Genomic DNA, 72,089 nt, shown 5'->3' with positions numbered 1-72,089 from the left:
AATGTTGTGCGTTAAAATCCCCAGAACTTGCACCAAGTCTGTTATACCAGTGTAGGAGATAGCTACCCACATCATCACACTACCACTACCACATCTGATCACTTCAGGTTCTCACGTAGTTGTGTTTGTGCGATTTTTACATTTTTTCCCATGTCTGCAGTACCTCATTCTTTCCACACAAATCAATCGTAATCCATGCAGAAATATTGCTATTAATTTGGTATAGATATTGGCAACACAATGTCAGATATTTACGATTTTACTACTTTTGCGTTGTTGTTTTTTGCAGAGTATATGTAAATACAATTTAGATTTAATAAAAGATTAGGTAGCTATTTAAATGTTTCGAATGGATAGCTGTTTCGACTTGAAGTGATATAAAATAATGTGTACTCACATATATTCTTGTGCACAGGTGACAAGTTATATGTTCCTTGTGACGTCATTCTTGAAAGGTAAGATTTTATAGAAATTTCAGGGCGGGGGTTGGGGGTGGGGGTTGGTGCTGTGTTTGTGAGAGAGAGAGAGAGAGAGAGAGAGAGACTATTAGTAAATAAACTAATATATGTGTGGTTATTTGCATCAACCCATTTTTATTTTACTTTTGACTCCTGAACGTGTATCATTTCAGAATTTCTAACTTGTGGCAACCTCAAGGGGAGGGAGTTTCTATTCTCCTATCCTGGATTTAAATATAATAATAACAAACGGAAGTCCTATGTCTATGTGTCTGGGCAGACAGGGACTAAGGTGTCACTCTTTACACAAAAGGACAACAATTACGAATCCCAAACAATCGGGAACACAAAACGTGTAGTTTTTACCATACCTTGTAGCACAACAGTGCGGGTACATGCCGATAAAGACGTATTCCCGGTTGTATCCGTTTCAAGGATTACAAGTCCAAATGCTGAGGCAATGCCTATACTTCCTGTCACTTATCTGTCCAACAAATATTACATTGTTACATATGGACGGGGAAAATTCAAAAAAGGAAAGTCAGTAATGGCATTAACAACTCACAAACATGTCACACAATTAAAAATAACGCTGAAACTATCACGAAGCTGTCCCAACAGTGATACACTCGTTACACAATTAAACAGTTTTGAGACATATGAACTGTATTGTGAAGGTGACATAACAGGGACGATGATAGAAAGTAGTGCTCCTGTTGCCGTGGTAAGTGGACGTGGGGGCGCCAATGTCCCTTCAAATGCACACAGCCAAGATGACGTTGTGGCGATGATGATGCCTGTCGGTATGTATGGAACTGAGTATGTAATCCATGACATGGGAAAGGCACCAGCACTGTATCGGGTCCTGGCTGCGTCTGATAATACAACCGTGCAATGGAGTACCAAAAGGGAGCTTCTTAATCAAAGTGACTTTTTGGATATAGATACTACAGGTATGGGGGCAGCATGTCTTCATTCAGACACGCCTGTGCTTGTTGTGCTATTTTATAGGAGTGGTTCATCTAAGCCATGGCGACATCATGACCATGGCGACCCTTTTATGGCAGTTATCCCGTCACAAACCATTACAGCAGTTCTTATTTAATTCCTGATATACCACTGCCAACCGGGAAACGTAAGAAGTACAAACGATACATGTCTATTGTATTCAAAGGAGGCCTCTTTCCAGATTGGAATGACATCACTGAACTCGGCACCATAATAACAACACAGAATACATCGTGTTTCTGGTGCAGTATTTCAGTTGTAACTGTCAGGATATCCGCAACAGATATAAAAGTAATTAATCTCAAACATTCATCAGACTTTGGACTCTTTTACTTTGCTCTTGGAAAACGATACGGGCTGGCCTACTCGGGAAATCTGATAAGCAAATGTAAGTATTTGATATACAGAATGTTACCAACATAATGATTAAACTCCCTGTTAACATAATTGTACTGATACTTGTGACAGAAATACCCAATAACACCATGATGAAATCAGGTCATGAAAAAATACATGCCCCATAAATCTGATACAAGGCGGTGGTGCAGCCTTGTGGTTAAAGCGTTCAGTCGTTACGCTCAAGGTCCGGGTTCGATTCCCCACATGGGTTCAATGTGTGAAGCCCATTTCTGGTGTCCCCCACCGTGGTATTGCTGGAATATTACTGAAAGCTGCGTAAAACCACAACCATTCACTGATACTGGCCCAGTACAGGTTAACCGTAACTCTATAACCATAGTGCTTTGAATTCATTCTCTCTGCAATTGTGTTATTATTGGTCCTATTATGGCTATTATACGTGGCCAGCATTGGGTCAGTAGAAAAAAGGATATAACGTCTTTTTGTATTTTTGGCGATTTTTTCAGACTATCTTTTAGAAAGACACGAAGACCGCTGGAGAAATACTACCTTTCCAAAATATATTAACATGTCATCAGACACTGCCACTTAGCGAAAGTTGTCAGCATTTCTATTCAAATATGTTTTCCATAAATACAATAAACACAAAATATTAACTTGTACACATGTAATCAAATCAAATGTTTTTGGATCTTCGTTTGTACAACATTGTTGCAATAATAACATTATTATTAGTTGAAAATATTGATGATTAGAAACACAATATGAACAGCATAATGGGACACGTTAATGCAAAAGTTCAGCTTCCTCTGTCTGACAATTTCAAAGAAGATATTTACAGATCCACAATTGTCCTTTAAGAGCGTTTTTTCATTACATTTTCAGATGAAATAACTGAGCAGCAGACGCGAAAAAGGTTGTCAATATAGCTTTGTTTTGGAAAGAATATGTAGAGTGTCAGCTTTCTGGGTCCATACATTTCATTTTGGAACAGAAGTGACTGAGTTATTGGCTTTGTTTTATCATGAGTGCTGCTATGAATTCGAACCTCTTTTACAAATTTGGGTGGGAACAAACAAATTAAGTTTCAGCTTCTTTTGGTCATACGAATTCTAGAGAGATGATTTTGGGGGCATATATTGTAAGATATTGCATTATAAGAGAATTTACTTGCATGCTCAAAGTACAATGATCAAATAGAGGTCCAAATGTGAAATATCTCGTTGAGGCCAACAACTGACATCACATGTTCCACGTTCCATTACGTTTTCAACAAAATGACTGAACAAAACTATTATTTTTGAAATATGTCTGCCACAGCGGCCATTCAGCACTTTTTCTATGAACAGGGTTCACATGCTTTTCCAAAAAAATAACCTCCATGGTTGATTAAAAATCCTAAAGGGTCAGTAGAGAAAACAGATAATTCATTTTTGGATCAAAGAATGACGACTAAACTGTAGTAACCCTAAATAGGACCAACATTGGACCTGTTTTGGTCCCATTCCAAGTCTGTGTCAAAAGCTGTATAAGGCCAGTACTTATGAAGACTAGTGGGCCAGTATCACTGGGGTCTTCGAGCCGGAATTGGTATATTTATATCAGAATTTACGTTATTTGTCTTTAATGATTTTAATGTGTGTGTGCTTTCATCTCAATTTGAATACCAGTACGTATTTATTAAGAAACTAATTTCCTATGCTTGTTTTTGAATCAAAATAAATGAGTTATATATGAAATTATAATTGAGGATGTAAATTATAGCAGCAGGTGACACCACTTCCAAGATATCATCATGCTCAGCAGAATATCTCGGACTGCCTGATGGGACTGTGTCAAATTTAGACACGTTGCAGACCTCCACAAATGAACGACGAACTGAGAGAAGAACCAGTGACATCATACTAACAACTTCCGGACAGAAGAGAGCACCGTCAGAAGCTTCTACAGATGCCAAAAGAAGATCATGGACAGGAGAAACCACTTATTGGATTCGTTCAAACAAAACACCGCCATCATCATTTGATATAGGAAATGGAGCTTCGTCATCGGTTCATATTTCTTCAAAGTTGACAACCATATCTCCGACAGCAAATTTGACCAGATCAATTATCCAGTCAAAAAAAACATCATTGTCGATGTCACCAGTGATACAAATGTCTTCTGCACCATCAACATTGATCGAAATGTCCGTGATTATGATACCTATATCAACAATTACGCAGTCAACAGGAACGTCGTCCATCAGCACAACATCTGCAATGTTTCCTACAACACTAGAACCCATATCAACAACCAGAGAATCCAACAAGACGATAATCAACGAGCTACTTCCCCGAACTGAACGGCCACTCCGCACTGTGAGCGAAAAGTGCACATGTTTTTGCAAGAACAAACACAGAGTCGACACCCTAGAAAAAAACATACAAATGAAGATGAAAGAAAGGATTCGGTCGAACCTGATAGTCAACACAAGAACGTTAACTAAGGCAATCATTAAAAGAACATGTGCTACAGATGCGAGACCTTCAGCACAGCAAATTGGCTGGTTTGGAATTGTCTTGATGATCATACCTGTGCTAATTGTTCTTGGAACAGACATAATGAACTTTCTGTCTCCAATGTTCAATGCCAGACAGAAGCCAAGATTGTAAATACCTGACTCTGATAAGATATTGAGATACCTCTGGTAATCGTTGGTTTAACACAATATCACTGTCAGAGAGATGTTACGTTCCATCAACGTATCAATGGCAATTTCATTCATATAATTCTACATTTCCTTACACAAAAGTTTGTTGGTTACATACGTATTTAACCCTCTGGATGCCGGTTTTTTTTCTGACGCACATTTTCCTGAGATCGAAAGAGTGGAAGTTGTGCGAAAATTGCACGCGGCACTGGGTCTACCTCTGGCTAAAAAATTACGCAGAGATGGAGAATATTAAATTTCCTATCTGGTGGTGTAAATTTAACTGCAAATATTAAACCGGTGTTAAAAAAGACTCTTCAAAGTGTTGTCCGAGAATTTATTATGCGTTGAAAAACAGGAAATGTCTCCGCTTTTTATCGTACACCGACAAAAGTACTGTGCGACGATTTTTTTTAATTTAGAAGCTTTCTGGAAACTGAGCGAACAAAATACTGCCTAATATATGAACGACATAACTATATATCAATTGAAATATATGCGTATGTATAACGACATGCATTCAATGCCAAAATAGCATGCCGTAAATGACGAAAGCTGATTTTTCTCTATGACGTCAAAAGGCGACAGAGAGGTTACACACGTACAAAGAAATGGGAGCATAACTCCGCTATGCTTAGCACTAGTTTATTGTAACTCAGGTCACTTGGTGAGAATTAGCTATGGGTGAGGACAATATATTTTCGTGGTGTTTGTTCACGAGGAACCAAACTATTCCAACACAAATATCGATATTAAAACTGTATACGTTTAGGTATAAAAGGAAAACCCATAAGAAATGATGAAATCGTACTTCATGAAATAGAGGTAATAGAGAAATGGATGGCCCTATCTAACCTATAACTTAGTCCTTAGATTCCAACACCCTCCTGAATGTGTAAGTGTAATTTGACTATTATTAATTGAATACCAGCCTTATCATCAAATGTAATGAAATACCAATAAATAATAACACCATTCTCGTTGACGCCATGGCTGGTTTTATATCTTTGATAACGTCGGAGAAAGAAGACACTGGTATTTTGATTAAAATACCCTAATTTTCGTTCATGGTATGGGAAATCTTGATGTGCAAAACTAAATTTGACGCTTGTTCGACACAACATAAAATAACTGCTTTCACTAAGTAAACAATGTATTGAATATATAAACAATTAGATGGTTTATCGTGTATCTTAATTGGACAAGACACGCCCCTGTTTGGCAACAACTTACGTAATGAATTACCCAAAAGAATATTTCAAAACAACCAAAATTATATTCAATATGGGACATATATTTGTTCATTATTATGCTATTATTTCTCTTCATTTCGTCTCAGAATTACACAATAAAAGATGCGAAGAAAGTTCTATTGGTATATTAAAAAAGAATGAACCCATTGATTATATAATGCAAAACGAGAGGAATAATTCGTAAGTTGTCTGTGGCTAACACGCACCTGGCGAATCGTTAGATATCACTGTCAAACGACATAAAAAACAATTCCAAGATCAAGAAAATTCTTCAGAAATGTCTGCATATTTTTTAACGAAAAATATTATCCATTTTGTAAAAGTTATATATTCAGTTTTAGTTATAAAAAAATGAAACGGCTTTTCATTGACATTGGTTATATGAACTTATAATATTGACTATTACACATCCCAAGAAATACGAATATGCTGCAGCTACATTTACAAAGTGTCAATTCTTAACAATGTCCAAACAAAAAGGAGATTATCAAAAGTTCATTCATACATGTTGTGGCCTATATTTACATATAATATCATTTTGAACATTGACAAATATCCAAAATGAAATTAACTGTGTGAAAAAATGTACAAATTATATGCAAAATCTACATCATAACTTGTCCAATTAAGATACACGATAAACTATCTAATTGTTGATATATTCAAGACATTATTAATATGGTGAAAGCAGTCATTTTATGTTGTGTCGAAAAAGCGTCAAATTTAGTTTTACACATCGCGATTTTCCATACCATGAACGAAAATACTGTACTGCACAGCGTTCACGTTTCCCTGTATAATCACCAAATCAGTCTTCTGATCTCCACAAATACCGCCCCACACCATGACACCTCCCCCGCCGAATGGGTGGACCTCTCGAATACACGCCGGAGCCAAACGTTCCCTTCTGCGTCGACAAACTCGTTCTCTGCCGTCATTTCGAAACAAGTTAAACCGACTTTCATCAGTAAACAGCACTCGACGCCAATTTCTCACTTTCCAGCGTCGAACCTGCCTTGCCTATCGCAGTCTCAGGCGTCGATGTTGAGCAGTCAGTACCATTCGTCGGAAAGGACGATACGCTCGGATTCCAACAGCACGAAGTCGTCGTAGTACTGTACGTTGGCTAATGGGATGTCCCAACGCTGTTGCTGCCGTCGCCGTTACGAATCTGTTTCGCAGGTGAATGAGCCGTATCTGACCGTCTTCCAGTGGTGTTGTCACTCGGGGTCGTCCGGTTCAAGGCCTGTCCTGTGTCCTCTCTGTCTGCCTGTACCGTTGAATCAGCCTGGCCACTGTCAATGGTGTACAACCAAACCTTCTGGCAATTTGGACCTGTGTTGCCCCCATTTCGGCCATACCGATGGCTCTCTCTCTCGCTGCTCCTGTAACAGTCGTGGCATTTCTTTGGTGTGCTTTCTTCACGTGTGGTTATACCCTGCAGACGAACGCATTTATACAGCTAACATTCACGTGCAGTTTATGCCAGAGGCGGGACACCTGTTTCACCATTTTTTGTCACCGCACGAGCGCCGTCAAAGGTGGCGCGTTCGGGTGAGGCGTTTTTTGGTACCTGTTCCTGGGCAATCATATTCCCAATACCCACTTTCCACTAGTTATCGCTGTTTTTAGGAAAATTACAAATTGCCAACCTATACTTTCTTTTGCCGCTTAGTCTATTATCTACAATGGTGTTTTGTATCACCCTGACTCGATTCCAAACATGGGAACAATGTGTGTGGCCCATCAATGATTCTCACATCGATGGTTCACAACTCCACCCATCCCTCACGTAGCGTAAAATTATTGCCCCCCTAAGAGGGTATGTAAGTCCAATATCATTCAAAGTATTTTTCTGCATGCCAGGTTTTTAATCGTAGAATATTCGTCATTTTAGTTTGGCTTAATTGGTACACTGTCGCCAGTGACTGAAGGGATGATATAAATCCTGCCGGGGTCCATGCAGGAAGCAAAGGTACTGTAAGTCCCCATGAACCCTAGCATGGTGATCTACCTTCAGTTGCTGGCGATCTCTAGCCCATTTTTATATTGTGTTCTCTCATATTTATGACTTTTATATATTCTCAACTAGTTTTAGATAGATTCTGTGATATTCTAGTTATTGTACTGTCCTTCGTTGACAGATTTTAATATTGTATAAATATTTGTATTATTAATGTACTTCTCGTCACGATATGGCTGAAATATTGCCGATGTGACGTTAAATATTAACTCACTCACTCACTCACTCACTCACCCATCCCTCACAACTTGTATAACTGCTACCGTATTCGACGTTATAAGCACCCAGGGTACTTTCAAAATTAGAAATAGGAGGCTCTTATTAGAATAAAAGTTCGTTAAAAAAAAAGAGTTGAAAGATCGTAAATTTCGTGGTTTATGCTGATAGCTTGTAATGATACAAAAGAAAAGTCTGTGTGTATCATACACGACAGATATATATTTTATATTTTCCAAAATTTAATTGCCCATAATTAAGGGTGCATAAAACACACGAGTGGGAATTATACACGAATAAATAAGTCTTGTGTACATTGATCAATTGGAAGGGGTGCTAATTGGGATTGTTCACTAGCCAATCTGTCAGCAAATATCGCCCTGGGCGCTTATTAGAGCGGGGCTCTTATTACGTCGAGTACGGTAATTGTATTATATATACATGGGTTGGTCCGGTCATTCACTATTGTACATATACAGTAAAACAGACATATGTTCCATGCGTGAAACACTTTATTATGACATATGTACAAGTACTATAAAGTTGGAGTTCCACAATTGCTATGGATTTACATGTAGGTGCACAAAGCAGGGACATTATGAAGCCGTGACACTATGTAACAAGTGAGTAACCAGGGGAGATAACTGCGTCTAACAAGTGATACATATAGGGAGGCATTGTGTAGCTGTTGTGTATCTGCTGTCAATTCACTGCTATATTCTATCACATGTTGGAGAGATTCGTGGAATGACAGCAAAAATGTTAATTCTTGACATACAGTAAACTACGGTTATAACGAACTCAAAGGGACTACTAATTTTAGTTCGTTATTACCGTAATTCGTTATAAGCATATATACACTATAACTGCACCAAATAGTCGGGACTTAAAAGTTAGTTCGTTATATCCGTTAGTTCGTTTTAAGCGTGTTCGTTATAACCGTAGTTTACTGTATCTTCAAAATGAGAATTTTGTTATTTCCCCAAAAGGGAATCTCAGTGCAGTATTTAATATGATTTCTGTTTATCAACCATCAATATTATCAAGTGAATGTGGTTAGGCGTCCTTTTTCATGAATTTTGAAGGGTCACTAACCGTTTAAGCTATACTCCTGATGGATGGACGTGCAGTTTGTTATACTAAGTGCAGGTTTATATAAGTGACTATTATGCAAATGCTCTGAGTATTTATTAAAAAAACATATAAAGGTCAACCACTGAATGTCTTATAACGTTATTTGAACATCCCTATACAAAGACGCTTTAACCATGTACAGTTAAGGGGAGACAATCTGCCATGTGCCTACCTGGTAGAGTCAGTAATCTAAACAGATGGGTTTGTTCCTGATAAACTGTTTTTCAATGTCGTATGCGAGTTTACAAAAAAGATTATATAAAAAAGCGCCCTTCCTTCTTGTAATGTGGACTGGAATCTAGGAATCTGTGAGACCGATGACGCCTCTCACATCGATGCTTATTACAATAAAGAATCATCACAAGACACAAAGTCATGCAACGTCTTGCCATATGCCCGTGAAAACAATAGTAAGATGGAGCTTTAAAATGTCATCTTCTGACATAGATACGTGCAGTGTCCTCCTCCTACATGACGGTGTTACGTGATTGATGAGGATTCAGTATTGCAGATCTATCCGCTTCCAGCTGAAATAGAAAATGTCACCGTGTTATGACGTGAAACAAGGACATGCAACGGTTGATAATGCATAGCTACGATACATAGGCCATTTGAACATACCTGATCTGTTTAATAACGTCATCTCAAAGATTTCTGCAAATGCTAATTTGACGTTTTCAGCGGTTCAAAAAAAGGGCCCTTATCCTATTTTGTCCTTTCATCGTATCCCAATTACGTGGATCGATGCTCATGATATCAATCACTGGAATGCCTGGTCCAGACTCGGTTATTTACAGACCGCCGTCATATAGCTGGAATATTGCTGAGTGCGGCGTCAAACAACAAACCAACAACAACAATACACGCTTATTCGTTCAGCTGCCTCTCTGAGTTACGGTAGATGAACATGTTAAATTGGTAGATACGTACATATGGCGTATACAAACGACAAATTGAGTCGGGTATAACAAATTCGAGATCTCTCATGTTATGAATAAACTGTTATTACGATACATGTAGCTCGGAAAATACAAACTGGTTAGGACTATTGACTGTGAGGAATTTCTGTTTATAGATGTGATATGAAAATGAGTTCGTGACAGGCGCATTTCGCTGTGCAGGTTTGCTCCCCTAGGGCGTGAGAGAAATCTATGATCGATCCTAGGTTCGCTATGATAATGTTTTAAGTTTGTCCGCATCATGCCCGTACCCAAGGACTTCACCAACGTGCATCAGCCCGTGAAGATCCGGGAAAGAATAGGTCTTCAGCAACCCATACTTGCCGTAAAAGGCAACTATGCTTGTCGTAAGAGGCGACTAACGGTTGGTCAGGCTCGCCGACTTGGTCATGTCATCCAATTGCGTGGATCGATGCACATGATATTAATCACTGGATTGCCTTGTCCAGATTCTATTATTTACAGACCGCCGTCATAAAGCTGGAATATTGCTGAGTGCGGCGTTAAACAACAACCAAAAAAACGCTTCCGGCTTTATTTCCATTTCAAGCTGACACGCCAAACAAAAATATTGTTCCTTGCAGCCCCAAACCAAACGCAAAATCGCCGATGCATGTCCATCAATCTGTTGTTTATCGTACGGGGCGATTTAATTGAATCGGGTGTTCAAGCTTGGTGACTTGGTTGTTGTGGCAACTGAGATGACCGGGTCACCGTGCCCTTCTTCCCCTGAAATATTTGTTTCTTTTTTGTTTAACGCCGCACTCAGTAACATTCCAGCTATATGACGGCGGTCTGTGAATAATAGAGTCTGAACCAGACAATCCAGTGAGTGACATCATGAGCATCGATCCACGCAATATATATGCGATGACATGTATCAACCAAGTCAGCGAGTCTGACCACCCTATCCCGTTAGTCGCCTCTTACGACAAGCAAAGTCGCCTTTTACAGCAAGCATGGGTTTCTGAAGACCTATTCTACCCCGGATCTTCACGGGACCCCCCTGAAATACATGCATCAGCTTACAAGCTACTCCGTGCATCTGGTAGCCCCTGTTCATTGCCCTCTTCTTCTTGATGCTTGAGCCGCGACACATGGAGTCGTACAGCAACACGGCGACAACGAGGATTAGTAAGATGCCAACAGCAGCGATTGCCCCATAGTTAGCCTCATCACTGATTGCACCACCATTGTCTGCCATAGTCACTGGAACAAGACATAATTATATAAACTTCATGAAAAACGCCACGACATGCTGTTTGCATGTCTTGTTGGTTTGTTTGTTATTTAACGTCACACTCCACAATATTCCAGCTCTATGACGGCGGTCTTTAAATAATCGTTTTAGGACCAGACAATCTAGTGATTGACATCATGAGCATCGATCCATGCAATCAACCAAATTTTAACATTTGAAACATCTGACTATGCCCTTACCATGTCCTAAAATTAACGGTTTAATTAATAATATTTAAAAAACTGCAAGTTCGCACAATATTATCACATGCATCGTTGTATTCTTTGCATATTACTACGCATACAGTTTTACGGTACCAGAAACAAAAAGTGTTTACATAATTATCAACTGATACAATTGTCTGTGGGTGAGTTGGTGTGTGTGGATGGGAGTTGGTGTGTGTGGACGTGAGGGGATGTGTGTGGATTAGAGTTGGTGTGTGGGGACGTGAGGGGATGTGTTTGGAAGAGAGTTGGTGTGTGGGGACGTGAAGGGGATATCTGTGGGTGAGTTGGTGCGTGTGGACGTGAGGTGAGGTGAGGTGTGTGGATGGGAGTTGGTGTGTGTGGACGTGAGTGGGTGGGTGTGGATGGGAGTTGGTGTGTGTGGACGTGAGTGGGTGGGTGTGGATGAGATTGGTGTGTGTGGACGTGAAGGGATGTGTGTGGATGGGAGTTGGTTTGAAGGGATGTGTGTGGATGGGAATTGGTGTGTGTGGACGTGAGGGGATGTGTGTGGATGGGAGTTGGTGTGATGGGATGTGTGTGGATGGGAGTTGGTGTGTGTGGAAATGAAGGGTTGTGTGTGGATGGGAGTTGGTGTGTGTGGACGTGAGGTGAGGTGTGTGGATGAGAGTTGGTGTGTGGGGACGTGAGGGGATGTGTGTGGATTGAGGTGGTGTGTGTGGACGTGAAGGGATCTGTGTGGATGAGAGTTGGTGTGTGGGGACGTGAGTGGGTGTGTGTGGATGTGAATTGGTGTGTTTGGACGTGAGGTGATGTGTGTGGATGGGAGTGGGTGTGTGTGGACGTGAGATGAGTTGGTGTGTGGATGGGAGTTGGTGTGTGTGGATTAGAGTTGGTGTGTGGGGACGTGAGGGGATTTGTGTGGATGGGAGTTGGTGTGTGTGGATGTGAGTTGGTGTGTGGGGACGTGAGTGTGTGTGTGTGGATGTGAGTTGGTGTGTGTGGACGTGAGTGGGTGTGTGTGGACGTGAGTTGGTGTGTGTGGGTGTGTGTGGATGTGAGTGGGTGTGTGTGGACGTGAGTGGGTGTGTGTGGATGTGAGTTGGTCTGTGTGGATGTGAGTTGGTGTGTGTGGATGTGAGTGGGTGTGTGGGGATGTGAGGGGATGTGTGTAGATGTGAGTTGGTGTGTGTGGATGTGAGGTGAGGTGTGTGGATGGGAGTTGGTGTGTGTGGACGTGAGTGGGTGTGTGTGGATGAGAGTTGGTGTGTGTGGATGAGAGTTGGTGTGTGTGGACGTGAGGGGATGTGTGTGGACGTGAGTTGGTGTGTGTGGACGTGTGTGGGTGTGTGTGGATGTGAGTTGGTGTGTGTGGGTGTGTGTGGATGTGAGTGGGTGTGTGTGGACGTGAGTGTGTGTGTGTGGGTGTGTGTGGATGTGAGTTGGTGTGTGTGGACGTGTGTGGGTGTGTGTGGATGTGAGTTGGTGTGTGTGGACGTGAGGGGATGTGTGTGGATGGGAGTGGGTGTGTGGGGATGTGTGTGGATGGGAGTTTATATATTTGGACGAGTGTGGATGTGTTTTGCTGTGTGTGTATATTAAGGGTGAAACGATACACCGATGTTCCGATGCATCGCGATACTTGACCCACGATACGATATACGATACGCGTGGCCCCATTTATCGATACGCCACGATACGGAACGCAAATCTCAAGTAAAGCGTTTCCTCGCTATTGTGCCTTTCAATAAACCGCTAACTTGGTTATAGCGCGGGGTAACGCATGGCTCCCCAAAACGTACTTACATTTTTGATAAGCTCAGGTTTTACACCGACATGTTTTTCCCCATCTCAAAAAACATTATCAGCTGATCCCCGCAAGCACATAACACCGGAAATACCTGTCAGCAAATCCGAACTTAAGTACGCAATTAAATACCATTACTATACTATCTTGTTATTAAAACGTGTTCATTATATATCTGGACTTGTGTTTGTAATATATTTTATTAATTTTATTCAAAATTTCATTTAATATTGTTTTCATTAAGTTATGTGAAATCGTGTGTGAAGAGATACTGCAACCACGGTCAGATTACCGCTTTTGACGTGTTGAAACGAACTTTAGTTGCTAGAGAATGGATACATATATTAAAAATGCCATACTTTGACTCCTTAAAAGTCATGTGTGTGGCAATTTGGCGAATATATGTCAACATAACGTTTTCGCAATCGAAATACATGTAGCACGGGAAGTCCCTAGGGTGACTGATCAAATTGTTCCATACATAAAAATATCCTGCAACAGCAATCACCAGTACCAAAATGCTACACTTGTGGTTCTTATAATTTGAAATATATATATACATATAGTAAAAGCTGCAACTAAGGTAACACGATATTGGAATATATTATTCCTGATAAAATTCTTTGAAGTTGTATCACCGGTGGAGTACATTAATTATTTTCAGGTGTTTGAACTTTGAATTGTTATTAAGGAAAGTTAGAGAAAGTTCCAACTTCAGTAGTCTTGTTATTATAAAATAATTTTGACTGTTCCAAAATCATGAAAGGTTCAATCTTGACATGCTTTAAGTCTTGTTTTATTTATCATTGCGTATCGAGATACGTATCGTATCGTGACCAGAATATCGAGATGCGTATCGTATCGTGACCTTCCTGTATCGTTGCAGCCCTAGTGTATATGAGTTGATGTGTGTGGAAGTGGGCTGATGAATTTGGATGTATGAATGTGTCTCTCGCAGAAATTGACACAGCAACTACGTGTCATCACTCTAAACCTTATCCTAATGTTCTCATATAGAGTTGTAGCTGTGTTTTCACATGCAATAAACACTACTAAGACGCGCCCGGGAGCAGTGAGGCGGATCCAGGTTTAGAGCAGTTCAACGGGAACATGCACAACTTGAGCCATACTATGTGACCTTTTGACGCTTTGAAATATACGAGTCGACTGGGTAATTGTTAAGAAGCAACACAAAGACACTGTATGACTGATATCTTTATCCCAGGTCTACCTTTTCAGCCTTAGAAGTACATGTATGGTAGTGGCTGTGTGACATATAGCAATACAATGGGGGAATGAATAAGTGACACAGTGGTCTGTCATCCCAACCAAACAGCCCTTTTCCAAAACCGTAAAAATGCCTCGGACAGTTCTATCAATATCAAGGCGGTATGTTAGTCTCGGATATGGACCAGACAAACCAGTGACTGAAAACTACCTCCGCCATCGGGACAGGATGACACGATATCCACCAAGTCTCAGACCTTGACTGCCTGAACCTATGTATTCTACTCTTTACCTGAGACCTATTCTAACCCTGGCTCCCCACTGGGAATCACAGTCACACATTGCCTTTCATCACAAAGACATCATTCCAAACATTCAACTCCTACTGACAACCAATTTGACACCCAACTGACAACCAAATTGAATAGTGAGTACATGGTTTAGCTGTTTTACAAACAACTTTTATATAATTGGCACAATTTCACAATTTATATAATTAGCACTGGAAACGGTACATTACTAATATCATTAAATGCTTCCCAGTTTTAACGTGCATTAAGGGCCGTGGGTAGCCTATTGGTTTAAGTGTTCGCTCGTCACGCTGAAGACCGGGGTTCGATTTCTCTCGTGGGTACAATGTATGAAGCCAATTCTTGGTGCCCCGTCCTGCTATTGCTGGAATATTGCTAAACAACCTTCAATCAGCAACACTTAACTTATACATGACAACATATGCACATGTTTATATGGAACGTGCGGACAAGTCTTGCCTATCATCACACCGTAAGAAAAGTCAGATGTTTGTGAAAAGAAATTGTCATTTTAACAAAGGGACTTGCAATGGGATTGCGTTATAGTGTGTGAATATTTCACAACTATAGAAAGCTTCCGCGTAGATGTATCCTGGTACAGAATGCTGAGTGACATGAGTGATTGTGGGGCACGAAAATGTCAGCCTTGTGTGACTAATGGCTTGTATTGACGTAGACGTCGGTTGTCGACAGGCGGATGACCTCAATAGCGCATACGTTTGTTAAGTTGAGACCATTTTCATGTATTTCATGTCTTGTCTTGTTAGATGCATCAACGTATTCGTGTACGAGGTGTACACAGTAGACAAGAACTTAGTTGAAGCAGTTCAAGAATGTTTGTAGCTATGCTAAACAAGTATCAAGGATTTTAAAAACTATAGATTTTAGCTGCACGTGTTTCAAGATATTGTTTAAACATTCGTCGGGTACACCACTGTTTACTTACAAGATGTATGCATGTACATAGATCATTGTGTAATGATGCAGTAAATATATTAATTCGTTACTTCCTTTAACACATATATTGTTACATTGTAGTGTATCAGTATAAGCAAATATGCACAGATCAAGAATAATCGTTCACATATCTCCGTTACAATAGATTTGTAAACGCCCATGGTTAAGCTGTTTTCGAATTTGAGGATGTTGCAATGGCGCATTTGACAGACCCTGTAACGGAAGCCTTACCTCGTCTATATCGTACCTGTCGCAGGTAAGACCATATTAACATACAAGTACAAACACCGATTTACACACAACCTCAACATTTGGTTAAACTCACCTGATAGCGAATAATACGAAAGTCCAAGTAACTTCTGCTGGAAGGAGGTGTGAGGCAAGGTGTGTCTCTCGGACCCGTCCGTTTACTGATCAGGTGTACTTTCAAAACCATTCAAGCGGAAACACCCCGATATAGCATGCCCTCGGCCGTCTTTGCAGTTTAGGCAAACACACAAAGCTTTCCATCCGGGCCTCGTCACATACAGTAAACATAACCCGTCTTACTCGACTGGGGACTGGTTGTATTGTTCGTGTACACCACCTGGATGGGTGTGTGGAAACACGTACTTGTAGCATGTAGCCCATCGCGTTTGACATGTCGGATTCATGATAATAGACACAAGTCATAAAAATATCAGAGACATGTAGTGCACAGATTGAGGTGCAGTTACTATTTTTATACTGTGTGGCTCGCGGAGTCGGTGATAAAGATATGTTTATTTTTCTATTCCTGAATAATGAATGCGCTTGTGGAATGCGTGTTTACCTTGTAACAATGGCGGGGCTCGAGCAGTCGTAGTGTGAGGCGGTGTGTATGCTTGAATGTGTGTACTCGAGATCAGGGGCCGCAATACCCTGTGTGTGAGTATAGGTTTACGCCCAATTTATTCATATTTGAATATTCACGTCGGGGACACAAGAAATGTGCTTCACACATTGTACCTATGTGCGGAACCCGGCCTATTGGATGAGTAAACGATACAACAACCACCACCAAAAAAAACAATATGCAAAGCACATACGTTGTGTTGAAGTAATGTAAATACCAATTTCATTTATACAGTCACAATTAATGACGTAATGTGTAATGATGTCACAACCAATTGTTTCTGAAGCCGGCATGTCCCTGTTAATATCTTGACATGGTTTTCAATATCGAAGAGTTTTATACTGCCTCTCTGGTGATATGTATTCTTTCAACATATTATCATATTTGTCCAACCCATGACAAGCTGATGTCATGCTTTTCCTGTAACAATTGTAGAATTATTAACAACAAAACACAATTAGTATACTTTGCTCTAAAAAAACAAAATAATTTTCTAAAGGATGTTCCAGTTATATATAAACATAAAGTATAGTCACATTTTGTCATCTATCCATGTATGAATATAACACCAATTTTGTGTCTGTACGTGAAGTGCTCTTGTCAAGTAATGCATGACATGTATACTTGTAGAATGGACCGGTGGCCCCTTTACTTGAATAAAAACACAATCAACTGGTTCCGTGAAATAATCTGTATTTTGCACAGTTTGAGTTCTGATGTTTTGTGTCAAGGTGTTGGTTGGAGTGAGTGAGTGATTATAGTTTTACGCCGCTCTTAGCTATATTCCAGAACATCACGGCGGGGGACACCGGAAATGAGCTTCACACATTGTAACGATGTAGCGAATCGAACCCTGGTCTTCGGCGTGACGAGCGAACGCTTTAAGCCCAAGCCTACCCTACCGCCCCGGCTGGAAAATCTGCCTCGTGTCCAACAGAAAATATATTCATCTGCATATGGAAATATGTTGACCGGAGCATCGTTCTTAGCCTCACACCGTTTGGATAAATTAGTAATGTAGGCAGGATTTCAGTTATATCACGGCTTGACTCGGGAGGAAAGCCCGAAGTGATGAAAAGGTCATCTCCCATTCGTTAGACACCCCATTTGTCAGACAGCTAAAAACTAACAACGTTTATGGTTGAGGGTACATCAGGTGTGTCACAACTGGTACAAAAGAAAACAAAATGTATACAAATAATTGTTTATTCTTTGTTTATTATTGCTTTATACTTTGGAACGTATTGCTCAGTTAAATGAGTTTTACATTATATACATGAATTCTAATACATAACATGTACATAATATATAGTGTAATATTATGACCATAGGTCTTGGACGCTTACCACTTTGGTGAAAACCATGAGCACGGGTGTGGTGCTAACAAATCAAATTTCATTACGAGGTCGATTCTTGGATTCGAATACACTATCATCGACTTCTGACACGCTCAATGAGGTGAGGGGAGGTGAGGTGAGGTGAAATGGGGTTTAACGTCGTGTCCAAGATTATTGCACTTATATAGCGACGTGCATGTACGTGTGTGTGTTTGTGTGGCTGCTTGTACTAGTCCGGACTGATGCCGATTTATAGTGCTAGCCCACTGAGCTACCATGCCGCAGTTTAACATGAATACCCGACTCAGACACAGTATACTGACTCCGAGCCGACCAGTCCTTGTTTTAGCCCCTTAATGCCGAGCGCCAGACAGGGTAACAACAAGTACCATCTCAATGAAAAGCAGAACGTACTGTGGCGATTTTGACGGCAGGGCTATTTTGGTCCCCTGTGAGAAATGGTGCTTTTGTGAAAGCGTAAATTTATAAACGAAATGACAGTTAATGGTAGTAAAGCTCTAACAGTGTAGTTTAAATTGCCAAACTGACACACGACTGAACTTTAATTTATTTGTGAAGTTGTAAAACTCTCATAAACAATGTGATGACATGGGTTTAGTCTGGACGAATATCTGGCCCCAAGCATAAGACCGCCTCCGTGGTCTAATGGTGGAGCGTCCGCCCGGAGAACGGAAGGTCTTGGGTTGGATCCCCGGCCGCGTCATACCAAAAGACTTTAAAAGATGTTACTTGTTGTTACCCCGTCGGCGCTCGGCATTAAGGGGCTAAAACAAGCACTGGTCGGCCCGGAATCATTATACTGTGTCACACACACACACACACACACACACGGACACGCACACACACATACACGTGCATGCACGTCGCTATAAAAGTGCAATAATCTTGGACGCGACGTTAAACCCAATTTCACCTCACCTCACCTCACCAAGCATAAGCTTAACCCACGTATGATGTTGACTATTTAGATAAGTGTTTGCCCTGTGGTTTATGTGAGGTTGATTTGCATAAACCCCACCGGCGATGTCTGACACTGGTTAGATCAGACGCAGCACCGGATAGGGTTGAATATGGATAGATAGATACGACAATATAGAGCTGCAACAGACACCCATATTGTCTTACGGCTAAAACAGAGAAGTGGGTGAGTGAATATGGTTTGACGCCGCTTTTAGCAATATTCCAGCAATATCACGGACACCAGAAATGATCTTTACACATTGTACCAATGTGGGAAATCGAACCCGGGTCTTCAGCGTGACGAGCAAACGCTTGAACTACTCGGCTACCACAAAGCCCGGGAAACAGGGGAACACACCATCCCCCATATTATAATTGAAACACACCAATCTTTATAACGTACTTGGCGTTTAAAGTTTGTACATCTTAAAAATTCTGTTATTTGCGTTAGTAACGTAGCGTAAAAATATTGTCCCCCTGTGTGCACGTAATCCTATCATAATCGATGTTACTATCATCAACCAGTGTTTTTTAAGCCAACTCAATACTGAATATTTTTTAATATTGGCTAGTATTATGCACAACCACCAGTAGCCCGTGTTTTAAAACTGTATACATGATATTGGTATGCTCAAATATGTTTCATAAGTTGTTTTAAATATAGTATGCTCAAATATGTTTCATGAATTGTTTTTAAATATAACTTTTGCATAAATGACTCAATTGTGAATAAATTAACTTGGTCTCGTCGCTATATGGCTGAAATTATGCCGATGCACCGTTAAATTGTAACTCACTCACTCTTTGTTATTTGAAGAACCTTGAACTACAATTCCTCAGCCATATAAACATACGAATGTATGTGCTTGCGTGTGCGTGCGTGCGTGCGTGCGTGCGTGCGCGTGCGTGTGCGTGTATGCGTTGTGTGCGCGTGTCACCTGCATTGGTAATTTTACGTGTTTAGTGCGTGAAGCAAAGATTTGAATTGGAGCGAGTGAGTAAGGTTTAACGCCTCTTTTAGCAATATTCCAGCAATATCACGGCGGGGGACACCCGAAAAGGGCTTCACACATTGTACCCATGTTGTCGAACCGGGGTTTTCGGATCTCCTATGTGATGAGCGAACGCTTTAACCACTAGGCCACCCGACCGCCCCTATTTGAATTGGAAACCGGAAGATAGTAAGGCAATCAGCGCTAGGTTTGTCTAGTTAAAATGTCAATATTTCAGCTGCGTTGAAGTGTGATCACATCCCGTATACATACTGTCGTACCCGCCGTACACAATGTCATGTGCCTTGAAAATATCTTGGGCAGAAGAAGGGACAATAGATTTTAGAGCAATTTCGTTTAACGGGACCATTGCACCAACCGTAACGATGATTCACATATTAGAGTTGCTCCCCTTTGATAACGACTGCGCGACACATTACCACTCATTCCATTCGTGACCAACTCGTGTTATTCCGGGACAAGCCGAAAAGCGATCTTCTTGCAGGTTACGGAAAGGGGCGAGTGGTGACGAATGCTTACCACTGTCTGAACTACAATGCTACAGAACATTTTGAGACATTACAATACTACAGTACAACAATGCGAGACATTACAAAACTACGGTACAACAATGCGAGACATAACAGCATTGTTTGTTTGTTGTTTAACGCCGCACTCAGCAATATTCCACCTATATGACATCGGTCTGTAAGTAATATTGTCTGGACCAGACATTCCAGTGATTGATATCATGAACATCAATCCAAGCATTTGGGATCGATGACATGTATCAACTTAATCTGCGAGCCTTACCACCCGATCCCGTTAGTCCCTCTTACGACAAGCATAGTCGCCTTTTACGGCAAGCATGGGTTCCTGAAGACAGATTATACCCCGGATCTTCACGGGCCAACTACAGCATTGAGACATATTATATCACTGAGACAAACTTCAACATACAGCATTGTGAGCAACAACACAGTCCTCATTCTCGCCGTTACTTGCATCTGCCCGAGGCAAGAGAGTTAACTGACTTTAAAAGTCCAGTTTCCATCCTTGCCGAACTAGGCTGAAATTCCTAGGCTCGATCCTAGCGCCACCAGTGGCTATTACGAGTTATGTCCTTTCTATGCCTCTCCTATAGACCAATCAGATTCCACCTCTCGTATCACTTGCATTTGCTTCAACCAAAACGGTGGCGCCCAGTCAAGACGATCTGATCGTCAAAACGAGTCTTACAACGCGAAGTGCATCAAATCACGTGAGCACCTTGACTAAAAACGTGAAAAGATTTAGAAAATATCTGTTGACAACTAGTTAGCGGTGCACATGCTTTGCAAATCCTGCAGTCGACCGAAATCTGCATGACACTTCTCGAACCAGATTTCGATTTCGGTGCGCGATTTTGATTGGACTATGCATAGACTCGTTAGTCCAGTGGATTTTGATTGGACTATGCATAGACTCGTTAGTCCAGCCAAAATGTAACTCCATAATACCAGCCTAGTTCGGCAAGGGTGGAAACTGGACTTTTATAGTCAGTTAACTCACTTGCCTCGGGAAGATGCGTTACTTGCTACTTCCCTTTGGTACAGAATAGATATACATGTGTACTTACGAATATTACATTTTGAAATCGTCCAAGTTCCATCTGTTATTTTTGTCTTTATGTATATAACACATAAGCATGTGAGTTACATGATGACATACACACTGCTAACATACATAAGCAACATTGACACATCGACGTGGTAAGTTATATACATCAATTGAGAAAATTATTTACAGCAATCTTAGAGCCTTATTCAAGATTCAAGATTCAAGATATCATTCAGCATTACAGGCCTCGGGCCTAAAGTACATATGAATATAATTTAATAGATAGATAGCCAACAATAGAAAATACAATACAAGAGTTCCTGTTGAGGATGAATTTCGTGTTTTATCAGTATGTGATAAATATGAACATCTTGGAGGAAAGTATATTCCGATGTTTAACAATGGGCATAAAAACAAGATGTTAATGATCAGTCTTATTAAATCCAACAACTCTGATGTCATACGTTCATTAGCAATATTGTTGAAACATATAATCTCTGTCAGGTTGTTATCACGTGACTAAACTAATGAAACTGAAAATGTCAACTGTACAATGGGTCATGTGGTCTTATATATCCAAAAGAAACATAATATGTATCTGAACAATGACCTATTGCAGAAATTTTAAATACCCATAAACAAAACCGTTTGCTTACAAGCATTGCCATCAAATTGTCAAGCTCCTCACAGCGATAGTTTGTTCGCGGATCTCTCCATACTATCGCGGCCACCAGTCAAAACTCCCCACTGTGGTAAGTGGCCCCAAACCATGCTTGGAGTTGGACTCGCAACCGAATGACCGTTTTGTCTACAAACAAGTGATGACTGTCGTGACGCCGAATACACTTACCGCTGCTAAATTACTTGTTTCTTTGTTTGTCAATTTGAATTTCCGTTTCATAAAAACTATCATGTCATTGATTTAGTAAGAATGTAAGGGAGAAGTTAGTTGATTTTCCCGTTTGTCTGCAATCTTGAACCAATCTGATTATTAAAACAACAAAGTAAATTCATCTGGAAAACATGGTCAGTCGTAAACCATTTCAAAATGAAATATGATGGCATTCCCAAAGACATAAACAAAAGTATGAACGTTACTACATTTGGGGCTAGAGGGCAAATTTCAAGATTCTTATAATGGCCCCGCCCACACTGGTGGCAGCGATGTTACCGAGAGTGTAACGAAGGTGTCACGCGCTGGGAAGGAGCTTGACAAATTGTATAGGCTGGGAGATTTATGAGAGCTTCAAATCTTTCAAGCAAAGAGTTATCTCCCTTCAAATCAAGTTTAAAACATACCAATCTGATTAAAATCAGATCTTAGTTCTCGCTACCGCTAAACAAAGATCTGAGGACATCCCATTACGGGTCACGTCACACCGACGTTGCGCGAACTTTGACCGTCGAATGGAATGACCAATCAGAAGGCAGCTGTCTCGTGCTTTACGGCACTAATTTCAATTTGGCAAATACACTTCGAAACATATTTTGAAAAATTCTCGATTACAAATTTGAAACATGAACAATATAACATTCTGGAATGGCTAATAGATGATCTAGATTGTATAGATTCAGTCGTAAAACCCGTAACTATCGTTAACGTTTTCCAGGTTGCATGATTAGAAATCACATTCCGACTGTCACTTTCATTATCTGGTAAGCGATGCCCTGATTGGTCGGATGAAAGGTCGTTCTGACGTGCTCCTCATGGGATGTCCTCAGATCTTTGTTTAGCGGTAGCGAGAACTGAGGTCTGATTTTAATGAGATTAAAAACATACGTTTGTGAGAGGTACATCAAACAGCTACAACACAAAAAACGTATTTACAAAACCATCATTTACAAAAGTATTTATACACCATGTACCTTCACACATTAGGATGCTTCTTAACTGCATCACAATCCACAACTAAGATACTTTCCAGGAAGGCATTTGCAAAATGCAATTAACCTAGCCGTATGGAAAGGATATTATGGGCGAATGGAAGACGAAGCCCCAACTGGTCCCAGAGATGTTCTATGGGTGACACATCTGGTGATCGAGCTAGCCACGACAGGACAGTCACGTTGTTGGCGTTGAGGAAGTATCTAGTAAAACGGGCTTTATGGGGTGTGGCGTTATCTTGCTGGAACACCGTCCGTTGTTGACGCTGGATGAAAGGAAGAACCACTGGCCGTAAGAGATTGTCAATGTAGCGTTGTGCTGTCAGATTGCCTTCGATGCTGACAAGTTCCGTCTTCTCGTCCCCGCAAATGCCGCCCCAGACCATCACACTTCCGCCCCCGTAAGATTCCACCTCCTGGACACAACAAGGAGCCGTACGTTCACGGCGTCGTCGATAAACTCGCGTCCGCCCATCAGGTTTGAAGAGTTGGAACTTGCTCTCGTCACCAAATAGGACTCGCCGCCATTCCCTTTGTTGCCATCTCTGAGTTTGCCTGCACCACGTCAATCTGGCACGTCGATGTTGACTGGTCAAGGTCATGCCCTTGAAAGGGCGATAAGCCCGGAGACCATAATGTCGTAGTCGTCTGGTCACTGTTTGTCTGCTGACCGGATGTCCTAAGCTGTTGGCAGCTGATGACGTCACAGTAAGAAATCTGTTCGTCAGATGAAGTACCCGTAAAAAACGGTCATCCTTCGGGGTCGTGACCTTTGGTCTGCTACTCCGTGGTCTGTCTGCGGTTCTGCCAGTCTGTCGGAGGCGTGCGACCAGTCTGGTAAAGGCCATCTTGGTGCAGTTCATGTTAATGGCAACCTCTCTCTGTGTCGCTCCCATCTGCAGCATACCTAAGGCTCTCTCCCTCTGGACAGCGGTCAGTCTTGGCATGTTCGTTGGTGTTAATCATCGCAACCAATGATAGGGAACAGATCCGTGCGTAATTTATACCCGGAAATTGCACGATAATTTGGGAAAGAATGTTTTAAAAATTGCTGAAAAACACCAATATCTCCCGATATCCACAAAGCACGTGCAAACATCGACAGAGAACATGAAGGCTGTATTCGTGAGATGTGTTCTTTGCTGTTTTTGAACAGGTTGGCATCTTTGTTTCAAAGTGGCAAATCAGTTAATGTTGGTAACGTTTCTTTTGGCCCTCCGTTTATATGAAGTCTCTTTGATTGGTATTGAGAAGCGATACACATAAGAGAGAGAATGTATGGCTGTCAACTTCTTTATAGTGAGGAACACAACGTTTCGTTCCATATCGTTAAGTCACGTTCCATTTGCTTCACAACGATTCGGAGAATATGCTTAGTCCTGCGTTAGGGGCGGTCGGGTAGCCTAGTGGTTAAAGCGTTTGCTCGTCACGCCGAAGACCCCGGTTCTATCCCCGACATGGGTACATAGTGTGAAGCCCTTTTCTGGAGTTCCCCGCCGGAATATTGCTAAAAGCGGCGTAAAACCATACTCACTCACTCAGTTAGTCCATATTGAATGAAGAAGTAATCATAATTATACCCCGAAACGGTGTGTTCATAATTATAAAACAAAGGTGACATCTATAAATTCTCCCATTTCCTTATTCACAAGGAATACCTGCAAAGAGCAGAGTCGATTGAACAATTCCGCCTATATCACGAGCATTTGCTAATGAATCACAAACACATGCAAAGGCAAGTCTTTACAATATTGCGAACATTGAGCAACAACACGGCCAACACGAAAACAAGAGAACATATGGTACAAGTCAAAATAGGAAATTGTATCGGAAAACACATGCGATAATTATCCACGATCATAAATCATCCACGATCATTTCTTGAATTCGTGTGAGGAATGTAGGGAGAAAGCCCGAAATATGCCGATCTCAGACGTTTAGCACTTTGGTGAAACCCACGAACGAGAGTATGGTGCTGACAAACCTAGAAACATAATCGGTGCGAATCGGATTCGAACTCACAACCATAGGTTTCTTGCGTGCCCAATGAACGAAAGTCTTCACAGCAAAATGTGGCGCCTTATGGCTCAGTCAAACATTCAGGATTTTTACTGCCGTTCTCGATTAAATTTCCCAAAGTCTGATCAAGATCCTGTGATTCGTGGCGGGAAATGCACAAACAATCAGACATTGTTCAGGAAGCGTCCCGATCCAGCCGTTTCCAGTCGAATTCTCCAGTTCTTAATTCGATTCTGATCAGATTCGTATCTTCCGCATGGTAAAAAACGACCGAATCTGTCCCGATAGCGTCCCGATTCACCCGAATGCGACCCGACAGAGATCAGACAGTGAACCGACAAAGACGGTTTCGCATTCGGCAAGATCTGGACGCAATCTGGACTCAATCGACAAGAAACATCAATGAACAATTCATGCCCGTTCATTACGACATTCCCGATCCACAGGACACCGTCCAGACAACACAGGACATTGTTACAATTTTGATCGGATACAGCAGAGTCGGTCACGACTTAGTCAAGATTGTAATCCGACTAGACAAAATCAGCTGAGATCCCCGTACGCACCATACTGTCGGGATGGCCGACCTCTCCGGACCTTCCCCGATCCGTAGGACTCTGTTACAAACGTATACGACTGCGTTCAGAAAATGATAGGACATTCCAGATCATTGAGGATAGTAATCCGACTTTTCCCTTTCCGTGTCGTTGCTCTGTCTGATCTTAAACGGGAGCCATAATCGGCACTGTGTGAACCTGGCTTTATACAACTGGGCCACCAAGCGCCCCCGAACAGCCGTACGACCCTGATGGTTTGGTGTTCACTTATTGGTAGGTCATTCTGATTACTTATAACCTCCTTGTTGCTTATCATGCCCTATGGAATGAAAACCTACTCTGTCTCCAACGTTGACAGGGAGCAGTTTACGCAACACCACGTGACAACATTTATTTTGTGTTCAATACGTCAAGATTTCGAGATCCGAAAAGATAAAGGTCATCAACGGTCCAAACCTCACGACGTTTATCAAACACGAAGAAAAGTTGTCCTAAAGGGTTTTTTTTCTAAAAGTTGTCGACAATGTTCAACCCATCAGTGACTATTATTGTCCTCCTGGCAGTCATGAACGTGGTGTCCTGTGACTGTCCCAGCGGCTTCCTGCACCACGACGACTCCTGCTACAGCCTAATCCGTGTCCAAGCCTCGTGGGCGGAAGCGGCCGTGTACTGTCAGGCTATAGGCTCCCACCTGGCCTACGTGGACACGGATTCCGAACAAACATTCCTGGAAGGTCATCTCAAAAGAGAAGAATCTACTATAACGACTGATGGTGTCTGGATCGGAGGCTTATCGTACCTGACGCAGAACGACTGGCTGTGGGGGTTTCAAGGTGATATCATTGCACCCACCCATTGGGCACCGGGGATGCCGGACAATACCCATCAGGATCAGTTCTGTATCATGATGTATAAGGCTACGTCGTTTCTGTGGGACGATGTGGGCTGTTTCACCAAGCAATATTTCATGTGTGAGCTGGCACAAGCTACCTCGCCTGGAATAGTAGTTGGAAAGTGAGGTCAGCTTCTTCGTTAGTTAAAGAAATAGTAACACTATTTAACACCTTCAACTAACTTTGATTTGACGAACTTATGATTAATAATGTGTAAAACCAATCGATCGTCATGCCGAAGGCCCGGGTTCGATTTCCCACATGGATACAATATGTGAAGCCTATTTCTGGTGTCCCCCGCCGTGATATTGCTGGAATATTACTAAAAGCAGCGTAAAACCATACTCACTGACTCACTCTTCACAGTGTCTCTCGTAACAAGGAATTGCCTGTGGAAAGTTTGATAAGGACAACAAACTGGTTTTTATTCCCCTGAAGTGCATTATTTTAAAATTGGATTGGATTTAAAAGGGTTTTTGGAAGTATACAGGAAATATCACATTAACACACTGCATGTCAGAGAAAACTGAAGCTGATGAACCAGCTGACAGACGCATGTTCTTGTCGTAAAAGGATTATTATGTATTTGTTTGTTTTTTAACGTACAACCGGGATACTACTAAGTACTGATAAACATGTTTCTCAATATGTGAGGATATATATGTCTGTGTCTGTATACGAAACTACCTACTATATATGATAATTCAACACTATCTACCTAGTACAGTATGGTATATTATAAGTAATAAACAATAACTACCTACTACATGGTATATGTTATATCAAATCAACAATACCTCCTAATGTATGGTATACTTTAGCAAATCAACAATATCTACCTGCTATGTCGTATATTAGAGCAACTCAACAATATCTAACAACTATGTGGTATAATTTAACATTACTTACCTTCAATATGGTATATTGATATAACAAATCAACACGTCAAACTTGCCATGCAAAAAAGTCTTTGAACTACAGGAACACGTCTTCATGGTAAACGCGACACATATGTAAATCATGCTTAACATCTTTTTATCAGTAAGCATAGTTTGGGAGAAAAATGTAAAGTGCACTTTTCATTTACCTCTGTATTATTATATGACTTCTTGTCTGACCTTTTGTACATACCAATATATCACCCGTGAAGATCGGGGCTAGCTTTATGCTTAGCAAACCATTCTTGTAGTAAGAGGCGACAAAAAGGATTGGGTGTGGTCAGGCTCGCTGACTAGTTTGATGCATGTCATCGTATCCTAATTGCATGGGTCGATGATCATGATATGAATCACTGGATCGTCGGGTCCAGACTCGATCATATACAGACCGGCTTCATATAGGTGAAATATTTTTCAGTGCGGCGTTAAACAACAAACTGACAAATCATATGAATATAAGCGACAAAACTATTTCCAAAATCATTAGAAATATCGACTAAAAGCAGAGTCCATTGATCGATTCTATATATCATAAGGCGCCGCGATTCGCTGTGCAGAGTTGCGTCCCTTGGGCACGCTAGAAACCTATGATTGTGGGGTTCAAATCCCGGTTCGCTCCGATTGTTTCTAGGTTTGTAAGCACCATACACGTGCTCGTGGGTTTCACCGAAGTGGTAAACGTCTTAGACCTGCATCACTTCGGGCTTTCCTCCAACATTTAGCTGACACGCTGTGATATAACTGGAATAATGTTAAAAGCGGCGTTAAACCCAACTCACTCATTCACTCACTCACTATGAATAGTTTCAAAAGGTGATTATACCAGATGTTCGCGAAAAGATTATCTCGGGAACCTAGTATGGTAAGGCGAAATACGAAATTGAATCCGACATTATTTTTGTTACTAGTGCTTCAAAATTAAAAAATGTCCACCTCGGGTCTAACCTAGAAAATATTAAAAGGTTTGCTAAGGAATGTTGTAATCCTGATCAAACAACCTTTGAGCAAGAGTCGAATGACGCTCTTTGAAATATTCCCAGAAAGAGCGACTCACATTGATCGGATGTTCGGTGATTTGGTCGATCATCGTATCCCGACGAAGTTGCTCATAATATCAACCACTGGTTTGGCGGGTCCAGCCTCGTTTATTAATAGGCCACCACGATATGGATGGAATAGTGCTGCCTGCGGCGTTAAACAACATTCACTTTATTGACTTGTACCTGACACTTTGCAATGAATAAATAAAAATTAAGTCCAAAAGTCCAACTTGTCCATATTTATAATTCAGCTTATTAATGCCACTAAAAACTGTCTTCTGCTTCAGTACTTAAAATAAGAGACGGTATTGTTGTTATTATCAGCATGGTGTTAGACATCTAATTATCTGTTGTTTTATCTGCTCGAGAGCAAAAAGCTCCTGAATGATTCAAAAACTTTGGCCTCAAGTACAAACATTTATCATATAATGGATAGGTTTCTCGGCAGGATAAAGCCAACGGATAAAAACGATATCCGTTTGGGTCATATGCGGATAGAGATGCAAATATCAAAGGTCAAGCAGGACTACTTTCACTGTTTATAAACAAACATGGCGTCGCCCTCGTCATTCGGCGATCGAGTCAGAATTAACCATCTGGAATCTGGATAAACTACAGGGATAATTGCTATCATTATCAAAAGAACAGTCTAATATACTGAAAATCAGTGTCTAACTGTGACGTAGCTAAGGCATTTTATAAGTTTTGGCAACTTTGGAGATATAAATTTCGAAACAATTTTGCAAGGGCACGAGGCCTAGCCAAGCGGGATCAGTAGCCATATCTGGGCTTGTAGACCTCTGCGGCTTGAAACCTTCTCCACAAATAAAAATAGTTGGATTTGGCCGAAATATGTTTGAATCGTTACCTTTCTTTCGTTTTGTCGCTTTGTGTACAAGTGACTACGCTTCTTAACGTTATGACAGGACAGACCGACTGTCAACAACGTCTGACCGTGGCCGTGACGTTTCATAGACTAGAGTTAGAGTAGCTTCCCTTTGACAAGGGGCAGTTACTCTACTGGGCAGACTGATGGATTGCCGCGAAAGACAATTAAAAACAACTGTTGTTTTGCGTATATGTTGCTTCGCCACTGTATAAGAAACAGATTTCAGTTGGAACTATATTGGCAACTGTCACTGTCCCATCACTTACCCTGTGACGTAATAAATATTAATGCGCTCATTCCAGGAAAACTCGCAATATTTCGGTAATGTTTGTGAGAGAGGAAACGCGATTTTAAAGCACAGAATTAAAGAATGACATTATATGATAAAGAGGTTATCACGCTTGTGTGTTTGGGGATGGTAAATATCCTGTATTAGGAATAAACACTATGTATTTAGCTCGCCAAGGCTCGCTAAATACAATGTTTATTCCTAATGCAGGATATTTACCATCCCCAAACACACTCGCGTGATAACCTCTATTTATGCGGATCTCCATCTATCATGTCCGGACAGGGGGCACGGGTGGCCCAGTTGTCTAAGGCGCCGCGATTCGCTATGCAGAGTTGCGTCCTTTGGGCACGCTGAAACCTATGATTGTGGATTCGAATCCCGGTTCGCCCCGATTATGTTTCTAGGTTTGTAAGCACCATACACGTGTTCGTGGGTTTCACCGAAGTGGTAAACGTCTGAGACCTGCATCACTTCGGGCTTTCCTCCCACATTAAGCTGACACGCTGTGATATAACTGGAATACTGTTAACTCACTCACACTCACTCATGTCCGGACAACCCAAATAACAAAATGATAACTTGTCACTGACAATATAGGGTCGTGTTGAGAGTGTTGTTACTGCGTTCGGAAAGGTAAGATATTATCAAGAGGTGAAAATACTCGTTCAATGTAGAATACCAGACATGTCAGCGCAATGTTCAATGAGTCTTCGTCGCCATATTTTCTACTCAAAGATAACCTAATCAAATAAAGTCGACCGCAGGGACAGCTAAAATAATTACAAGCAACGTTACACACAATTTATGTTACACAATCATGCACAAGCTGTATGGTGTGATCATCATCTTGGTGGCAGTCATAGATGTGGTTTGGTGTCAGTCCTGTCCCAGCGGCTTCCAGCACCACGACGACTCCTGCTACAGCCTCATCCGTGTCCAAGCCTCGTGGGCGGAGGCGGCCGTGTACTGTCAGGCTATAGGCTCCCACCTGGCCTACGTGGAGACGGCTTCGGAACAAACCTTTGTGGAAGGTTATCTCAAAAGAGAAGAATCTACTATAACGACTGATGGTGTCTGGATCGGAGGCTTATCGTACCTGACGCAGAACGACTGGCTGTGGGGGTTTCAAGGTGATATCATCGCACCCACCCATTGGGCACCGGGGATGCCGGACAATACCCATCAGGATCAGTTCTGTATCATGATGTATAAGGCTACGTCGTTTCTGTGGGACGATGTGGGCTGTTTCACCAAGCAATATTTCATGTGTGAGCTGGCACAAGCTACCTCGCCTGGAATAGTAGTTGGGAAGTGAGGTCAGCTTCTTCGTTAGTTAAAGAAATAGTAACACTATTTAACACCTTCAACTAACTTTGATTTGACGAACTTATGATTAATAATGTGTAAAACCAATCGATCGTCACGCCAAAGGCCCGGGTTCGATTTCCCACATGGATACAATATGTGAAGCCTATTTCTGGTGTCCCCTGCCGTGATATTGCTGGAATATTACTAAAAGCGGCGTAAAACCATACTCACTGACTCACTCTTCACAGTGTCTCTCGTAACAAGGAATTGCCTGTGGAAAGTTTGATAAGGACAACAAACTGGTTTTTATTCCCCTGAAGTGCATTATTTTAAAATTGGATTGGATTTAAAAGGGTTTTTGGAAGTATACAGGAAATATCACATTAACACACTGCATGTCAGAGAAAACTGAAGCTGATGAACCAGCTGACAGACGCATGTTCTTGTCGTAAAAGGATTATCATGTATTTGTTTGTTTTTTAACGTACAACCGGGATACTACTAAGTACTGATAAACATGTTTCTCAATATGTGAGGATATATATGTCTGTGTCTGTATACGAAACTACCTACTATATATGATAATTCAACACTATCTACCTAGTACAGTATGGTATATTATAAGTAATAAACAATAACTACCTACTACATGGTATATGTTATATTAAATCAACAATACCTCCTAATGTATGGTATACTTTAGCAAATCAACAATATCTACCTGCTATGTCGTATATTAGAGCAACTCAACAATATCTACCAACTATGTGGTATAATATAACAATTTAACATTACTTACCTTCAATATGGTATATTAATATAACAAATCAACACGTCAAACTTGCCTTGCAAAAAAGTCTTTGAACTACAGGAACACGTCTTCATGGTAAACGCGACACATATGTAAATCATGCTTAACATCTTTTTATGAGTAAGCATAGTTTTGGAGAAAAATGTAAAGTGCACTTTTCATTTACCTCTGTATTATTATATGACTTCTTGTCTGACCTTTTGTACATACCAATATATCACCCGTGAAGATCGGGGCTAGCTTTATGCTTAGCAAACCATTCTTGTAGTAAGAGGCGACAAAAAGGATCGGGTGTGGTCAGGCTCGCTGACTAGTTTGATGCATGTCATCGTATCCTAATTGCATGGGTCGATGATCATGATATGAATCACTGGATCGTCGGGTCCAGACTCGATCATATACAGACCGGCTTCATATAGGTGGAATATTGCTCAGTGCGGCGTTAAACAACAAACTGACAAATCATATGAATATAAGCGACAAAACTATTTCCAAAATCATTAGAAATATCGACTAAAAGCAGAGTCCATTGATCGATTCTATATATCATAAGGCGCCGCGATTCGCTGTGCAGAGTTGCGTCCCTTGGGCACGCTGAAACCTATGATTGTGGATTCGAATCCCGGTTCGCCCCGATTATGTTTCTAGGTTTGTCAGCACCATACACGTGTTCGTGGGTTTCACCGAAGTGGTAAACATCTGAGACCTGCATCACTTCGGGCTTTCCTCCCACATTAAGCTGACACGCTGTGATATAACTGGAATACTGTTAACTCACTCACACCCACTCATGTCCGGACAACCCAAATAACAAAATGATAACTTGTCACTGACAATATAGGGTCGTGTTGAGAGTGTTGTTACTGCGTTCGGAAAGGTAAGATATTATCAAGAGGTGACGTGAAAATACTCGTTCAATGTAGAATACCAGACATGTCGGCGCAATGTTCAATGAGTCTTTGTCGCCATATTTTCTACTCAAAGATAACCTAATCAAATAAAGTCGACCGCAGGGACAGCTAAAATAATTACAAGCAACGTTACACACAATTTATGTTACATAATCATGCACAAGCTGTATGGTGTGATCATCATCTTGGTGGCAGTCATAGATGTGGTTTGGTGTCAGTCCTGTCCCAGCGGCTTCCTGCACCACGACGACTCCTGCTACAGCCTCATCCGTGTCCAAGCCTCGTGGGCGGAGGCGGCCGTGTACTGTCAGGCTATAGGCTCCCACCTGGCCTACGTGGAGACGGCTTCGGAACAAACCTTTGTGGAAGGTTATCTCAAAAGAGAAGACTCTACTATAAGAACTGATGGTGTCTGGATCGGCGGTTTGACGTACCTGACGGAGAAAGAGTGGCAGTGGGGATTTCAAAATACCCGAATCGCCAGTACCTTCTAGGCCCCTGGAGACCCCAATAACGACGGCGGCAGCCAGTGGTGTCTGATGTTGTACAAGAAGGGCGACTACCGGTGGGACGACAATGAATGTCATGAGAACGAGTTTTTCCTGTGTGAGTTGGAGCTCATTCCCCCATAAATAGTGGAGAAATAACATTCCAATCGGAACATTGGAAACTCCAAGAGTACATTGGAAGAAAGTTTGTGTGTCCCTAGAAATATTCCTTTTCTAATATTAATGTTCGTGTTGCCCCTTTTGATATGTGTCTTACAATGCATATTTAGTAACTGATACATTGATTGGATCGGTTACTCTGGGCGTTTGATCATTCCTAATATGCATGTCCTTCGCGAATGCTTAGAAAGGACATGGTAAATTTTATTATCACTGTTTAATTATATAAGTTGATGTGAATAGTCCACAATGACTCTTACGAAAACAATAATGCTAAATGGGTTCAATAGCATATTTATCTTTCCATCATAGAACGTTTATGCATAAAGTTGTCGACTTAACAAGCCGTTCTGCTTTTGCTCGAATGGCACATCTAAGGACTATTTGATCGCGTTCTTTCCATTTATCTGATGTATTTGAAACCAGTGTTGACACACCATATCTGTGATACCGCCTTCATAACTACTCTGTCAAGGCTAACACATTATCCCATGGTTATCCTTTGACCTGGAGTTGAGTTTCTTTGAAGGTGGTGCTTGATTCCTTTGAAGGTGTTGCTTGATTGCTTGATTCCTTCTGAAGAGGGTGCTTGATTCCTTTCAAGTGTGTTCTTGATTCATTTGAAGGGGTGCTTGATTCCGTTGAAGGGGGTGCCTGATTCCTTTAAAGATGGTGCTTGATTCCGTTGAAGGGGGTGCCTGATTCCTTTGAAGATGGTGCTTGATTCCGTTGAAGGGGGTGCCTGATTCCTTTAAAGGAGATGCCTGATTCCTTTGAAGGGGGTGCTTGATTCCTTTGAAGGGGTTGTCTGATTCCTTTGAAGGGGTGCTTGATTCCTTTGAAGGGGTGCTTGATTCCTTTGATGGGGTGCTTGATTCCTTTGAAGGAGGTGCTTGATTCCTTTGAAGGGGGTGCTTGATTCCTTTGAAGGGGATGCCTGATTCCTTTGAAGGGGTGCTTGAAAAGATAATGTAAGGTCTATTTGCCTACTTCTTGAAGTGTTTTTCGCACGATCTCCGGGCTTGTTTTAGGGAAGACTTTTGTGGTGCTCCTGTAATACTTTATATATCACCTAAAGTGGTGTCAAATGGTCACTGCTTAAAAAAGTGTGTGTGTGTGTGTTGGGGGGGGGGGGGGGGGGGGGGGGGTAAAGAATGGAGAATGCTGCCACAGAGGTAAAACAATACAAGCAAATTAATGTATGCAAAAGCATGCACATTTTATGTCGACAATGTGGCACGTGTGGTCCAGTCGGGTAAGGCGCGACGATTCCCTTTCCAGAATCGCCAAAACCATAAATATCAATCATAGATTTGTCTTGGTTTCTAGGCCTGTCGCCAGACCGGTTGGTTTCACCAAAGTTGTACACGTCCAATACCCCGTTCACGCACACCATTTACTCACGTAAGTAAGTTTGCACGAGTGTTCTAAACATACGTGTGCATATGTAAATGTACTATGCGTTCATATGAAAATTAACTAAGGTGTATAAATAAAGTATGTAAATGGTGTAAGGCAGATATATTAATCGATCTGTTCACGACTTTCAACACGAGAAAAGGTTGTTTTCCAATCAAAGTCGAATAGGAAGAGAGTTTACCAGACAAAACTCTTCGCATGAACCAACAAGTGAGCGATTTAATCTGGACTCCCTGAAACTCAAAGAAAACTATGGCAGCTCGGGATGTCTGCATTAAATTAGGTATAGCAGTATACTGAATAGCATCAACTTCAGAATACAAATGTAATATTTGGGATAACACTTTCAAAGTAAAGTACAGATTCTAGCACTTTTTTGGGTCGAGTCCCATCCGGGCTTCGAACCCACAATCAATGATCTAACCTACTCAGCCACCGAGGCTTCCACAAAATGAAAGTCCGACAACTCGAAGTCTAGATCACGTACTCTGTGTACCCCTCTGACAGGTGTAAATTGGCACGGCTCTCAAGGCCGAAAGCTATGAATCCCAGATGGGGCTCAACCCCAAAAAGCACTAGAATCTGTACTTTACTAAGAAAGCGTTCTCCCAAATATAACATTTGTTACATTTGACCATATTCTAAATGCCATTGTGTGTTCATAGATTTCGGCCATGGGAGCCGTGCCAATTTACACTCGTCAGGGGGGCAGGAACTAAATGGCCGCCAAATTGCTATTTTTCTGACCTTTTGTTAACCATTTTCTGCAATAACTGGAACCAGGCAAGGAAAAATGACAAAAAAAAGTGTCTATACCTGTGTTTTGAAGGTCAGAGAATATGATGAGGACATATCTGAAGTAGTTAGTAGTTAACAATACTTATGAATATGCAAATCTGTGGCCACCGTGACAAAATAATTTTTGCTCCAATTTCCCTGTAAAAAGGCAAGCAACCTTACACATTAAGCGTCTTTCCCTAAATTTTGAGGGTCGGGCAATGTGATCAGTGATAACCCAGGTACTTAACTAAGCAAATGAGCTACCTACTTATAAATTTCACAACAATCCATGTATCAAAGCTCAATGTTCAGGTTCCTGAAAATACTCCTGATGCTAATCAGGCATGACTGGGTAATTGGTCTCACTCACGAATGCCTCGCAGAAGATTTTATGGATGAATGGTGGCTGTTTAAATTCAAAATAAAAAAAATCTATTTTGCAGACACAGAACAGTCTGTATATTAGTTTTAATATGTATATCCATGGGTACTTATACCATCTACAATTCTTCATCTTATAACTTAAGAACAATATATACTAATTTTCAATCTCTAAAGTTTGCTTTGACGTGATGAGATGATTGTAATAGATAAAGCTCATTTTTAATTTCAGTTGACCTTGCTTTAATGTTTTATTATTTTACACTCATGTTTCCAATTACCACACCAACAAATAAATAATGTTATAATTTTTCCTCTTGTCATTAATAGATATCTGCTTTGCGCAATGGTATAAATTTATTTTACTTGTGCATGTGTACTAGTACTAGATTACACATGCATGACAGTTTAGCACATAACCATATGGAATGATTGTGGGGTTAAATGTATATTTATGTCATGATACAAATATTTGATTCTAAACTTGTCTATTATATCTAATAGACTTCATATTACAGGTGTCTCGAGGTACTGTTGAATGAAAATCAGGATATATAGCTATAGCATTGGTTGAATGGGAAATAACTTGTCAACATAACATATGTTGCTACAACAAGAAGATACACCTAACGTTTACATCCATTTGTATAGCATATACATTGTGGGGTAGTCAGTGTGATTTGTTGTTTGTTGGGACAAATCTCTGTATTTTACTACTATTTTAAAAGCATGAGTATCAGAATTATGTAAGAAATGATGGATCAATGAGTGAACACCTGTGATGACTCAAAGCACTATTTTTTGTATAAATTATGGAACACATTTTACAAGGGGCAGAATAATATGCGTAAATCTTTTATACCAAACTGTGATGACAGGTGTGTATATTGTACTGATTGTGTGAGTTACTGATTGGTTGTTGGAGGCAAAGTATGAAAAGCATTTGTTATATTTGAATGCTGCAGTAGTTAAGGCGTTGTTATGGGAAATAACAAGGTTATAATAATAAGGTTGATAAATAGAACGCGTTTGCATTATGTCACTGATGCGATGTTACCCCAGACTGACAGAATACCTCGCTGTGTTCTGAGGTTAAAAATGCGGGGGTATTATACCGTTTTTCATGGCGCTTTTCCTGCTTTCGTTCATCGTCACTTGGCGGTTTAGTTGAAGACAAATGTTGATATTCTAAACTAATAATCACCACAAAATATGTGCCTGTCTGTTAAACATATTCAGTAGAAAACGACCTGTTTTTTTTGGATAGCCGTGCAATTTGGTAACATTTTGACTTGGCGCCATTTCCACTAGTTGTCACAGCGCACATTGATAGGGAACCAGCCCTGAAGCGACAGGTTCGACCGTCGCTTGAATCATTTCAAAAGGAGAGCTATTGCCCTTTGGAACAAGAAGATCGCCCGTTAGTTGCACGACTCCAGTGTGAGTGATAATTCTGTAAAACTGTCTTGACTCTAGGATAGATCTGAGAGTAGCCTACTTACACAATTTGCTGTTGGGAAGTAAGCTTCGTTCATATTCGTTTTCGTTTTCTTCAGGTTAATTACAGAGAAGAACATCAATTGAATGACCTAGTCAATTCAATAAATGTGTTGCGTAGTTATATACAGAAATTCGTAACTTTATGCATAATATGACATTCAAGCTTCATAGCTTTACAACCATCTGACTACCGTATTTGACGTGAGGTGAAATTGGGTTCAATGTCTCGTCCAAAAGTATTGCACTTATATAGCGACTTGCATGCATGAGTGCGTGTGCGTGTGCATGTGTGCGTGTGCGTGTGCGTGTGCGTGTGTGTGTGTGTGTGGCTGCTTGTACTAGTCCGAACTGATGCCGATTTATAGTGCTAGTTTACTGAGATACAATTCTGCAGTTTAACATGACTACCCCACTCAGACACAGAATACTGAACCACGGACCTTCCTCTCTCTGGGCGGACACGTCTGCCACTGGACCGGTCCTATCTTATTTGAACATAGCCTTAATCGTCCATGGAGGTAAGATCATAGAAACATCATTTTTTGTAGACATTGTAGGCGGCCTTAGTACCATGACTGTATGGTTTAAGTTAATTAAACTATTCAAGTAAAAGCAATTCGTAACGCAAATGTCACTTTCAGAACGCAGGCCCTTTTTATATCTCAGCATGGAGAATGTCATTACCATAATTAACTTTACATTGATTCAAGTTGCTGTAGAGATAGAGATAGGGTCGTCTTGAAGAAAGGGGCCCTTGTTACACACAGACTGATAACAGTTCAGCTTCCCAACGTCCTTTCCATGTGACACGACAGACCTCGCTATCGGCTCTGGTAATCATGTCACATCGGATTTAAGATTTCAAATGTCACAAACAAGACACATAGTGTAGCTCACCTTGTTTTATGTAAAGTTGTAGCACGGGTATATTCTGAGACACAAGGGCGATCTGACATATTAAAACAACAGGACACACCAACATCATGACATACAACAACATTCAGAGACACAACAGTAATCCTGGGCAATACATAAGTGGGACACACTACAATCTAATGACACACTACAAAATGCAGCTGTAAGGTGAGAGACTACGACAATGAGGAACACCCATCACTGTAACACACTACAACTTGAGCTGCCACAACAATCTACACCGATCTTACACGCCACAGCAATCTGAGATAAACTCCCGTATGCATATCCGTTCCTGGCACACCTAACGTTTTAGTATATCAGTCGGAATTTCAGAGTGTCTATGCATACAGGTAAGGTGAGTCATACATCGCGTCACCGTGAGACGCCTCAACACTAGGAGACACTACAACAATCTGAGACACAACAGAGAATATATGACACGACAGAAGTATGATACACTACAAGTAGGAATAATGCTGTTGGAGGCCTTTTATTGAAAAGTAATAACACTAATTCGATATGTTGGGTCTTTTTTAACGAAGCAAAAGCATGTGCACTTTATGGTGACATTCACACTTCAAGCATACTTAGAGTATTATGGACACATCGACATGGAACACCTTAAAGTTCCAATATTCTGAGTCCGAACAACATTTACATCAGTACATGTAAATCAATAAACTGTCTTCAATGTTGACTTTCACTTCACTTGTACATACAGGGGGAACATTTTGCAAAGTGTATTATCAATGAACCAAAGGCATCTAGACATATATTGGGTTTTGTATCCATTCAAGGGCAAAACAATCTTGGAACGTTCGCAAAGTAAGTTTAACGTGAAATACATGATTACTTAAATGCGTATCTCCATCTATCATATCTAGGCAACTCAAATTACAAACTTATGACTTGTCACTGGTCATATTATTCGTGGAGAGTTTTTATATTGCGCTCGCAAAGATGAGATCTAATCAAGCGGGGACATGAATATATTCGGTCAACGTAGGATAGCCGACATGTTGGTGCAACGTTCAATGAGTCGCCATACTTCTACTCTACTCTAGATATGCACATCAGATTAAGCCGTGGGCGGTGACAAACACTGAACAATTACAAGCAACATTACACACAATGTCTCGGAGTGTTGTTTCATAAACACGATGTTGAAGCTATCTGGTCTGACCCTCATCCTGACAGCAGTCATAGATGTGGTTTGGTGTCAGTCCTGTCCCAGCGGCTTCCTGCACCACGACGACTCCTGCTACAGCCTCATCCGTGTCAAGGCCTCGTGGGCGGAAGCGGCCGTGTACTGTCAGGCGATAAGCGCCCATTTAGCCTACGTCCAGACGGCTTCGGAACACAACTTTGTGGAAGGTTATCTCAAAAGAGAAGACTCTACTATAAAAACTGATGGTGTCTGGATCGGTGGTTTGACGTACCTGGTACAGAACGAGTGGATGTGGGGATTTGAAAATACCCGAACCGTCAGTACCTGGTGGCTTCCCGGGGAACCTAATAATGATCACGGTACCCAGCTTTGTCTCATGTACAAGAAAGGAGCGTACCTGTGGGACGACAATGAATGTCAAGACTCGGAGTTTTTCTTATGTGAATTGGAGCTCGGCTCTACCCCTCAAATAGTTGGGAAATAACATTCCAGTCGGAACAATGGAGACTCCACGAGAACATTGGAAGAAAGTTTGGCTTTGAATAAACAGTTATTGTGTCCCAAGAAACAATGCTTAACTAATCTTAATGTGTGTTTTGCCTGTTAAATATGTGTCTTACAATACATATTAACTGACCGATGAATTGACTGGAGCACTTACTCTGATCATGCCAATGCATGTTTGTAACATAAATAGCAACTGATCATTTGACTATCCACAGACTTCGCCAATGCTTACAAAAGGACATGGTATATGATATTATTGTATGTTTCTGATGAATATATGTTTCCGACGGTGATTATTTCAACTATTGTTTTTGAAAATATTTGCTTTTGAAAAATGTGACAAAGAAACAACAAATCATATCATATTACTCTGTATATCATGTTGTTATATACACTCACGTAGCCGTAATGATAAGACGAGACTTTTGTTCCACGCAGTCTTGTTGAATTTCTCAACGTTCTTTTTAAGGTAAAATTAACAATAAACCATACGCAATATGCAGTCCTTATCCCTGTGATGCTTGATTTAAAATTGCAATGGCGTAAACAAGACAGACTGTGAAGCTTACCTCATTCCTAGATAACTTGTAGCACGTGTATTACACATTACATACCCTCGGCCATTTTGAGTCGAGATTACAACAATGTCAACACGACACCAATGGTTGTCATAAAACAAAAGCATGTGAATTGCATGACGACACGCGGTTGTCAAGTTGGCTGAGGTGCCGCGATTCGCTGTGCCAGAACAAATAATATGGGATTCGCCTTGATTGTTTCTAGGTTTGTAAGTAAAACGTCTAAAACCTGCACGCATCAATTTGGGTTTGCCTTCCACATCAAGCTAACACGCCTTAATATAATAGGAATACTGTTCAAAGCAGCGTTGAACAAAACTCACCTACTCACTCATGATGACACACTGCGTAAGGACACATCGTCGTATTGTAAATAGGTAAATTTTACGTTGAACAACCAAATATAACCAGTGTGCAGCAAGCTGCATTAGTCTTACATAGTGCCCCCTAATACTCTATCATACAGATCAGCGTGCATTCACATAGATTATATCCTCGGCACCAACGATACTATGCTGATAAATAGAGGATATGATATGAGTGTTCATGTCATACTATGTTAACCACAAGAGTGTCTAAATTCCGGAATTTAGACACGAGTTGGGTAAACATAGTATGACATGAACTCGAAAATAATGTTCTATTTATTACCGAAGAAGATGTGTACATATAGAGACGAATTTTAGTGTTTACCTGTAAGGATACTAAGTCGCAACAGCAGCGGAACTACAATTTATCGAATGACGTCAAAATTCTTCAGCTATGACGTCGTTTCTAGTGTGACGTCATTCCGACATTACGTCACAATAAGATTCGAATGACGTAAACAATGTCGTCCGGATGACGGAAATAATACACTGTTGTCTCCATAGAGAATACTACACTCATTCTTGTTAGATACCATTTTTACGAAACGAGTGGACTTTCTCTGGTATCTGACCGAGCGAAAGCGAGGTCAGATACCAGAGAAAGTTCACGAGTTTCGTAAAAATGGTATCTAACGAGAATGAGTGTGGTATTTTATTTATTACCCACGTTAAATATATATTTAAGTGTAAATACATAACAAATTTCGTTCGTTGACAGACCAAACTGAAACCGGTTGCAAAATCTGGTTGCGCATGAATATTGATATATGACCAAATATGGGCATTGTTGACATGTTTATGCATACGCATTAACAACATGCGCCTGCTGTTCTGTTTGCAAACAAACCAGCACCGACGCTCAAGATCCTTTTGGAAGAAAGTCTTCAACTTATGGTAATTCAAGCGCCATGTTGTAAGTACGCAGGACACCGATAAGAAAATTTGAAATGTAACATTAGCGCCGCGCTTTGAATATCGGACCAACAGTCGGTCACACTGCCGGGGTCCTGTCTGTGCAATCAAAATGGTTCGGTTTCCTTGATCTATCAGCTGAATTTATATCATGTTCGTACCATTTTGGAAGAGGGAAATCAGACTGTTCGCCAAAGACATTCATGTTAACTGTACCACCCTTTACTGAAGACGTGAAAATCAACAAACTCAAGTCTGCTTGCATGGTAGTGACAGCTTTGAAGGGCAAGGTCGCCACCGGAATAAGAAAAGACAACCGCGATCCACTCACAGCGTTTTACGCTAGAGATAGGGAATGTTACTGTTCACATTTGGGATGTTTGGGGCCACAAAATCAGAAGTGAGGCACACTTCCACGGAGTTTTCGAATGATTTTTATCGGAACTGTGAACTTTAAGTGATCTGGTCGTGCTGTCGTGTTCGTTCATTCATGAACAACACCTACCGAAACAGCGCCACAAAATACGCTTCAAAGGGGACACCGATGGCACAACCGGATCATCCCAAGTAAGTCTAGATATCTGTCCAGATAGTTTAAACAGACTTCATTTCACCACGCTTATCCTTTTACGTTAAATCAAATTGAAAGTTGCGAAAATGGTCGGGTGCGTCACGCTCAAAGGACGCGCTCGATCGGCAGTCGTACATTGTAAATCGATTTATAGATCTAGCTCGATTATACGTCCGTAGGAGCTCTATGCATAACTTATATTGAAGGCAAACCGAATTTGATGCGTGTGACTATCTTGTTTGGTTTAATAAAGTGTTTGTAAATATCTCTCGTTCTCATGAATTTCTTCAGTTCTGCCTTGTAATCGCAAAATGAATGACGTCTCGCGATTTTTTATGAATGAAAAAAGTAGTCCCGGTGTGACAGAGGTCACGGTTATCCAATCAAAACGAATAAAACAAGGTCAACCTTGTACGACACACGTGTGACGTACGGATTTAGTATCTTACCACCTGTATCTTCACCACGTGGGTAATAAAGACGTGTATCACCCAAGATATGACATATGATTTTTACGAACCCCGATATGTTTGCCCTCGTAGGTAATAATTAGGTAATATCACACTAAATGATGGCTATATAAGTCAGAATGAAAATCCCCAAGCCTTTGTCGATTTCATCCAACTAAATAATATAACATAACTATGTTATAGCTGTAATCATACCAGAACTCTCACTTGGGGCCTTATTTTTATATGAATACGGAAAAACAACCTTTTGGCCATGGTGTTTGGCTGTTCTCATACTTTATTCTGACTGACACAGAACACAGGGAGTTACCTGTCATGAATCACGGTGGTGTATATCAATATCAAATCTGTATTTTTTACAGACAGCCTTTTGCTTCATTGCAGGGGAATGCGTTGTGTTTAATAGGTCAAATAAAAGATAACGACAGTTCACGGATTCGATACACGTTGAAAGGTGTATTTTTCTACAATATGCTGAAAATGTTTAACTCATCGGTGAGTATTATTGTCGTGCTGGCAGTCATGAACGTGGTTTCCTGTGACTGTCCAAACGGCTTCCTGCACCACGACGACTCCTGCTACAGCCTCATCCGTGTCCAAGCCTCGTGGGCGGAGGCGGCCGTGTACTGTCAGGCTATAGGCTCCCACCTGGCCTACGTGGAGACGGCTTCGGAACAAACCTTTGTGGAAGGTTATCTCAAAAGAGAAGACTCTACTATAACGACCGATGGTGTCTGGATCGGCGGTTTGACGTACCTGACGGAGAAAGAGTGGCAGTGGGGATTTCAAAACACCCGAATCGCCAGCACCTTCTGGGCCCCTGGAGACCCCAATAACGACGGCGGCAGCCAGTGGTGTCTGATGTTGTACAAGAAGGGCGACTACCGGTGGGACGACAATGAATGTCATGAGAACGAGGTTTTCCTGTGTGAGTTGGAGTTCGGATCTTCACCTGACCTAGTGGGGAAATAACATTGAAGTCGGAACAAAGGAAACTCTACAGCACAGCACGGAAATTGACGTCGGTGACACTTACTGTGTTCCCAGAAACATTTGTCGAATTGTATCTGTGATTACTGTGTAAGTTGTTCGATATGTATCATATATAAATATATGTAATTTGCCAGTACCTTGATTAGATCAGTAACACAGCACACGTCCATGCTTAAAATGAACAGCATCTATGATAATGTCACTTATTAAAAAGTTCGATGTATTATTAAATTAAATGAATTCAACGCAATCGTTCTTTCATTTCTCTTTACTTCCGCTGGGAGTTTTGTTTATGAACTCGAGGAATCTAACTGTTTTGTCTGCAGTGATGAAGAATTAAATGATATTTTGAATTGTGAAATCACTGAACCAGAAATTTTACATGCTATTAATCATTTGAAAGATGGTAAGGCGGCTGGTCCCGATGGAGTTCTACCAGAAATGATAAAGTGTTGCAAGGGTAATTTTCTTCCCTATCTAGTTATATTATATAACGCTATTTTGCATAGTGGTAATTTTCCTGAGGATTGGGCTCGAGGTTTACTTACTCCCCTTCATAAGAAAGGCAGCAAATTTGATGTTAACAATTATAGGGGTATTACACTTAGTGATGTATTGGGTAAAATATTTACTTTTATTCTTAATAAACGGCTTACTATGTTTTGTGACATTTACGATAAGATACCAGAGTCTCAGGCAGGTTTTAGGGCTGGATATAGCACCATTGATAATATATGTGTGTTGCAAAGTCTAATACAGAAATACTTGTCTAAAGCTAATGGCAGATTTTACTGTTTATTTGTTGATTTTAGAAAAGCCTTTGATTGTGTAAATAGAAAATTGTTGTGGTATGTCATGTTAAATAAGGGTATACATGGAAAGGTATTTTATGTCATTAAAGATATGTATTTAAAAGTGAAATCGGCTGTAAAGTTATCAAATAGCACAGCAACTTGATCCTTTGAAACGCTAAGTGGTGTACGCCAAGGCTGCACCCTTAGCCCTATATTGTTCTCTTTGCTTATTGTTGAATTAGAATCAATGTTGCAGTCCTCCGGGGAGAGGGGAATATTTGTGAGTCAAGAATCTCTAGCCATTTTGTTGTTATTATATGCCGATGATTTGTGCATAATTGATGATACTGTAGTTGGTCTCCAACGAAAACTTAATATCCTTAAATCTTTCTGTACTAAATGGTGTTTAGAAGTTAACCATAGTAAGACTGAAATTTTAGTTTTCAGAAATGGTGGAAAACTTAGGAGTACTGAGAAATGGAGGTTTGGAGATGTTAATGTTAATGTATCTACCTATTATAATTATCTATGTTTGTTATTTTCAAATCGGCTGTGTTGGACGACTGGTATCAACTCTCTTGTTCAGAAGGCAAATAAGGCTCTGTTCGTTGTTAAGAAATTACAGCATTGTTTGAAGAACATACCCGTACATATACTTTTTAAAATATTTGACATTCAAATTAAGCCTGTATTATTATACACTTCAGAAATATGGGGCTATTCAAAAATTGCAGCAATTGAAAAATTTCAGATTAAATTCTGTAAATTTACTATTGGAATTGGAAGTCATGTTACAAATGTTGCTGCCCTTGGAGAATGTGGTAGATATGGCTTATTTATTGATTATCACAAGAGATGTATTAAATATTGGTTGATATTGTTATCTTTACCCAGTTATAGATACCCTAAGCAATTTTATTTAATGCTGAAATCTTTGGATTACCCACTACATGGGTAACTTGTGTCAAAAGACTATTATTCAGTTATGGATTTGGCCACGTGTGGATTTCGCAGGAAGTTGGTAATGAGACCCTCTTTATTAATGCATGTATTCAAAGGTTAAAAGACTGTAACCAACAGGACTGGTATTGTAAAGTTTGTGAAATACGTAAATTATCAATGTATAAGGAATATAAGTCATTGCTAACAGTTGAAAAGTATCTTTGTGAAAGCACAAGCCGTCATTATAGACATATGTTTTGTTTGTTAAGAATCGGCGAGTTGCCATTGATGGTAAATTTAGGTAGAAGATGCGGTATAGAGTACTGTAATAGGCAGTGCAGATTTTGTAATTTACAGGAAATTGAAGATGAGTTTCATTTTATGCTTGTCTGCCCATGTTACAGATATTTAAGAAATAAGTATTTACCTATTTATTACTCTTCCAATCCTACCTTATTCAAATATAATACACTATTATCTTGTAACCGCACTAGTATTGTAACTAATTGTGTTAAGTATATACTGGAAGCACTTGCAATCCGAAATACTGTCACTTAATACCCTCTGTAATCTGCCTCATACTGTATTTTTCAATGAGTATTTGTACGTGGGCCTATGGCCTTTATACTGAAATAAAGAATTAACTTAACATCATAATGCATAAAGTCATTGACATTATCTAATGTTTTGCTTTTGTCCAAAGTTCACCTTAAAGGGCAATGGGAAACGGGATCTATGGTGTAACGTCGCTTCGAATTGGCGTGTTGTTGGGAGGTAACATTCGTTCATATTTGATTACTTCAAAATTTGTTTTTGTTTTCGTTTTCATTACAGACAAGAAAATGATTTGTATGACCTGGCCAATTCAATAAGTGTTAAGTAGTTATAAACGAAAATCCAAGCTTCATAGCTACCACACTTTTACATAATCGTAACCATTCATAGAGATAAGAGGGTGGAAAAAACTTCTGGTTACCAATATAAAGAGCGTCTTTGTAAAGACCTCGAAGTGTATTGATTAGAATATTCAAGTGAATACCATTCGTACCACTAATGTCACTCTGATAACGCAGGCCCTTTTCAATCTCAACACTGGGAATGACGTCACCATAGTTGACTTTACATAGTGGGTGAGTGAGTGAGTATGGTTTAACGCCGCTTTTAGCAATATTCCAGCAATATCACGGCGGGGGACACAAGAAATTGTACCCAGACTTTACATAGACTCACGTAGCTGTAGAGATAGGGTCGTGTTGCAAAAGAGGTCTTTATTACACACAGACAGTCACACAGTTGAAATTCTCATCGTACTTTCAAAGTGACAGTAACACACGGACCTCGCTATATGCATAGGTTATCACGTGATATCGGATTTAAGATTTCAAATGTCACAAACAAGACACATAGTGTAGCTCATCTCATTTTAAGCAAACTTGTAGCACTGACATCTGACACATTAAGACAACGGAACATGACATACTACTTTCAGAGATTACAGTAGTCTTTGGCACTACAACAATTTCAGATACTACAACAATTTGAGGACTACGGCTGCCTTAGACGATACAGCAATGAGAGAGATTACATCAATGAGAGACGCCTCGTCACCTTAAGACACTACAACAACTTCAGCTGCCACAACAATCTTCACCGATCTTACACACGGGCACGGCCGTCTAAGGCGCCGCAGTTCGTTGTGCAGTGTTGCGTCCCTTGGACACGCCAGAAACCTATGATCGGGGGTTCGAATTGTAGTTCGCCCCGATTATGTTTCTAGATCTGTCAGCACCATACCCATGCTCGTGGGTTTTACCAATGTGGTGAACGTATGAGACCTGCATCACTTCGGGCTTTCCTACCACATTAAACTGAAACGCCGTGATATAAATGAAATATGTTTCTCAATGCCAGCATATTCGTTCCTGGAAAACTTTGTGTTTTAGTATATCAGTTAAAGGTTCTAAAGGTTAAAACATTCCAGTCGGAACATAGGAAACTCCAAGAGAACATTGGAAGAAAGTTTGGCTTTGTGGACAACAGTTATTGCGTCCCTAGGAACAATGCTTTTCTAATATTAATGTGTGTTTTGCCTGGTACAATACATATTTCACTCACCGATGAATTGATTGGAGCACTTACTCTGGTCATCCCAATGAATATTTGTTGTTTAACGCCGCACTCAGCTATATTCCATCTATATGACGGCGGTGTAAATAATCCAGTCTGGACCAGACAATCCAGCCTCGATCCACGCAATTGGGATACGATTACATGCATCATCTTACGACAAGCATGCTTGTAACGTGTATAGCATCTGATCATTCTGGACATGCACAGCCTTCGTCAATGTTTACAAAAGGACAAGGTATATGATATCAACACGATAATTAAATAGATCGATGTATTACCTTGAATAGTGATCCATAATGAATAATACCGAAACAATTCCTTTGTTCTTGTAACTGACAACCTCAAATACTTTTTGCAAGACAGTTAATTCTTATTAAAAGGCCACATTAATCTTTGTCAGGTAACAACCTCAGATTTATTGTAGCTATTGATGGCAATAAAAGCTTCTTCTTACAAAATTCGAAGTACACTGTCATCTAAGAGAGAAAGGGTCTTACTTACAGAGTTCCAAAATGCTCAATCATAAGCCGAAATTATCTGAAGTAATTAAGATTATTGTTGAGTGAATTAATGTATGAATCCATGCCATTCAGTTCTGCTCCATGAAAATGAGAACAGGGCACGATGTGTGGAAACAGCCTGTGTATCTGTCTGCAGTGTTGAGGAAACAAAAACACATCAGGTATAGACGACTGCCTCCTTGGTGTTGTGGATAGGGCGTGAGCCCGTAGAGCGCCCGACCGGGTCATACCAACGACGTCAAAAGATGGTACTTGTTGTTACCCTGCCTGGCGCTCGGCATTAAGGGGACAAAACTAGGGCTGGTTTGGTATTAGTCCAGACTAGTACAATCAGCCACAAACGCCCACACACACTCACATACGCATACTCTCTATGTATGTCGCTATATAAGTGCAAACTGGCGCAAACAAGTTAATTGAAACAAATTGTGAGAGCCATCGTTTCGGTAAGATGATTTAAATCGGTCGTTGCAAATTAAAGGTCGTTCGTGCTTTTGCGATGGAAATAATCTCTGTACAAAGTCCAAATTTCAACCGTTTCTCTTGACGCAATGAATTGTTGACATTTAAGTCAAGGAAATGATAAGACAGTCACTACAATGGAGGTTAGATAGAGGATATGTCATATGTCGAGTGAAATATCATGTTTCTCTCATCGAGTGACGGGGTGAAAGGATATAGTTTCACGAGTTGTGTAGCCACAAGTGATAATAGTTCCTTTTTCCCCGTCACGAGATGAGAGAAACATGATATTTCAGGAGACACATGGAATATCTTATTTATTATATACTTTTTGTGTTGATGTCTAGCGGAAACTTAAATTATTTCATTTCAAATGTGAAACCTTTAAACGTAAATTCCCCCTATCTATCACACAGGGACGGTTCACCACCCTGTGTATTTTGAACTAAAAATGTAGTTTCGTGTTTGCTAAAAATTCAACAGTATAAACAAAAGTAACCAAAAATATTTAGGGTCACGAAAATTCTGTATCGTACAAATAGATATGATTATATACAAAGTCGACTTTAACAAAAAAATATTCTTGAAAACTACGAGACCGCTGTTGGAAGCGAAAGAATATACGCTGGTCAAGTTACAAAAAAAGGCGCTTTGCAAACGAACAGTCTCGATTGACGAGTTAATTGTGAAATTTACAGTTTATAACGAACCATTTTCAAGAGAATAACAAACTGCTTGACACGATAGTAACTCCCCAAATGACCATCTGACATTATTTTGCTTCATCAATGTGGAACTAACGTAAATAGGTAGTCAACAGTTTGTGTACAGGCCAGACACTTATGGTAAAGGGAGACAATTTGAGGGGAGGTAACTCTTGAATGACAATAGTTTCATCAAATTGTTATGTTCACAGCAGTGAACTATTAAGTGTTATGTTCACTGCAATGAAAATATCACTTTTCTCAACTTTGGACAACTCAGTCTTTCACACTGAAGTATGACATGTAATAAAGCAAGGATCCAAAGGCTGGAGTTACCATTCAGAGATCTACCCTCAGTAACATAACGCCCTCGACAGTTTCAGTGACTGACTTGCCTAAATCACGACAACAATGTGGATCCCGTCCGTGACTGTTTTTCTCTTCCTAGCTATCACGACCAGGGTTTCAGGTGAAAATTGTCCCAGCGGTTTTATGCGCCACTTTGATTTCTGCTACAGTCTCATACGCTTCACTGCTATATGGGCGGATGCTGCCGTGTACTGTCAGGCCATAGGTTCCCACCTGGCGTACGTCGAGACAGCTGCTGAACAAACCTTCTTGGAAGGGTATCTCAAGAGAGAATCTTCAACAATACATTCAAGTGGAGTCTGGCTGGGTGGTTTGACGTACTTGACAGAGAACGAGTGGCAGTGGAGATTTAAAGGGGGTCGCATCACCAATACCTGGTGGTCCCCGGGAAACCCCGATCATGACGGTGACCAGTTTTGTCTCATGTTGTTTAAATCACAAGCGTTCAAGTGGAATGATGCTGGGTGCAGCTACGGACATTACTTCCTGTGCGAGTTGGAGCTCGAAGATGCGCCTAACATAACAGGAAAATAATATAACTGTTACACTAAGGATCTGCGAGTTGCGATATAATTCTACTTAGCAGGCAATACTGGACACTATCCTGTACACAGTAAATATGTGGATGATTGATTCCGAGTTTGGAATACGACATGCGTGTTTTGAGAACTGATGTGTCGGATTCGCCTTCGAATTATGTCTTTTATTGTTTAAGCTTCCACATGTATACAATATATCAGTTATAAAAAGTATTGACAGTATTTACAGTTTCGATAGATATTCAAAGATTAATCATTCACTTTTTATTCGTTGAAACCATCTGTGAAGGACACTCCGTTTCCATTTTGTTTCACAATATTGTTTACATTGATAGCTGTCGCTTTTTTCATGTCGCATCGGAACCTTTAAGGGTGCCGCTCTGTTTGCGTGAAGAGTTTACAGAGAAAATAAAACTTCCTGGCTAGCAAAGTGTCCGGAGTAGCTGGGTGTTCATACTAGCGTGGTTTACGGATTATTGGGGTTTCCATACTACCAAGTTTTCTGGAAAAATTCCGGATTAGCGAGGTTTCTGGACTAAAGGGTTTTTCACTGTGTAGTGAATGTTTGATATATCAGGTATTTATAATGTAAGATCAAAGTCAATGGTCACATTCATTGTGAAACTATTCCTTACATACGGAAAATCTCAGACATGGGTAAATTTAAATAATTTAGTTAGGATATAATCCGATCAATGTCTATCAACTTTGAGGAAGAACTCTTGTAAAATTCGCATGTACATATACTACAATACCACATGATAACGTATGTAATATGTTTTGGATCAGATGGCCTTAAAACAATATATCATTACTTGGTTGACATCTCTGGTGATTCCTGTCGTTACTTACTATGGACCGCCTCCGTGGTCTAGTGGTAGAGCGTCTGCCCGGAGAGCGGAAGGTCCGCGGTTCGATCCCCGGCCGCGTCATACCAAAAGACGTTAAAAGATGGTACTATTTGTTACCCTGTCTGGCGCTCGGCATTGATGGGCTAAAACAAGGACTGGTCGGCTCGGAGTCAGTATACTGTGTCTGAGTGGGGTATTCATATCAAACTGCGGCATGGTATCTAGTACAAGCAATCACTCAAACACACACACGTACATGTACGTCGCTATATAAGTGCAATAATCTTGGACGCGACGTTAAACCCCATTTCACCTCACCTCACCAACTTACTATGACAGTTCCATGGACTAGTAGATAGACCGTCTCCCTGGAGAGCGGAAGATCTGTGGTTCGATCCCCAGTCGCAACATATTAAAATAAAAGCGACTTAACATTTGTTTTAATCAAGACAACAATCTGTTAAAAGTAGAATCAGCTGTACGATTCTGACTATATATCATAAGCATGTGCTTGGGAATCACTATCAAATAGTGATGATACCAGATGTTCACAAAAATGTGAGCGTGTCCTGCTTCACTGATGGTATCGTCACCCTGCTTGGCGCTCGATAATAAAGTGGATAAAACAAGCTCAGAGTAAATGTACTGTGCTTGAGTGGGGTATCGTATCCATATTAGCCTGTGGCATGGCATCTTAGTGAGCTTGCACTATAAAATCGGCATAGGTCAGGTCAAGTAGAAGCACGCACGCACGCACGCACGCACGCACGCACGCACGCACGCACACACGCACGCACGCACGCACACACAAACACACGCTCACGCACGCACACACACAATCACGGCAGTGACGATTTGAATCATTTATAGACTGTTCGTGTTATATATACTGAACAAAACAGGTTTTGGGGGGATATGTTTTCGTCGTGAAGAGTTTCTTAAAATGTGTATTGTGATTCCTATTTTATCTTTCTCAGCATATTCTGGTTGTTGGAAAAAGCAGGTATATGTTAAACTTTACTTTCAATACCACTGTTGCCAATGATGAGGGATTGTGGTTTTACGCCGCTTTTAACAATATTCCAGCAATATCACGGCGGGGGACAACAGAAATGGGCTTCACACATTGTAGACATGTCGGGAATCTAACCCATGTCTTCGGCGTGACGAGCGAACGCTGTGACCACTGGGTTACCCGACCGCCCCCAGTGACGATAGACTCGCCAGGTATCTGTAGTTGGCGTTTCTATGACTTCAATGTTTGTTTTCTATGTGTTGTTTCGGAGAGAGAAATATGTCTTGAAGAAGTGACAGAACATATGTTAAATGATCGGCTCCTGTGTATCTATCACGCCCTAGGCCTTGAGGTGAAGTCCAATTAGTTAGTTTTCTTTCACGAGCAACACGTGAAACAATTCTTGTATGTATTTCTGTATACCCCCAACAGCTGTGCTAAAGTAAAGGTTGTTCTGTTTGACATAAAAATTAGATGCCTTTTGGCGTAGATATTAAGCCTTAACAAGTTATCACTCCAGTATAGATATACCTTAAACGTTATTTGGATAATACATCTTTCAAAAGAGATAACACCAGCTCTAAGAAGGACGGGGTTAGCCAATTTGACACAGGTAGACACTGGCAGATCTAAAACCGAGGATCCAGTTGTATGGCAGTAATGCTTTCAGAGTGCAGTTTTATCAGGTATGCTGCATGACGAACACATTACATATCTCGCTGCCCGTTCAAACAGAAAGATATGGGGATTGTCCTATACCGAGAGCCCAGTGTGTGTCAACACAAATAGAGTGTATTTGAAGTGCAGGGCGGACACATTATACATTCCGCTGCCCCTTGACACAGACATATAGTGATACGGCGGCATACCGAGAGCCCAGTAGTTATAACGAAAATATGGTGTATTAGAATCAGGTGTTCTGCAGGACTTGTGCTGCTCCACACAGCTCGAAACATGGCTGTTAATACCAGTGGTCCAGTGGCATTCATCATTGGCAGGGGCGGTCGGGTAGCCTAGTGGTTAAAGCGTTCGCCCGTCACGCCAAAGACCCGGGTTTGATTCCCGACATGGGTACGACGTGTGAAGCCCATTTCTGGTGTACCCCGCCGTAATATTGCTGGAATATTGCTAAAAGCGGCGTAAAACCACAATCACTCACCATTGGCAACAGTGGTATTGAAAGTAAAGTTTAACATATACCTGCTTTTTTCAACAACCAGAATATGATGAGAAAAATAAAATAGGAATCACAATACACATTTTAAGAAACTCTTCACGACAAAAACATATACCCCAGAAACCTGTTTTGTTCAGTATATATAACACGAACATTCTATAAATGATTCAAATCATTTTTTCAAAATTAATTCTGGTAGGATTTATTGCAAATTCTTAACACTCTCGTTAATTGCTAAGTATACAATTCCCAAATGTAAAGTCGTTGATGCATGTGCTAAAACATTCCAACTATTGACTGTAATATACTTCATTCGTGTGCACACAGTATAAAACATGTATTTCTTCACACGAACATTATTAATATACCTTGTGTAATTACTCATGACAACACAATCAGGGCCAATATACAAATTATATAAGGTTATATTTCGAAAATTTATTTTGTTTTTCTGAACATTTTTAGACCAGTTTAGAATGAAATAAGAAGGCGATGTGATCAGGCTTGACAGAGGTCCGCTTCAAACATAGCCGTTTATAAGGCAAGTGTTAGGGAAGCTGGATGTTGAGAAAGCTATTTTACTTTTATTAATTCTTTGAAATATACTTTAACACAAAACCACAATTAGATAGCATAAAAAAATTTCGACACCCGTGTGTTGTATTATATAATTAGGATCAAATAAAAGCAAGAAAATATATGCATTGTTTTACTTCAGAAGTACATCCGTTATGCGATACAGCCTTGCATATAGGACAATCCTTCAAGTGGCAGCTGACGTTGCACCTGACGTGACAGCTGACGTGGCAGCTGTCGGCATTGTTGTCTCAGAAGCGGTCCTCTCAACACCCACTGTCCGGCTTTTAGATGTGGCCGCTTTAGCAACTGCCTGGAAACACGTGCAGAGCAAAACTATGGTAACGAACGCTGCACCGATGATGATAATTATTGCCCATCTGAAAAAGGAAAAGAACAACAATGTTTGTTGGCTCCACTAATTTGCCAAAGAAAAATATCATCTCTCTCAACTGGGTATCTGTAGCATTAACACTGGTACTTCTATCCATACCATCTTGGGGATTCCGAGATAGAATTCGACCAGGCAACTTATGGTGGGGTGATCAGGTTTGGTAACTTGGTTGATGTCATCGTACGCAGATGACGTGAGGCGTTCACAGTTGTATTGTTGACACTCTTAATTATAATTCATTCACGACCATATGCTTATTTTCATACTAGATCTCATAAAAACACTCTTCTTAGCATTATACAAATAATTACTTAGCATAATACAAATAATTACTTGGCATTCTTCCTTTTCATTCTCTGAATGGATGATTGAATAATCCCCCCGAATTCCAAACTTACGCATACGCCGTCCCACTTGAATGAACGTTGTAGCGGAACAGACACGTAATATTCTTCATAAGGGTAGAACCATCGCGTGTAACAATTTCCAACATTTATGATTTCCCTGTTGAAGCGCGTTGACGTTACATTGCTTTATTGTTGAGAATAATATGACATGACGTCATCATTGTTTATGACGTCGCAAATAACGTCATTTGTATACATGTTGACCAGTGCAGTTACCCTGTAGTATTGTATTTTTTCAAATGACGAATAAGATACCTCATGTAAGAATGTTGAACACCAAAACTTTGAGATTAATTACACCATTCCTTCACCTGGTGCCAGATTATCCTTAATTACGCGTTTCGAGCACGTTATTCTCTAAATACTCGTTGGTTAACCCTTTACCGTCTTATACTTACTTGTTTGAAACACAGCAGAAGATATAAACAGCATCCTCACAACAGCCGAAAATGCATGTAGTTGATGTATCTCGACCATAGCAAGTTTCCGCTGACATTTCTGAAAGAAATTAAACATATTACATTGGATTTTTTGTTTATCTTTTCCGGAAGATACCGGAGAAATTAATGTGTCCCAGGGATTAACAAACAAAATATATCATTCACTAGAAATGCTGGACTTCTGAAAGTCAATTGTTTGGCTGCTTTCAGGGAACATAACTGCCTGAAAGAGGTGTCTAAAACACATGGCGATCCAGTCAAATATAAACTGGTAAAGACATTTTGAAATGTTTTGTTGTTGAGAGATGAGAGATGAAACTCCAGAACGATAACTGACTTGCAGAGCAAACACATTTTGGCCGATGTTGACGTATTGACGTGCGAACAAACATGCTGGTTTGGGTCAATACTTGAAAAAAATCACTTTTTCTTTTCAAAATGAATTTTGCTTTGAAACATAAATTGCCATATCAAAGGCCAAATGTGATTTGTAGGTTCCCCAATTAATATTTGCCACCAAGTATGTACAAAATCAAGATCATCGTCATTAAATTTTTTAACACTACAAATGACCCAAACTTCTAGTGTTTTTTTAAGATTAGATCAAATTCAACACAATTATTCGTTTGTTTGTGCACTTCAAAACGAAACATTAAAAAATATGAAAATTATAGATATATCGCTAAAAAGCCGCATACAAGTCGGTTGGAAAATGGTCATGGTAGTCAAGTGGTCTGAAACGCCACATTTTGCCGTGCGTTGCATCCTTTACGTCGTGTGACTTAATTGTGATAGTTTGGTTACAGTACTGAGTGCGTGTCATCGTGTTGGTTTAGTTGACCGTTTCCATGTTATAATGTGGAATACAGCGACACACACTGTCTCGACCATCATAGAATCATTTGAACCGACTTGGTCCGTCTACACCCTATCTGACAACTGTTACAGTGAAATGTCAATGAATGACGTTGTACTTGTTAAACGGAAGCCTAGTTATGACTACAGGTGTTGTCGATCCTCTCGAATAAGAAGCCAACTTGGACACCTTTTCATCATTAGTTGTCCAAGGCCCTGAATCGGAAAAAGACATTTTTTAAATAACCCTTACCTGTAATAAAACACACCAAGAGCGTGCATATGATCGGTACAGCCATTCTGCGCACTGGCTTCGAAGAGACACTGTGAGAATATACCCTACACTTTAAAAAAAAAAATTAACTTTAACCCAGAAGTTATTGGTTTCTATTTGTATTCGCGACGTTCGATATTTAAAGGTGCACAGTCTGTTGCAGTGCCCTGGAAATGTTAGTCCTTTCACTAACAAACCCTGTCTCACTGTAGAAATGGTGAGGTGAGGTGAAATTGGGTTTAATGTCGCGTCCAAGATTATTGCACTTATATAGCGACGTGCATGCACGTGTATGTGTGTGTGGCTGCTTGTACTAGTCCGGACTGATGCCGATTTATAGTGCTAGCTCACTGAAATACCATGCCGCAGTTTAACATGAATACCCCACTCAGACACAGTATACTGACTCCGAGCCGACCAGTCCTTGTTTTAGCCCCTTAATGCCGAGCGCCAGACAGGGTAACAACAAGTACCATCTTTCAACGTCTTTTGGTATGACGCGGCCGGGGATCAAACCCCGGACCTTCCGCTCTCCGGGCGGACGCTCTACCACTAGACCACGGAGGCGGTCCCTGTATAAATGGATACACTAGGGTACTGAGACAGTCGAATTCAATATAGTTCGTGAGTCAGCACAACATCAATACCCTATCAAATGGTATTCGGAGGCACAGGTGGCCCCGTGCTCTTGGGTTTCACCAAAGTGATAAACGCCCCATATAAGCCGTGCATAGCTTCGGGCTTTCCTGACACATTAAGCCATGATACAACTGAAATACTGTTTAAATCAGCGTTAAACCGAATTTTACTTACTAAGGAAACTAATGAGTGAGTGAGTTTTGATTTTACGCCGCTTTTAGCAATATTCCAGCAATATCATGGCGGGGGAAACCAGAAATGGGCTTCACACATTGTACCCATGTCGGGAATCGAACCCGGGTCTTTGGCGTGACGAGCGAACGCTTTAACCACTATAGGCTACCCAGGAAACTAATGAGCACGACCAGAGACCCCCCAAACCACATCTCGTGATGTGGATCAAACAGAAATTGACGGCGTTACCTATGGATTCTAATGAGACCATCGTGAGCAAACTTAAACGCTGATGGAAATAAGCTGGAATTTGAGAATGTTCATTTTCTTAGTACTAGCCAATCCACCTGTTTCGGGAATAAATATGTTTAAGTTAATGGATATGTTGACGACATCTTTAAAAATCTGCCGACAACGTCGTGATACATTGTATTGGTATTCGTTTTGAAAAAGTTTGATATGTGCGTCAATCAATGTTTTCCGGTAGCCATGAACGCCAAGTTAAACACACAGTTAATACATGAAGACCCGGGTCGCTGAGACCCGTCAGGTAACTACGATTGGGTATTTGGTGCATGTGCTTAACTGACAGGGCATTCGTCTGAATTATTATACAATATAGACACCCTTAAACCAGACAACATAATACATACTTTGCTAATCAATAGTTGTTTCACTTCATTATTGTTGACGTTAATGAAAGAGCATATCTTATTCCAGTCATATGGAGATTTACACTGCAAACACGAAAACGTCGTTTTTTCCCGTATATGGTCATTGGACGGAAAAACGACTAAAAATTCATTAAAATTGATTAATTGGTCAGCGTCTAGAAAGTGTCCAGAAAAGGGTCGAGTTTTTCAAGCGTAAAATGGACGGAAAAACGATGCTTTTTGCTCCGCCTTGTACAACTGTTAACGGCCAATCAGATGGCGCTGGTCCCCCGACGCACGTGATGTCCAAGGCTTCCTTTCCGAAGCTTTAGGTTTCGTATTTCTGGCATGCCTTGCTCTAGTATCTCTCGCGCGCAGTGCAGCGAGATTTGCTGATAAGCTAGTTTTAGGATATGTTACATGTTAATGGAATTCAGACACGCGCCAAGAAGTCAAACCAAACAATGTTACTTGTTACAAGTTTATTGTGGTAACGGCTATGTACAGTTACCCCTATCGGATAATGGGTTGTGTTTCATTTGGTTATAACAATAACTAATTTTTTAATGTGAAGTTTACAAGATATACGACTTGGGCGCGAGGTCGGTCACATGACGTTCTTCACGTGACTGTATTCTTGAAAAGGCGTAAACACTGACTACTTCCACATTCCTGGGGAAAATCCTTGGAATTCCCTGGTACGAATTCAAACAGAAGCGTGGTTGCAAGCCCATTTAAGGATACCCTCGCTGCAAACCATCCCGGAGAGAAAAAACACGAAAATAAATCCAAACTGTCGCAGTGACAATTTACAGAAATCTATGAATTTACCTTAGTATCTATTTGACACATCTTCACAATCACCTTTCAATGATCGACCAATTGATCAGTGATGCCAAAGGCTTGAAATAGCCACAGGTTAATTAACAACTTCGAAAATATCTCCCGTCCCGTTTATCGTGTCGGCCATTTTGACGTATTGTACTTGATGTAAATGTATTACGACGCTCTGTCATTGTAATTGACTTACTGAGGTAATTCTGCAAAAGATCTTCTCATCTAATGAGGATATTGTTTGGAATATATTTCTTGTAAACCTACTGAAACATATGTTCCTCGCTTTGGGGGGAACTATTTTATTCCGGGGTGGCCCATTAAATCTAGTAGTAAGTCAAGGCACCATGCGTGATCTGTTATTTTATGTGTTTAAATTACGATTTGGGGCGTTAATAAAATACACTGACGCAAGTATATTCTATTCAAATCAGTTGGATAATTGAATATGCTTTCTTTTACATATTACATAACATCACTGCACAAAATATGAACAGTTGCAGTAACACACTACGGTATCATTTTCAACTGTACAGTATTTCAGTATTTCAGTTATATCATGGTGTATCAGACTGATGTGGGATAAAAATCCGAAGTGGTTCAGGTCATCCAATGGGTGTTCGGGAAAAGGTGAGCGTATCCTGCCACACAAGTGGCACCCGTCACAAAACATGCAAGGACAAGTCAATTGTTCACCTGAACAAAGCACGGAAACACACAATGATGCCCGTCCTCAGTTTTACCGAGCATGTAAATTATTTTGTCCGTCAAAAACATGGACGAGTATAAACAATATGTTCATTCACGTAATACATGTCATACATTTGACAAAATGTATTGACTCGGAGCATTATTGTTAATCACAGCGTATGCAGTTGAACTCATCACCCATCCCATTATTGATAACCCTTCTTGAAGATCTATGAAATCAGAAGCTGCAACACTCTATCTTTTAACTGGCATGTCAGACTTCTATTTCATTACTCAGTTTTATTTGCACGGATTACTATGGAAGGGACATTGTCTCGTTGTCGCATTGTCGCATTGACGCCTTTACAAAAACAAGCAAAACGTGTCAAAATTAACAATTGGCCATTTGTCGCATTGTCGCGTGTTCGCATTGTCGCTCTTTGATAATCCTTCTCTTTATTTTACAAAAGGGCGACGATGCCGTAACGCGACATTTTCAAGGTCAAAATATGTCTCGTTGTCGCATTGTCGCCCCATCACAAATGTGCACAAAAGGCGTAAAGTTCAGTTATTGTTACAGTTAGGAAGTTCAACCTGATAAATGTACGTCTTGAAATGAAAACACAAGTCCGTCCGCGAGTCCATAACGTTTTATTGTGAGCTCTTCTCTAAAAGTGCTTAGTGTTCAACTCCCAGTTCCAAACACGTAGTACCTCCTCAATAATCAACATACCTCCAGTGCAGTGGTCTTCCGGAAGATCTTACTCTTGACCGTATTAGACAACTGACGAGTGCACGCCTGACCTGTGACCTCGTTGCAACCCTCGTGATGTGTTAGCCGAAGGGAGAGGTGTAGGAAATGTGTGCTCCAGCCCAGCGCAGAGCTCGCGACTTACTGTATACTGATGTATACAGTATATTGCAGTTGATATACTGTATACTGCATGTGATACTTATTTGCGGACATGTTACAACTTTCAAGATTCAAGATTCAATTTGCATATATTTCATATACAACAGACCGCCGTCATATATCACTGGAATACTGCTGAGAGCGGCGTTAAAACAAATTGTTTTCATAATGGAGCGCTGCAGTCATTTAAAATAGAACCGTATACATATGTACATGTAGTACCAACTCACTCTATTTGTTTCGAATATTCAGCAGAAAATATATTATTAACCAGGTCTTTGGGAAAAGATATCAATTTTTTATAAGCAGCCACATAGGGATGACAAAGGACCCCTCGCTGATTAGGTTCTTGTTTACTTAAGAGCAGAGTTTGCCATGTTAGATGATATAACCAAAATCCAGGCGCTCCGGCGGGGGGCAAGCTGGTCTTGTTAGTGTATGGTATGAGCTGTGACGTTGACCCAAGAGAATAATGTAAAACATGAGACCAACTCAAGTCTATAATGATTGGGAAAGTCTAGATTTCCACAGCTCTAGCCTGGAATTAAGAATTAGTCTATGCTCCATTTTAATTGTATTATTTTCATTTTGTAGACATGGATGGACCAACCAGGAAAGAAATTGATGGAATATTAATATCACATGTTACCACTGATCCAGTTAAATTCATCACACAATAATACATTAGTATTTGACGTTACGGCATTTGATTATTAGGGCATGATCATGTACATGTTCACTGTAGTAATGTACACACCAGTCAACTTGATTATAATTTTTATCAAAGTGTAGCGCGGCATCAACGATTACTTTATGATATCCTCACTTGTCATCGATGTATTGACATCGAACAATGGACGGCAATTCGAAATTCTTATGGATAGCTTCAATAGGGACAGCGCCAGTGTCAGTACAATTTTCCTAGTTAAAATAAGTATCTACAAAATATAATCTGAAGCAGACAAGAACAATATTTTTTTTTTATTAATGCTTACTTTCATGGATAGAATTAAGGCAATCTAGGCTTGCCAAATCGTTCTAGACTTGAGCTGGATTCCTTTTAAATTTATTCTGTATGGTCTGGGAGACGAACGGGCGTCAGTATCGCATGGAGAACTGGGACAGCCTTAATCAGTGTAATCGGATATGTTGTGGAGTTTCGGTTTTGGGCTGTTTGCTGAATATATAGAATTGCGAGTTATGTATACTCTGTATTCTTTCGTCATGGTAGCATATATATTTTCTATGTTGCTTTTTTAATTATCCACAAATAATGAGAACTACAATGTAAACCTCTCTCTGGAGATATGCAATAATACTACTGAAGGGCATATCTGAAAAATGGGACTTCTCGACAAATATTTCTTTCTTAAATACTACCCGTTACAGGTATTCTGATCATTATATCATACTTTGTACAGTTTAAAAGTCAAATAATGGCAAATTGTGTATCTTTCTACATTTTGAATTAATTATATTTTCTGAAATAAAACCTTAGCATCAGATAGTGATATACACGAATATGATCTATACTATTATAAATGAATTATCAATTTCGTATTATGAATTAGATAAACAGAAATATGATAGTAAAACAAATTATTTTAATCTATTCTTGTGAGTAGGTAACGAGAGATCTAGGCAACGCACTAACGTAGCCATTTATGAAAAATGAAATATTAAAAGTTTAGGGGTTTGAACATGCACATTGAATGACAGGGAAGAAATCAACGCAATAATTTAACTAATCAAATTATGTTATAAAAATAACAGAATATTTAGAAAATATAAGTTTAATTTCTCATTGTTGGAAGGTGTTTAATAATTATATAGATTTTGTTTGATTGTTTGTTGTTTAACGCCGCACTCAGCAATATACCAGCTCTATGACGGTGGTTCGTAAATAATCCAATCTGGACCAAACATTTAGTCATTTTCATCAAGAGCACCGATCTACGCATTTGGGATACGATGACATGCATCAACCAAGTCAGCGAGCCAAGTCGCCTTCGTAGAAGCATGGGTTGTTGAATGCCTATTCTAACCCGGATCTTCACGGGTATTTTTTTAAATAATAAAGTACAATGAAATTCTTTTTTTTTATCCATAATAAGTGTGTATAAGTAGATGGATAATATGTCCATACACGCCAAGTAAATGGTATATGCATTAATTTAAATGCAAATGATTCAATGATGAGTTCTTTCACAAGTCCATATTTCAAGGCATGTATTTGATATTCATAATAACTCCACAAAAGCTACACAATGGCAACAAAACGGTACCAGCATCACAGATACCAATAATACATGAGATACATATAATTACTTTAAAGTTAAAACATGTATCTAAATAGAAAATTAGAAGGATACACTTCCGACATTTATCGTATTTTGTTTTCGTTTGGAGAGAGAAGTTGTGATTGGTATCTGATGGGTGCAAACAGGTGTTCCATTCCGCCCAGGCCTTGCGGCAATGCTATAGCCCAAAATGAAACAAGCCTTGTTCAACAGGTTCAGATTCAAAATTCTATCCCACTTGGGCTCCTTTTAAATTTAAATATAATTTCTCGTGTCGATATGTGTCAGAAGAAATGAAATATTACAGCACTGGTGAATAGGTTATATGCGCATGTCAGCGTCGATCCTATAATATCCTTTTTTGCAAAATACATATATACTGATGAATTAAGGTAGTAATACTACGCAAATATATGTCCAGATGCATACATCAGTATCATCTCGTGATCTTAATTCGTGCTTTGAGCCCTTTTTCTACCGGAGATTCTGGGGTGTTACATCACACCAGAAAGTCAGGTCCAAATTCAAGTCATAATTTCATGGTCCGTCTTGTATGTTGGAAACCAATATCGCAATATGGCTAAATATTGCTGAACGTGGTATTAACCCGATTACTCACATAATTATTCCATTTTCTACAGTCATCTACGAACACTATCTTTAAGGAGGTATATCTGTATCATCCAAATGTCCATACATATATGTCCACATTTATAAGTATAAAGCAAGTCGTCCTGCACTCTTCCTTAAAAGATAAATGTTAAGCATTTCCTCTGTATGGATTTATATAATGTAATATCGTTTTAATGTAATGCTGATGCAGTAAACGTACCACAGACCTAATGCTAGAATAACATCTAATTTCTGAAATGAACATATTTTACAGAAAAAAACAGTTGTTTAAACAATACTTATAAAATATAAGAACAAGGAGCCAAGAGCCAAATATTGGGCTGTGTTGGACATATTTGTTTCGGGGTCTTATGACAGACAAACCTGATGCCTTTAAGTATAAAGATAAGTAAGTAAAGATGTTGTACTTATTCAAATATGTTCGTGATTAACCCAAATTTGAAAAATATTGAAAGATGAGTGGTAACTATTTATGCCATTATTTCAAATTAGAATGAGAGCACATCAGGAAAGCATGGTACTTTAATATACGTATCTTGTTAACCCAATATTCTTTTTTAAGTAAGAGCAGCATGCATATCGAGAGTATAGGTTTGGTGCGTGACTTATCACACAGTACTTTCAGAAAGTGTGCATATTCTGTTTATCGGCAATAAATAACATAAGACGATTCATACGGGTAAATACGATTTACTTCAGAACTAGTATAGATTATTTAAGGTTAGGGGGAAATGTATGTAATTAACAGAACTTTGGCCGGGTTTGAAGGATTTGGGTCCTAGCTTGGGCTTTGTGTTGGACGTGTAGACGGCATTTCCAGGTTTCACGTATCAATGACAAAAATGATATCAGATGCAATTCTCTGCCTTTTCGGGTAAACGATTGGCTTGCCTTTGAATGTGTTTGTGGCGGGTGCAACTAGTGGATCGGAATGAGCTCGCGTTTTAGCGAGCATCCAATGTCATCATTTATTATGATGAATCATGAAACATGCTCCTGATGTTGTCGCAATGGTGCAGTTGGCGCTACTTTAATTTTGGCAAGGGTTTCTCATGATAATGGAAATGCTTATGTCGCTTTTGTTGACCGATAAACATGAAAAGATATAATGTTAGTGTATATAGTCATGTTATTAAGAAACAAACGACGAGGGGGAGTTGTTTATTGTACGATAAACAACGACCGAGACTCGTTTATTTCTATATGAGATATCAACATTACGTACAGCCTCTTTTAGGGTGTTAAATTAGGGAAAAATACACGCTTTACAATATTTACCCGTACTTAAATAATGATGATTCCTTGAATAGAATCCGACAGTGGCCATGCTAGATAAATCCATTTTAGGATTTGAGTTTGGTCCCGCATATTCTCACAATTTTCTCGTCAATCATCTGTACCTTTTCTCCCAATACCGATTGTCATATCACTCTCATTTTCGGATTCTCCAGTAAAATTTATTGGGAACAACTCACTAGACACATACCTCTCAAAAATAAGGTCAAATTTACAAATTTTACTTTTCAAGTTGCGAGTGCATGTTCGAATCTCAATAAATGACGTCATGATAGAACAATGTTTTATCGTGAAATAAATATCGCTTCCTTCTTTGTTCTTTGTGATTTATCGCGTAGCTATCTTATATCATCAAATGCCAATTTCTAATTGCTTTATCATGACGTATCCGTGTCATGTAGCAATAACATACACAAATATCGTTGACTTCGACGTTAAAAAATTGTGTCATGAAATATGATTATCCTCTTGTGTGCAATATTTCTGGTTGATAAATCTAACATATTCTTACTTTAAGAATAGCGACTATACATTATTATATATCCCTTATCAGGTCTCTGTAACATTTGCAAAATGATACAAATATAAAAATACAACTGAACCTAAATGTAATGTTTTAATATCCTTACGTTGCTGAGTGCAGCATTTAACAATAAACAAACAAAACATAATATCTTTAAGAATTATGTTAACAATTCCGATGCTAAAAATAATCTCACAATCTCCATACCTCTTTCTCTCAATGAAAACATAATAACTTTTTTTTAATAATCTGAAGGAATAATAATGGCAATACTATCATAATTATCATCATTATTTATGTTACTTATCCTCAAGTGAAGTAGTCCTTCACACTATACATTTAGTGAAGAAGCCCATGAACATATGAACTATGTAACATACATTCATGGAAATTAGATGAACAGTTGAAGTTAACAAATGATATTATTCGGTCGAACGTCTATCAGCCATCTATTCTATTCATGAAGAACATTTCACGTGGGACCAACAGAGGGAATGACTATCGACTTGCTAATTATTTTTTATATTCATGCCAGCTCAAACGATCTATTGGCTTGATTTATTGTTATGGTATCCACAAAATAAGTAGGATCCGATTTTTTCCGTTTTTGTTGAAATAAAACTGAATAATATTTGCTGTTTACATATCAAAGTTTGCCAAATTGTTACAAAATGTTTGCCCACAGCAAGGCTACGTATCCCCAACATATTGTGCTAGGCACAGTATCACTGGACTGAGGGAGGGCGGTATTCCTCCTTGTGGGTCACCTGCTTGGCAATATGGGACAGGAAAACTGCAGGGGGTGAGGGCAGTTAAGTTGATGGTACAGACAGATAAGAGAGATCATTTTACAAATGTGAAACCTCAGTCCACAAAGGAAGAGGCGAAAGCTGAAACTTGGTGAGGTTTACAGAACAAAGGCAGTTATTTCTAGTTTCTTACTGACTCTCGAAGATACATTTAATAAAACAATTAATGTGTGTGTGTGTGTGTGTGTGTGTGTGTGTGTGTGTGTGTGTGTGTGTGTGTGTGTGTGTGTGTGTGTGTGTGTGTGTGTGTGTGTGTGAGAGAGAGAGGCAGAAGAAGAATTGTACACCATAAAAATGGCTACGTATGTAGTTGGGGTAGATATGTTGAATGCCCGGCCAGTATGACCTTTAAGTCACTACAGTTGCAGTCATTAAAATGCGTAAAGCAGTATTTGAGTGAAAGAAAACACTATAAGTGAGTGAAACAAAAGACCTCAGTACAGGCACACCCAGTCCCCCAACCCCAAGTCTGCATGTATCAATACTCATACCTGCCACATCCTCAACCACTTAACTTACTCACACAATCATCTGACAACATGTTCGCCAACCCTCGTATCACAACGCATGCACGCATGCACGCACGCACACACACACACACACACACACACACACACACTCACACATCACATTCTTCTTTCCCCACCATTATGTCTACGTCAGCCATCATGGATCCATGCGCATGCTTTCATACATAATCCATCCTCCCACCATTCCCCAACATCCATCGAACTATAACTATATCCGCCCTCATGTATCGGTATTCGTGCTTTCATACATACATTCACCCCCCTACCATTCCCTTACATCCATCGCAGTATAACTATGACTATAACCGCCTTCGTGCATCCGCACTTATGTTCACATGGCATTGCATATGCATCGAATTACACGTTTAAAATATCGTAAATATTTTACATGTACATATTATATATCAGCAAACAGAGATTATTATAACGCAATAGATTTCATCCGTCAAAACATCACAGAAAGAGGGGCAGCCTGGAATTTTACAATGGCATCTGAATGCACTTAGACGTTCAACTGGTCAGGAGGTGAGAGTTGCCGAAGATTACGGTAAACTTCAGTTACAGATCTCCATTACGAATATCTAAAGTATGAATAAAGATCACAGCTTGCTATGACGTACTTCATGCCTGCAGAATTAGCAATGTCCTTAGCTCTAAATTGTATGTCTAAATGCTTATGTAGACAAAGACCCAAATGTATATAGGCATGACCATATTATATTCTACGCAAATATCACGACATTTAAAAACAAAGCTAGATTGAGTCTTTGAAGGGCATTAAGAACTGATACACACAAGGAAAAATATTTATGGATGTCAACGGAGGAACACTGCGTTTCGGAATATATACCTTCTCCTTCATCAGGTGCATATTATTAAATGCTATGAGGCAGAGAACATATATTTGTACCTGTAAGAACAACAAAAGTAAAAAGATAGCAAAGAAGGGAACGCAACAAGGGAAGCCAACAGATAACTGGCATGGCGCTGATTACCCCGCCTCCCGTTTGCCCATTGTCCATTTCCCATTACCAATCATTCATAAGTTAAGTTTTGGCTTTAATTTGTCCATTGATAATCAACCATCAACGTCTATTATCTCCACCCTAAAAATATGTAGTTTACTGAGAAGGTGGTATCCAAATATAATGTGTGTTACTGTTGACCACTTTCTTTTGGCATTGTTGGTTCAAAGCTTTCGGTCATAGAAGCCGTGGCATTTTTCTCTTGTCAGAGGAGTACAGAAAGTATACGTCATCTGGACTAACATTTTTGGTTCGGTGGCTGGGTTAGATCGCCAACTTTGTGTTCTGGCGATTGGGTGCCTCACTCACAGTGTGGGTTCAAATCCCGGACAGGGCTCAACCCTAGAAAGTACGAGAATCTGTAGTTTACTCAGAAAGTGTTATCCCAATTATAACATTTGTTGTCAAGAAAACACAATAAATGTATATTCGGCTTTGGATGGGTAATGATATCACAGACATATACGGATATTGATGATGACTTGGAGGAGCTTCGTAACGCACGTCTTCTCAATTCAGGGATTGGTAAATCCAAATATGTGTGTGCGCGTGCGTGCGTGCGTGCGTGCGTGCGTAAATGTGGGCCTGTTGGATGTTACATAAAACATTCATCTTGAGCGGGATGGTAGTTCGAGTTGGATTGGCATGTTAACTATATGATCTTCTTTAGGCAGAGAATGCCGCGCATGAATGTATTGATGAAATTCCTAGGTACATGGGGCCTTTTCGTCCCCAGGAATACCCACAGTGGAGACTTCAATGGGGATAGGGTGTACACAATGTGCTACCTGGTAGATTGTGTGTCATCAGACCGGACAACGTTGGTCTTTGACTGATTGTGGCGTAAAACACACTTATTCATTTGCTTATATCGGAAATTGAATGTTCATCTTAATTGTTATTGTTGAACATGTAATATATTTTTAAAGAAATAAAAGAGTGACATAATAACTACAACTTTATGTGAGCGCGAGTAGCTTTTTTGGAATGAGATGAATAAGTCTTATAAAGTTGTAAGCTTGTTCACAACCGTGTAACTATGAATTGACTTTATTGGGTAATCAAAAAAGAGATAGGACCTAAAATAGCCAAATTTCATACGATTTCACTTGTCCACCATCTTGGATGCAAGGCGAAAACATTTCAGCGCGTTTGAAGCCACTGAGAATGCCCCCTGCAGAGTTGGACGAACATTCTGCGGTGGCGCGGCTGAGTTGACCAGAGGCTATCAGCAGTATATCCTGTCCAGGTTATTTAGGTCAGTTGTTTGTGTGTGTGTGTGTGTGTGTGTGTGTGTGTGTGTGCGTGCGTGCGTGCGTGCGTGCGTGCGTGTGTGTGTGTGCGCGCGTGTGTGCGTGTGTGTGTGCGCGTGTGTGCGTGCGTGCGTGTGGGGGTTGGGGGCGGGTGAGATTAGGGGGATAGATGACAGATTTAGCAACAAGTAAGGTCATCTTGAGTGGGAGGGTATTCGCAGATGGATTAGCATATGAACTATGATTCTCTTTAGGCAGAAAATGAGGATCCACGATGTTCGACCTGGTAGAAGTGTGTTATCAAACCTCACAGCATTGGTTTTTTGACTGACTGTAGCGTCAAAACAAACTCATTCATTTACTTGAACTGAAAGTTCATCTTAATTGCTATGGATAGTCACGGAGCCATGATCCAGAGAACAGGGTGTCATTAGATAGAAATAAACTAAGTAATAATAGGATTACCAGAAAAACGGGGTTTTACACACAAGCCAATAAACTTCGCTCATTAACACCAGGGTAAGTCAGTACAAGATTGAAAACTGCCCCATAATTATGTATGACATGCTTGTCGGGTATTGCTACATATATATGTGAAAACAAAGTTATTAAAATGAAGAGCAAAACTGATGAAAGTTAGCAATAAACGTGTATACGTGTTATATCGTCACTGCAAAAATAATGATTGTTTGTCTTTAGTATTAACATTCAAATACGTTATATCTGTATTAGCGATATTGTCTTTGTTCCACCGGTGAGTCAGCGTTAGCCGTACTATCTCGTAGTATAATTGAATTTCTAAAGACATCACGATACAGTTTTTGCGATGCATCACGTCTGCACTAGCGCTTGATAACAGCCTTGTGTTTGGGCGTTTCAGTGGTTTAAATCGCTACTCTTGATATTGTTGATTAAACTTTGATACTATGAACAATATAATGTTATGTGAGAGGTTGACTTTAGAACGGTAACATACTAATAGTATATAGGATGACATAAACAGAGCAATGAGAAGTTCGTCCAGATTAGTGTATAGGCAACATTTAATAATTAAAATAATTACATTCAACAACTCCCCTTTTAAGTCCATTTTCCTGACTTATAAGTAAATGCAAGAACGATCGGCCGGAATACAATGTATAGTTCTTGTCCACTTCCATATGACTATATAGCATACAATAAGCTATCGGGTCCCGTTTAGATCGGTTTGGGTGGCAGCCTAGACAGCCAAAGAATAGTTTCATCTTGGAATCTCCCATATCATTGGGAATCCTCTTCAATTTAAATGGAGTTACTCGTTACGATTCCGACCCTTGTCAGATAGTGGTGACATTAAATCTAGGAAACAATACGCGAAATCGCGCATGCACAGAACGGAAAATTTGGTCAAGACATTAAGTAATCCGCATGCGCAGAACGATTGATTTCAGTACTTCCGCTAAGCGCTTCGAGTGCAGCGTCAAACGCGGGCCTGTAATCTAACACGCGGGGACTGACCAATGAAATCTGAGAAGTAGAAATACCGGTAGACGCTGTTGCTTGATTGACAATGTCAATCAAGAAAAGGGAGGAGCTTAACGCTATCGTTCTCTCCCAGTAAATTCCGATGTCAAATAACGACGTTATTTGGACGGAAAAACGATGGTTTGAAAACGTCCAAATAACGTCGTTTTTCCGTTCAATGACCATATACGGAAAAAAACGACGTTTTCGTGTTTGCAGTGTTATCAGAATATCATGGTTAAATAATGCTTATTTAGTAGTGTCATTTGTATGTGTTCCAACCAGTAACCTGTCCCCACCGGCAGACGGTTGTGTTTTGGTGTTTTACAGCTTTAATATTTAACATTGATGGTAGGCTCTCCAAGCTTATTTGTTGAGGGAGAATTAATCATTAAAAAATGTAATGCACTAGGATCCGTTTCACTAGAAAAGAAACAATTTGTAATAGGAAATGGCAGTACAAAAATATAGGATAAATCACTTTACAGTGATGACACTAGGTGTTCTCGAAACGGTGAGCATCCTCTGTCCTACTTAAACGAAGACCAAACTATCATGGGGGTAGATAAACGGGCTTCACACATTGTACTCATGTCGGGAATCGAACCCGGGTCTTCGGCGCGACGAGCGAACGCTTTAACCACTAGGCATAAAATATCCTAGCATAATCGATCCAGTCATCTGATGGTTCTCTGTTTCGTTTTAAGAAAATCCCCGTTCAGCTTCCATTTATTGGGGGTGCGGAGGGGTAGCCAAGTGGTTATAGCGTTCGCTCGTTATGACGAAGGCCCGGATTTGATTCCCCTCAAATGACTTAAATGACTATAAATTCTTACATCTGTGATAGTGGCTTCACAAAAGCATAATGAGTCCATGCCATGATACTAGTTTGAAGGTGCTGTCCCATTTTCAAGCAATGATTTAATAGCCCATGTGTCAAATAAATATACAATGTAGTTGTCATTCTTGATAGCCTCAAATGATACTTCTTCTATTCCAACCGCCTTGGTACCTTTGTATCTGGAAACGTCATGACGAAGGCCCGGATTTGATTCCCCACAAATGACTTAAACGACTATAAATTTTAGAGTCAGTTAACTCCCTTGCCACGAGAAGATGGGTTGTGAACTACAGAAAAATGGCGGACCTTGCTGGTTGCCAAAGCTGAACGGCTGGGTTAAGAAAACAGGTTCCAACTCAACATCCCTGCCAAATGTTCCTGACATCTATAACCTGACAAATACTGTACCGCAAAAGAAACGTCACCATGGATAGATATATGAGAAACCTTATTTGTCCAAACACTGTAAACATACTTTGAGACATTCTAAAGAGATGAAATTTGGTAAAAATGATCATCAAGGTTGAAATTAAAGTGTCAAATGTTCTTAAAGTGAAACACAACACTAGTCTCTGAGAAAATGGCATCACAAAGCTGTATCTCGTTTGTCCGCCAAGTGCATTGATGACTGCCGA

The 72,089-nt window shown here is 40.1% G+C and overlaps 5 protein-coding genes, 1 long non-coding RNA gene and 1 pseudogene across 6 annotated transcripts; 6 read left to right on the top strand and 1 right to left on the bottom strand.

The window, feature by feature from the left end:
- Positions 1-8,504: 8,504 nt before the first annotated feature.
- Positions 8,505-16,289, bottom strand: LOC139449783 (uncharacterized). The gene is made up of 3 exons (XR_011652189.1): positions 16,156-16,289; positions 11,133-11,312; positions 8,505-9,671 (listed from the first exon to the last, which is right to left on the bottom strand). It is a non-coding gene; the product is annotated as an uncharacterized lncRNA (long non-coding RNA).
- Positions 16,290-26,596: 10,307 nt separating this feature from the next.
- LOC139449776 (perlucin-like) lies at positions 26,597-27,091 on the top strand. The gene has a single exon (XM_071231306.1). It carries the CDS (start codon positions 26,597-26,599, stop codon positions 27,089-27,091), a length of 495 nt encoding a protein of 164 aa, XP_071087407.1.
- A 3,851-nt stretch (positions 27,092-30,942) lies between these two features.
- Positions 30,943-31,440, top strand: LOC139449775 (perlucin-like). Its single transcript, XM_071231305.1, has one exon. The coding sequence runs from the start codon at positions 30,943-30,945 to the stop codon at positions 31,438-31,440; it is 498 nt and encodes a 165-aa protein (XP_071087406.1).
- A 1,870-nt stretch (positions 31,441-33,310) lies between these two features.
- Positions 33,311-33,802, top strand: LOC139449779 (perlucin-like; annotated as a pseudogene).
- Positions 33,803-39,906: 6,104 nt separating this feature from the next.
- Positions 39,907-41,584, top strand: LOC139449777 (perlucin-like). The gene has a single exon (XM_071231307.1). It carries the CDS (start codon positions 39,982-39,984, stop codon positions 40,471-40,473), a length of 492 nt encoding a protein of 163 aa, XP_071087408.1. The 5' UTR covers positions 39,907-39,981; the 3' UTR covers positions 40,474-41,584.
- A 1,917-nt stretch (positions 41,585-43,501) lies between these two features.
- On the top strand, positions 43,502-44,608 carry LOC139449774 (perlucin-like). Its single transcript, XM_071231304.1, has one exon. It carries the CDS (start codon positions 43,621-43,623, stop codon positions 44,365-44,367), a length of 747 nt encoding a protein of 248 aa, XP_071087405.1. The 5' UTR covers positions 43,502-43,620; the 3' UTR covers positions 44,368-44,608.
- A 5,744-nt stretch (positions 44,609-50,352) lies between these two features.
- Positions 50,353-50,844, top strand: LOC139449780 (perlucin-like). Its single transcript, XM_071231308.1, has one exon. It carries the CDS (start codon positions 50,353-50,355, stop codon positions 50,842-50,844), a length of 492 nt encoding a protein of 163 aa, XP_071087409.1.
- The last annotated feature ends 21,245 nt before the right edge of the window (positions 50,845-72,089 follow it).

The sequence above is a fragment of the Haliotis cracherodii genome, unplaced genomic scaffold (genome assembly GCF_022045235.1).
Source record: "Haliotis cracherodii isolate W230 unplaced genomic scaffold, xgHalCrac1.p SCAF_8, whole genome shotgun sequence".
NCBI classification, from domain to species: Eukaryota; Metazoa; Mollusca; class Gastropoda; order Lepetellida; family Haliotidae; genus Haliotis; species Haliotis cracherodii.
The sequence above is the reverse complement of the archived record's forward strand: the minus strand, read 5'-3'. Positions and strand labels throughout refer to the sequence as shown.

Bases quoted from the DNA above. Each gene is read 5' to 3' on its own strand.
- LOC139449776 (XM_071231306.1), top strand. From the start codon at position 26,597: ATGTTCAACCCATCAGTGACTATTATTGTCCTCCTGGCAGTCATGAAC.
- LOC139449775 (XM_071231305.1), top strand. From the start codon at position 30,943: ATGCACAAGCTGTATGGTGTGATCATCATCTTGGTGGCAGTCATAGAT.
- LOC139449777 (XM_071231307.1), top strand. From the start codon at position 39,982: ATGTTGAAGCTATCTGGTCTGACCCTCATCCTGACAGCAGTCATAGAT.
- LOC139449774 (XM_071231304.1), top strand. From the start codon at position 43,621: ATGAATACGGAAAAACAACCTTTTGGCCATGGTGTTTGGCTGTTCTCA.
- LOC139449780 (XM_071231308.1), top strand. From the start codon at position 50,353: ATGTGGATCCCGTCCGTGACTGTTTTTCTCTTCCTAGCTATCACGACC.